Source organism: Stenella coeruleoalba (assembly GCF_951394435.1).
Source record: "Stenella coeruleoalba genome assembly, chromosome: 9".
Lineage (NCBI taxonomy): Eukaryota > Metazoa > Chordata > Mammalia > Artiodactyla > Delphinidae > Stenella > Stenella coeruleoalba.
This window is the reverse complement of record NC_137155.1, coordinates 8385967-8457004: the sequence shown is the minus strand read 5'-3', so window position 1 is coordinate 8457004 and position 71038 is coordinate 8385967. Positions and strand designations below refer to the sequence as shown.

Sequence of the window (71038 nt, the reverse complement as noted above, 5' to 3'; positions counted from 1 at the left end):
ATGGCGTAAGCAAAATTAAAATCAATTATTTGTTCCTAGGATTAGGATGGATTCATATAAGAAACAAATGAACTAGGGATACAGACAGATGGCTACCCCCCAGGGCATCGGGGGAAACCGCCCCTGAGTGCCCCGACCCAGCTCTATTTCCTCTAGAAATCCTGACCTTAAAAGGAGGAGTAAGGGCAGCAGCTTCTCGGCCAGACACAGAGGCAGCCTTGACCCCCGCCGGCGTCCACGTGGTGCCCGGGCCTCCGTCTACAAGTACTAGAGAACCACTAGAGAATAAGAAAGTCTTCCTTCCTCCCTCCCCTCCTTCCTGGAATCTCTCCACAGTATCAGTACAAAGTCCAGGGATGTCAGGGCACTGAGCCGATCCCGTTTTCTGTTGTTTGTGTGGTCGTTTTATTTCTGTTGTGTTTGGGGTTCCGGTGTACACTGAGGCCTGCGGGGAGTGCCGCAGGAATTCTGGAGGGAGGAGCCGGCAGCCCCGCCGCCCCCCCCACCCCCCGCCTCCCTCCCAGTTCCCCGGGCAGCCACTTGCAGGCCTGGCTTCAGTCTCTGGGCTGTGCCCTGGGAAGAGAAAACAATAGACAGGTGGTCTTTGGGGGTGTGGGTCACAACTGGCTGGAAAAACACCTTGGGAATCAGACAACTGACCCCAGTGGCAGCATCCTGGTCTCCCGTGATTACAGTAAGCTCAGTTTCTTCAGCCCTTGATGGTGGCTATCCGTGTAGATATAATTCTTCATTCCTTTGTGAAATTCCTGCACTTCCCCTGATTCAGTGTGTTCTACACTAATAAACACCGGGAAAGGCTGGGTCGCTCTCCTGCATAGTTAAACTACGTCTCTGGTGGACTCTTCATGTCACTACAGACTAAGGGAATGATCATGACTAAGACCCGTATCTTGCTCGGCAAGTACACCTTTCCTGTGCTTCTCCCGCCCCCTTGCCTCCAAACATTCTGCAGAGGGAGGCGTGGTTATGCTCCGCATGTTGTCGATGAGGAGTCTGAGGCTCAGAGAGGTTACAGACTTGGACAAAGTCACACAGCACTGTGTGGCAGGACCAGGATTCATCCTGTTCCCATTCATTCCAAGCCCCTGGTTTCCCAGTCTATTCGGCACCTCTTAACTAACTGAAATCGGCAAAGTTGTGTTGCTTTGGGTGGAGCCTTTAGCTCTTGAACACACAAGTAGTGGTGGTGCCTGGCCGGCTGGGTCTGAGCAGCCAAGCAGGCTCCCAGGCAGCGGGTTTGCCCCACAGCCCATCCCTTGGATGTGCCCAGGCACAGAGTTGTCCTCACCTGGGCCTCACGTCAGGACGGTGAAACAGTGCCTGTCTCTCCGCTAAGCCCTGCCTCTGCTTTAACAGCTGATCCCGGGCAGAGACTTAACAGTGTTGGGCCTGAAGAATCCCTGCCTTGTCTTGTCATCCTTTCTATCCTAAAACTATGTCCTGTAGCACCACCTGCCATCGTGTCTTAGAAAACACAGACTCTCCCTCAGTGAGGACAGTTGTCTTATCTCCTTCTGTAAGGCCTCTCTGACATCAGCCAGGGGGAGAACCGGGGCCCCCGGGTGCCCCCAAACTGCACACGCTTCTCCACTTACAAGGAGCCAACCCAGTCCCCAGCTCCTGGTCAGAGTCCTCCAATGTCCTTGTCACGCTATGGCGTGGTGTAGGCGGTCAGTGTTCCTTCCTGGGGATCAGAGGACGCCCAACAGCAGGTTTCACTGAGAATACGCAGAAGGCGAGACAGGGACCACCACGGACGGTGAAGGATTGGCAGCCACCCTGCACAGGTGTCCCCGCCTCTCCCAGGCTCTGGCTCCCGTGGTTCCTGGCAACTCATCTTCAGATGGGTTGGATTCCAGAACAGCTGGCAGTCGCATCTTGAGAACTGACGTTTAAGCAGAGGGCAATTCCTAGACTAACCCTGAGAGATCTGTCCACCTCTTGGGCTTGGTGAACGCGTGCAGGGCAGCCAAACAGAGAGCTGTGTCTGGGGCTCTCACTCTCTGCGGTGCGAGCAGTGGGCAGTGGGCCCACCAGCATCCAGAACTTGTTTCTTGACTCCCACCAGCAGCCCGCACGCGATCTCAGGCCCGGACACGAAGCACATGTCTCAGGGGACTGTTCCCACATTCTGGGAATCCCGGGGAAGCCACCAGGGCCTCTTGCACAGGCCGGGGGTGCCGGCACTCCCCAGGCATCAGCCCCAGAGAGGCACGCGGTTTTGTCTTCATCCCTGTTGAAAGTGTGGCCGCGCGAGCCATTTGCACTCAGCATCGCATGCCGTGAAATTCCTAACCGTGTGAAACTTACTTTTGGATTCCGAAACACGCAGCATGTGCAAAGGGGCAGGCCCAGGCCACCACGGGTTGTCTGCCGGCAGGCTGCAGAGCGTCCCGTCACAGCAGATCCTGGACCCTGAGCCCGTGCAGCTCCTGCACTCCTTCTGCAGTGTCTCCCCTCGGCCCGAACTCCCCCCGCCAACCTCTCATTCACACTGATTGCACCCCACCTTGCACAAGCGGAGATTATGTACCGATTACCACCCTCTCTTAGCAGCAGATTCCACTCTCGTTTAAGGTAAACCCAAAGCCCACTCTTGAATTTTCTTTACTCACTGAGAAGGGTTGTGTGAACCCCTCGGCCCTCCTCTGTCCCTCCAGGGAGCACAGAGTGGGCCGGGGTGACACGTTCTCCTGCCAGTAGAGCTCACAGAGGATGCTTCTTTAGATGTGGAAACGAGATGTCTGTACCAGAAGGACAACAACTCAATATCACTGGGTAACTTCTCATGATAGATTTGTATAATCAATACGGGTCTATTTTTACGTCCACTGAACACTGTAGACTACCTACCAGTCTTTTCCAAGATTGTTAAATTGAGACAAGTAATTGAATAATTTGTCCTATTTTTATTTTGAAAAAAAAAAAAACAGTGAAATGGACTGAAATGTTAAATGTGAATGTACATTTCTTAATTGCAACTTTTCTACTGAGTGTTTGCACTATACTTTCTGGAATCTTATTTAACAAAAATAAAGGGAAAAAAATTGCTTGACTAAACTCTGTGGCCATTTTAATTGAAAAACTAACAGTTGTGTGGATGTTTTAAAGACCCTGGGACATGTTCTGTAATTTTCTAAAATGCTGTCACCCCGTCCTTCCTCGGGGCCCTGGTGTGGGCCCTGCTCCTCCGACGTGACAGGTGGGCGCAGTGGATGGACACGCTTCGGCTCTTTATTTATTTATTTTTGGCTGCGTTGGGTCTTTGTTTCTGTGCGAAGGCTTTCTCTAGTTGCAGCGAGCGGAAGCCACTCTTCATCGTGGTGTGCGGGCCTCTCACTATCGCGGCCTCTCCCGTTGCGGAGCACAGGCTCCAGACGCGCAGGCTCAGTGGCCATGGCTCACGGGCCCAGCCGCTCAGCGGCATGTGGGATCTTCCCGGACCGGGGCACGAACCCGTGTCCCCTGCATCGGCAGGCGGACTCTCAACCCCTGCGCCACCAGGGAAGCCCTAGGCTCTTTTTGATTTCCGCACCTAAACATGAGAATCCAGGAAAGATAAGTTTGTATTATTTGCAATTCCCCATGACTAGTCTCTCTCTGACGAGTGTCCTCCGGCTCTTTTATAAAAGAACAGGGAAAAATCTTGCCTGCCTGAAATGAAATATGAAAGTTGGGGTTCAGTCTCACTATTGACCAGCTGTGCACCCCTGCAGACCTAGGGAGTGGAGGGGCTCTGGGGTCCTGGGCCCCTTGAGCAGGTGGGAATGGCCACCTCCAGGCAGAGGCCACAGTGAAACAGCACAGCCCAGGGCTACTGGGCACAGAATTTCATGGAGTGAGTGACGTCTGTCATTGTGATTTAGGAAAAAAAATCCATCCCAGCCCTGAGTGGAGTGTGGTCCCTAACTGTGGCAGATTCTGAATCTCAGGCATCCTCAGAGAATGTCAGTGGACGCCCCTGACCACACCCTGGCCCTCCTTGAGAGCAGGTTAAGCTGTATCCCCGCCCTGGGCCAGCAAAGCTTCCTGCTGGACGAGCCGGTGAGTGGTGTGAAGAGTGGCCAGGAGAGGAACACGGTCACCACGGAGAGCTGAGATCTGCAGGTGAGAGCCTGGACCACCGGGAAGCCGTGGGCAGAGGCGGGCGCAGGAGAAGGGACAGGAGGAGAGGTGGGGTGCGCAGGCTTGGGGCTCTGGAAGTGCCCAGACGTCTGACGGGTTCTGGGCTCTGCGGGCGCGTGGGGGGCACCTAGTATTGGAGGCTATGAGCCTGGGTGTGCTTGAGCTGCAATGGCCACACTGCGAGCTCCGAGTTGCTGCTGGTGAAGAGAAATTATCCACTGGCCACTTGTTAAAATGGCAGGGAGGAGTTTATTCAAGGCTAGTACAAAAGTGGGGAGAGATTGGACTCCACTCTGGGTACAGCAAAGACAGCTGAGAATTCTCGGCCACCGGGCAGAGTGAGGGGCTCAGTGGATACAGAGTGACTGAGAGGAGCTTGGTCAGATGCCCAGGGTGGTGATGCTTGCTGTAGGGTAAGCCACGGACTTGGACATCAGGGGTGGGGGGCTCCTCCATAAGCCACTTAGCAGGATTCCTTGCTAAAACTGGGCTCTTGGCAGGCCAAAGTTAGGTCAAGGTCAGGGCCTAACAGAGAAGAGGAGCTTGACTAGAGTGGTTCAGATGAAAACTGGAGACGCCCCGGGTTTTGGAATCCTGTCCATTAGGAATTCTGTCAGCTCTATCTTCCCGATTGATCGTCCGCATCTCACGTCACCTCCTTGCTGGCCCCATCCTGTCCAGCCTGTCCCCCCTTTCCTGAGTTACAGCAGAGCTCACTAAGCATTCTGGTCACTGAATCTGCTCCCCATGTCTATTCAAAGGCCAGCGCAGTGGTTCTCTTAGAATGCCAATCAGATCGTGACTCCTTGACTCAAACTGTGCGGGGCCCCCAGCTCACGTAAATGAATGGGGGTCTGCCTAGGAGCTGAGACGCTCTCCTTGGGCTGCCCTTGCTCTTTGCTGTTGAGGTCCCTCCGTCTGCAGGGCTCCTGGCTGCCCAGTGATGCGCCAGACATGCTCCCCCACTGGGATCAAGGGCTCCCTCTGTGGGACACGCCTCCCTGGCTCCCACCAGACTCCCTGTTCCTCCAAGTCTTTGCTCAAATGTCAGCTTCCCCAAGGGGCCCCTTCTCTTCTGTGGTTAAAACTAGCCTCCCCACCGCTCGCTGCACTTTGCTTTCCGCTGGCCGTCATCACCTCCAAATATGCCTACGATGTACAGGTTTTGTCTGTACTGCTTCCTGACCCCTCACTGGAAGGTAAACTCCTGAGAGCAGGGATTCTGTCCTTTTTACTCATCTACTCAATAGAAATTTATCAAATGAATCAATGAATAAACAGGGTGACCACTTGGGTGGCCATGTTAGTCTCCTGTAACAAATTACAAAAAACTGGGGGGCACTTACAACAATAGAAATTTTTTCTCTTACGGTTCTGGAGGCTAGAAGTTTGAGATCAAGGTGTCACAGTGTTGGTTCCTTCTGGGGCTTGAGGGAGACTCAGTCCCATGCCTCTTCCAGCTTCTGGTGGCCCCAGGTGTCCTGGGCTTGTGGCCGCATCACTCCAATCTCTGGTCTTCACATGGTCTTCTCCCTCTGTATCTGTGTCTTCTTTACTGTCTGTCACTGGATTGAGGGCCCACCTTAGTGCAGATAATCTCATCTCCAGATCCTTACCTTAATTATATCTGCAAAGACCCTTGTTCCAAATAAGGTCTGCTATGGACTGAATTGTGTCTCCCCAAAATTCATATGTTGAAGCCTAACCCCCAGTGTGGCTGTGCTTGGAAATGAGGCCTTTAGGGAAGTCATTAGGGTTAAATGAGGATCAGAGCAGAGAAAACTTGAGTGGCCCATGGATGGTGATGATGATGATGATGGAGGAGAAGGTGGTGGAGAAGAAGCACCCCCAGCAGCCGCAGCAGGAGAAAGAGAGCTCTGAGCACCCATGGACATTAAGCCATTTACCCCCGTCACACCCACACCACACTGTAACCTACGTTTATGCCTTTGAACAGGCCGTGCTCTTTAGGGACACACAAGTGAGTTGTTCTTTTTTCCTGAGCAGCTCCTGTTTTCCCTGGGCTGACATATCCCTGCCCAGCGTCCCCAGGGCCCGGGGTGGAGGAATGTCCTAGGCAGGTGTTCACAGATGCCAGCAGTGAACCTCTCCCAGCCGGTGCTCGTTCCTGCTGGTGTGACTGTCAGATAAGCAGTGCTGAGGCGGGGAGGGTCTGGGAGAAATGGGAAGGACTTTGGGGACAAGTGGGAAGCAAAGGAAGGGATATCACTGAGGGTTACCAGGGGCAGGAACGAGGGGACCTGAGGGTTGGGCAAAGGATCCAAGGAGACTCTGGAAAAACACCACGGATGAAACCAAAGTATTTATACCCCTAAGAGACACAGGGTCATATCCTAACTCTGTATGGGAGAGTTCCTCAGTTTTATCTTCCAATGCTGCTATGGAATTATTTGTTAGATTTTAAATTTCTGAGGCGTCTTTTATTTGCTGGGTATGTCTCTCTGTGGCATCCTATTATTTCACCACTATTCCCTTAAGACATACTTCAGGTTCTCTGATGTTTTCTTCTGCCTTCATAACCTGTTTCCTATATTTTTGTGTGTTTCAGTCTCTCTCATTTTTTATTTATACATTTATTTTATTTTATTTATTCTTTTTAAAAAAATTTTTGGCTGTGTTGGGTCTTTGTTGCTGCACATGGGCTATCGCTAGTTGCGGTGTGCAGGCTCCTCATTGCAGTGGCTTCTCTTGTTGTGGAGCATGGGCTGTAGGCATGCGGGCTTCAATAGTTGTGGCTCTAGAGCGCAGGCTCAGTAGTTGTGGCGCACGGGTTTTGTGGCTCCGTGGCATGTGGGATCTTCCTGGACCAGGGCTCGAACCCGTGTCCCCTGCATTGGCAGGCAGATTCTTAACCACTGCGCCACCAAGGAAGTCCCCTCTCTTTCTTATTTGAATTGAACATTTGCCATCATCTAAAAACTCTGCATCTGTGGATGGGGCTCGTCTCCTGTGGGACAGGCTGAGCTGTTAATGGGGTGCCTCGACATCTCTCTTTGGGGAGGTGCCCCATCCCCTCCTGGGACTGTGGGCCTGGCTGCATCCATAAACTGTAGGGAGACACCTAGACTCTCAGTGTCCAGGACATAAATCACCCTGTACTCGCCATGCCTGTCAACAATTAGAGCATCCTAGCCCTTCAGAGCTCCTCCTACGCCCCCCATGAGTATTCCCACCCTCCTCAAGGGTCACAACAATCTTAAAAATATTACAGATAAAGAAGATGTGGCACATATATACAATGGAATATTACTCAGCCATAAAAAGAAACGAAATTGAGTTATTTGTAGAGAGGTGGATGGACTTAGAGACTGTCATACAGAGTGAAGTAAGTCAGAAAGAGAAAAACAAATACCATATGCTAACACATATATATGGAATCTAAAAAAAAAAAATGGTTCTGAAGAACCTAGAGGTAGGACAGGAATAAAGATGCAGACGTAGAGAATGGACTTGAGGACACGGGGAGGGGGAAGGGTAAGCTGGGACGAAGTGAGAGAGAGGCATGGACATATATACACTACCAAACGTAAAATAGATAGCTAGTGGGAAGCAGCCGTGTAGCACAGGGAGATCAGCCTGGTGCTTTGTGACCACCTAGAGGAGTGGGATAGGGAGGGTGGGAGGGAGACACAAGAAGGAGGAGATATGGGGATATATGTATATGTATAGCTGATTCACTTTGTTATACAGCAGAAACTAACACAACACTGTAAAGCAATTATACTCCAATAAAGATGTTAAAAAAAATAGTACATAACTGGGTTAAAAAGTACAATGTGAGGGGCTTCCCTGGTGGCGCAGTGGTTGGGAGTCCGCCTGCTGATGCAGGGGACACGGGTTCGTGCCCCGGTCTGGGAAGATCCCACATGCCGCGGAGCGGCTGGGCCCGTGAGCCATGGCCGCTGAGCCTGTGCGTCCGGAGCCTGTGCTCTGCAACGGGAGAGGCCACAACAGTGAGAGGCCTGCGTACAATGTGAGAATCTCTCTTCTAACTAGGGAATTTAACCCATTTACTTTGGTTATGCTAAATTTGAACTTGAACCACCCTGCTTTTTAATTTTTTGTCTTGTTTTTGTTTTTTTCTTTTTATTAATTCACTTTCTTGCACTTTCATTGATTCACTTTATTGTGAATATTAAGACAGAGGGAAAAGAAAATTTCATTATTCACAGTATTAATTACTATATTATACCCCACTCATAATAAACAACACTTGAACCACTATCATTGCCCTACCCTGATTACATGCTATTCTTACCCATTATTTTAGTCCTGTGCTTTTTAAAAATCTCACAGAAAGATACTAATATAGGCATACATTAGAGATATTCAGGTTTGGTTCGAGACCACCACAGTTGAGCCAATACTGTAGTAAAGATACATGAATTTTTGGTTTCCCAGTGCATGTAAGAGTTATGTTTACACTACAGTCTATTAAGTGTACAGAGGCATGTCTAAAAAACAATGTATATTCCTGTCTTACCCCTAGACAGGAATAAAGACACAGACCTACTAGAGAACGGACTTGAGGATATGGGGAGGGGGAAGGGTGAGCTGTGACAAAGCGAGAGAGAGGCATGGACACATATACACTACCAAACGTAAAATAGATAGCTAATGGGAAGCAGCCACATAGCACAGGGAGATCAGCTCGGTGCTTTGTGACCACCTAGAGGGGTGGGATAGGGAGGGTGGGAGGGAGACACAAGAGGGAGGGGATATGGGGACATATGTATATGTATAACTGATTCACTTTGTTATAGAGCAGAAACTAACACACCATTGTAAAGCAATTATACCCCAATAAAGATGTTAAAAAATAAATATCATTTAAAAAAAAACAATGTATATACCTTAATTAAAAAATACTTCATTGCTAAAAAATGCTAACCATCATCTGAGTCTTCAGTGAGTTGTAGTGGTAACAAAGATCACTGATCTCAGATCACCAGAACAAATGTGATGATGAAAAGGTTTGATATAGTGTGAGAATTACCAAAACAAAATTAGCCAGTGTTGGAAAAACGCCACCGATAGACTTTCGACGCAGGGTTGCCACGAATCTTCAACTTGCGAAAAACACATTATCTGTGAAACACAATAAAGTGAAGAGCAATAAAATGAGGTATGCCTGTATTTTATTTTGATAGTTTAAAATTTTAATTTATACTCCCCATTTTATTTTTCACCAGTCTTTCTTGCATCTCAGACTAGCCTGCTGGGACAATATTTCTTGTTCCATCTTTTAGGAGCTCCGATAAATTAACTTTATGTTCATATGTAAATCTCTTCATCTCCCTTCTTAAAAGATGAAAAACAGGGCTTCCCTGGTGGCACAGTGGTTGAGAGTCCCCCTGCCAATGCAGAGGACACGGGTTCGTGCCCCGGTCTGGGAAAATCCCACACGCCGCGGAGCGGCTGGGCCCGTGAGCCATGGCCGCTGAGCCTGCGCATCCGGAGCCTGTGCTCCGCAACGGGAGAGGCCTGCGTACCGCAAAAAAAAAAAAAAAAAAAAAAAAAAAGATACAAAACAAAACTGTGTACACAACTATTGGTTGACAGTTTGTTCTTCCCTGAAAAATTTGAAATATTATCCCATCCAAGTTTAGTTGATGCTGTGAGGGATGGCTTCCATCACTGCTTTGAGAAAACTTGTGTCAATCAAGTTGTTTTTCCTTTGTGTGTTGTCTTAGGGTTCCCAGAGAAATGGAACTAATAGGTGTGTGTGTGTGTGTGTGTGTGTGTGTGTGTGTGTGTGTGTGAGAGAGAGAGAGAGAGAGAGAAAGACAGACAGAGAGAGAGAGAGAGAGAGAGAGAGGGGGGAAGAAAGAGGGGGAAAGAAAGAGAGGGAGGGGGAGAGAGGGAGAAAGGGAGAGATGGAGAGAGAGAGATTTATTTTAAGGAATTGGTTCACACGAATGTAGGGGCTGGCAAGTCCAAATTCTGCAGGGCAGGGCAGCAGGCTAGAAACCCAGGGAAGAGCTGAGACTGCATCTTGAGTCTGAAGGACATCTGGAGGCAGAATTCCCTCTTCCTCATGGGACCCCCGTCTTTTCTCTTAAGGCCTTCAGCTGATTGGATGAGGCCCACCCATGTCATGGAGGGTCATCTGCTTTACTCAAAGTCTGCTGATTTAAATGTTAATTTCATCTAAAAAAAAAACCTTCACAGCGACGTTTAGATTGAGGTTTGACCAAACAACTGGGCACCATAGCCCAGCAAAGTTGACACATAAAATTAACCTTCATCTGTGATGTATAGCTTTTCTCTGATAGTGTCTTTAATTTCAAATAAAATCAACTCCTAGGAAAGAGATTTTAAAAATCATTATGAATAGCACAATATCCCAAAAGGAAAAAAAAAGGCATTTACAGGATTCTCCGAGAAGAGATACAACTAACTAGAAAACATATGGACATGTGTTCAACAGAACTCTCAGTGAAAGAAATGTAAATTAAAAAAAATTTTCATATCACCTTTCAGTTTGGTAAATGTTTTGGTTTTTTTTTTTTTGCGGTACGCGGCCCTCTCACTGTTGTGGCCTCTCTCGTTGCGGAGCACAGGCTCCGGACGCGCAGGCTCAGCGGCCATGGCTCACGGGCCCAGCCGCTCCGCGGCATGTGGGATCTTCCCAGACCGGGGCACGAACCCGTGTCCCCTACATCGGCAGGCGGACTCTCAACCACTGCGCCACCAGGGAAGCCCCAGTTTGGTAAACGTGTTAAAAGATTTTTTAACCCTAGGAAAGCCACAGTGAGCTCCCATTTGGGCACTGCTCTTGGTAATTTGTACCTCACTTGGTAACACATAACAGGGACCACAAAAAGTATATTCTTTTTCCTGGTGTAGTTTCTATTCAACTTAAAATGAGACGTTGTCTCAGTTACATCCTTAAATCCAGTAAAATAACTTCAGGATTCTACATCACAAGGTTGGTAGACATGGGCACAAAGCATTTTGTACTAAGGCTGTTATCACAGTGTTATTTATAATGATGAAAAATCGGGAACATACTGGTGGACAGAATGCTGAAACGAACCCCCAAAGAGTCCATGCCCCCGTATCTCTAAATCTGTGAAGGGTTGCGATATCACCCCCCAACCACAGTTGTGGGATTGAATATGTTACCTGGCACACTGGACCTCATAAAAGCCCTTGAAAGCAAGGAAATTTCTCTGGTCGGTGACAGAAAAGAAAGGCAGAGGGATTTGAAACGTGAACAGGTTCCGTTGTACGGTTGACAGCTGAAGACGGAGTAGGCCATGTAAATGCGGGCGGCCTTTGGGATCTGAGAGTAGCACCCAGCCCACAACCAGCAAGGACAAGGGGCCCTGAGTCCTACGACCACAGGGAACTGGGTTCTTCCATTCTCTCCCAGGTGCCCCAGGGGAGAGTCTACCTTGATCTCACCTGGAGAGATCCCAGGCAGGGGCCCAGCTGAGCCACCAGAGCCAAGCAAAAGAGGTGGATTCCTTTGAGCCGCTACGTTTGTGGTCCCTTGTCATGCAGCAGTAGAAAACTAAAACACAGCAGAAGCTAAGATACACTAACACACAAACCAAATATCCGGCAATGGGGAAATTGGAACACGTAAGGCTGGCGTGTCCATAAAACAAACGCAGTCTCCACACAGCAGTTTTCTGAACCACGCTTAGTGACAAAGGGGGCTGCACATGCTGTGTGGACTACACACATTGTGCCTAGATATGATCTTTTAGGGAAAAATGTGTTATTTAAATAAAGATTAGAAATATCTTCTCATTTTAAGTTAGATAGAAACTGCAGCAGGAAGAAGGAGGCATTTCCTTTCCTTGTATGTTTTAAAACTGCATTTTCTGCAAAACATACAGGTTTGTATACATAACAAGAGTTAAGGAAATCATTTTCATTCCAAATAGTGGTATAAGTCACACCCGTGCTGGGCTCTAAATGAACATCACTAGTGTGATTCCCAAGGGCTACCGTTAAGAGATTTGTCATGTTGCCAATGACAACCGTTCATTTGGAAATCTTGCAGATTCTCATTGTACATCCCACCTGAGCTGGCAGTACCCGTTGTCCTGAGTGCCTCGACCTGAGAATGTCCCCTCCTGTTCATTCCCAGCTTCTCCCAGGCCAGCCCTCCTCCGAGGATACAGTGGGGTGCTGGGGGTCAGACGGACTCCGCTCCACTTGCGCGATCTGGCCCTCGGGCAGCAGACCGGCCAGCACAGCCTTGTTCCTCTGCTTCCCGCCACCGCCCTCCAGTGGATGGAACGTGTGCACAAACACCTGTGTTTAACTTGGGAGATATTCACGAGAATTGCACTTTAAACACTTTAACTAGCGGGCCTACGATACTTACATATACTCCAATTGTATGAATATAAGAATCTGGTTTTTTGGTTCGTTTTGGGGGGTTGTTTGTTTTGTTTTGTTTTTTTGGCCACGCCATGTGGCACGCAAGATCTTAATTCCCCAACCGGCGATCGAACCCACGCCCCCTGCATCGGGAGGGCGGAGTCTTAAGCACTGGACCACCCGGGAAGTCAAGAATCTCTTTTGTTAACACATAGGAGAGCGTGGACAAAGGATGTCCCCTGCCATTTCAGTGAACAAAGGATGTTGCAGTCCTCAGCCACTGCCGCTGCTCCAACGGTGCACCCTGAGGGGATTCAGGATGGAGAAAAACGGGATGCTGGCCCTCGATAGCTAAGGTGCACATCAAAGGAATGATTTCGAGGACTCCAGCCTCTTGCGTCTTCCCATATAGAAAAGCACTAGAGGCTTTAACTTGAGATGTCGGCTTCTTTAATTAGCAATAATATTTTGATGTTCAACGACCTTTTTTTTTTTTTTTTTCAAAAACTGTGATATATCCTGGCTCCTCCTTTACCTCTTCAGAACCATCCCTCTGAGTGATCCAAGAGGCTGTATCCAGGCTTAAGTCCTCAGTAAGTCCACTGAGTAGAAAAATTCTCAGATTTTAGGTTGTGCGTTTTTTTCAGTCAACAAGACTCAACATAAATATCTAGGAAATTATCTCAGGGGTAAACCTTTTTCCTGAGTCCCTATAATTCCCAGTCTTTCAAAACAAGCTTCCCCAAAGTCCCTACATTCTTTTTCTTCCTCCCTAGACTCATTCTCAATCAGATTTCTTTTAAAGGATGAAAACAGATAGAATTCACGTGGTTACACGTCTGAATTACTTTGTATCAGACACAGACTTTGGGAACAGTTCTCGTGAAAATTGTTTATTTTTAATGACAAAGACGGGAAGGAATTACACTGAAGTATTTAATCTCCATGGTATTGCAATTATAGGTAGTTTTTCTGCTTCTTAATTTTTCAAATGTAACACAAAAGTATGAACTATTTTATGATCTGGTAATTGTTATAAAAAAGGAAAAGTGAACAAGTCGAATAGTCAGCTTGTAAAGGAGAGAGTAGCTCATAAAACTTAAATGTTTAAACACACTACACAGTAAATAAGTTCTTGCCAACATATATAAGAACATCAACAGAGGAAATTTGAAGCAACTATCCCAATAATTGCAGCCCTCAGCCTGCATCTAATCCCCTGTGAGGAATCCCGATCATTCCTTCTTTATTCAAAACCCCCACACAAATGAAGCCTCTTCCAGGGAGCATCTTTCTGATCTAGAATGCCCTCCGCCCACCCAGCAGCTCCAGAGTAAGACTCTTCCCTCTCTCTTAGACCATCCTCAACCTTGCCGTCCCTTGGAATCTGCCACCTCCTGTCGTTTCAGGCCAGCCTGAGGCTCTGTTTAGGGTGCCCGGTTGGACTCTGCTCTAGCAATAGGCTTTATCTGCGTCCCTGAGAAGACCCAGGTCACGGATGACTGGCCTGGAGGATGGGCTGCGGAAGCAGCACACGATGGCACTGGAAACGTAAGCGTTTTTGGTTTTTAGAAGGAAGAAAAAAACCACTTTTAAAGTGGAGGGGTGGTGTGAAAGCATTTACAAGGATAAAATCTAGCTCTGTATTCATAATCACAACGGGTCCACTAACAGACGTGTCTCAGAAATGCCTGGACCTGGGACGCTGATGCCGGGCTATGCTGACTGAAGTGACCTGGGCACCCGTTGTTTTTTTTCCTTACAGTATGAGGGTCACAGAAACCTCCAGCCCTTTCGTGGGATCTTTATCCTAAGCAGTGAGGTAGAGAGCTCAGTTCTAGAGAAGGACGGGACAGGAGACAGCCCCGCACAACTGCAGGGGTTTAAATTCCTCACCCCGCCCCCCAATACCCTAAACAAACCAGCAACCACAAAGTCTCAGAATGCCCTCCAGTTGAGAGCCACTGTTTTGGCCTTTCCTGGAGTGGCAGTCTAAGACCCTGTCCTCTCCAGCTGGGTGGGCTGCCTAGCTCCTTGGTATTTACCTGTGAAACTTGGTCCTATTCCCTACATTGTGTCATCCCAGCATCTCAGGCTCATCTGGCAGTGCTGGGGAAGAAGACAGGGCAGATGGGTTACGTCTCATCTCCGGGTACCTCCAGGGTGGCCCTGGGGCATCCACCTCCCCTGTCTGTACCTGCTTCCTCTATCCCCTCATCTCAGTTGGCGCCTCTGAAAGCCACATTTGGAATCTGAGTAACAAGATCATACGCCAGTTCCTCCCAACCCACCCAGAGGTGCAACGGAGGTCAAGGTTGGACCCAGAGCAAGTCCTGAGGAAGGTGTGGGGTTGACAGACAGACAGACAGTCGGATGGACAGATGAGTAAGTCAGGCCACAGCAGGAGCTCCCGAGCACAGCTGCGTCCCGGTCCCGGGGCTGAGCACTCAGTCGTCTTCGATGGTGAGTTCGTGCTGGGTGGCCTCCTCGATGCTCTGAAGCTGATGGATCTCCCACTGCCTCAGCCGCTCTGTCTGTTAAAAGAAAGGCATCTCTGAGGTCTACCTTGTAGGAGCACTGACCTTTGCTAGAGACAATCTGTGTTGGAAAAGCAGGTGCCCACCCAGGGCTGCAGACCCTCACACGGGTTGACTTTCGGGCACCACCCAGGACTCACAAGTGAGAGCTGGCCTCGCCAGCGTCCACGGCTCTGCCCCCGCATGCCGGGCACCATGACCCCAAGACGGAGCTAGCAACCTCCCAGAGGACCGAATCCCAGTGTGGGGACAGGCAGGTATATGAGTGGATGGAGTTAGGACCCCAGGGTCTGGGTCTGACAAGGGCACAGAGAGGTCACTGGGGAGGGGACAGGAACAAGGAGGGACCAGCTAGGCATGGTCCCTAGGGGAACGTGAGGGGTGGTTGGCACCTGCAGATAAGTGAGTGTCTGTGTGAGGCTGTCTAGACGGGCCATTTTCCTGCTGTGTTTTCAAGGGGCTCTTCCAGAGCTGCCCAGGGCAGGGGGGGGAGGGAGGGAGAGGGTCCCCAGGACAGCGTGGGGAAGATGGAAGCAGGATGACTTAGGTTGCTGAACAAGGCAGAGGCACATAGAAAGTGGAGGGGGGCAGGGCTCAGGTGGCTTAGCCAGATCCTGTGGCATTTGGTGTGGGGACTGGATCTCAGAGGACAATCGTGGAGGCGAAAGGAAAGAAGGCTGGGGTCTGCCGGCCACCGATGGCAGGCCCGCTGTGGGTCAGGGTCTCCCAAATACCCTGAAAGTATAGAAATAGAGGCAAGCCCTAGGGGCAAAATGAGGAATGGGAGAGCCTGGTGCCATGAGGACCAGTGTCTGCCCCAGTGATTGAGGAAGAGGGTCTCTGCCTGCATCGAGGGGCTGCACTGCTTCTGGGGACCCAGGCTCAGCTGGGGGTAGGTAGGGTTTGTGGCAATCTCCCCCCACCAAAAACAGTGAGACCTGCAGGCCCCTTCTCTCCTTCAGCTCCAGAATATTCCAGCCAGGCTCATGCTTCTCCTAGCAGAAGGACATTAGCTTGTGGGGATACTGACCAGTGGGAGGAAGCATCTGTCCTGCAATGGAGAGGCAGCCGAGGCCCCCGGGCAGCCCCCGGTCAACAGGTCCCACCCAGAAATGCACACAGAGCTTCTGATCTGCTGGTAATTACCTGCTCCTGACTACAACCAGGCACGGTCCTGAGACTCAGCAGGGTGTGGAGGGTGGCATCAGAAAAACTCACTCCATGAGCAGCGGCCCCAGAAAGGCAAGTGAAGCCAAGCAGAGGGGGCCAAAGGCCAATGAGAGGAATTTACGGGAACGAGGGAGCTCCTGGAAAGTCAAGTCGTCCTGCAGTAGGTAACCTTGGAAGGTAGAACTGAATGACACTCTGAAGAAGTAGGGTGAAAAAGTAAGACGGGAAAGAGAAAAGAGACCACTAGGCAATGAAGATGACACGAATAAATGAAAAGATATTCTGTGCTCATGGACTGGAAGAATTGATATTGTTAAAGTGTCCATGTTACCCAAAGCCATCTACAGATTCAGTGAAATCTCTATCAAAATTCTAATGGCATTTTTTACAAAAAAATTTTTATGAACAATTTTAAAATTCATGTGGAACCACAAAGGCCCCCACAGAGCCAAAACAATCTTGAGAAAGAACAAAGCTGGGGACATCATGCGTCTCCTGATTTCAAACTATATTACAAAGCCATAGTAATAAAAGCAGTATGGTATTGGCATAAAAACAGACACATAGACCAAAGGAACAGCATAGAGAGCCTAGAAATAAACCCATGTATATATGGTCAATTTATGACAAAAGAGCCAAGAATGTACAATAAGGAAAGGACAGTCTCTTCAATAAATTGTGTTGGAAAATCCAGACAGCCACATGCAGAAACAATTAAACTGGAACACTATCATACACCATACACAAAAACCAACTCAAAATGGCTTAAAAACTTGAATGTCAGACCTAAACCCATAAAAGTCCTAGAAGAAAACATGGGGGTAAGCTCCTTGACAATGGTCTTTGTGATGATTTTTTTATTTGACACCAAAGCAAAGGCAATAAAAGTAAAAACAAACTAAAAAGCTTCTGCTCAGCAAAGGAAACCATCAACAAAATGAAAAGCAACCTATGAAATGGGAGAAAATATTTGCAAATCGTATCATATCTGATAAGGGGTTAATATCCAAAATAGATAAAGAATGTATATAACTCAATAGCCCCAAAGCAAACCCAACTTAAAAACGGGCAGAGGATCTTGTGTGAAAGGCAAGGCAGTAGTGTCCACAGCAGTGCCCCTTCCCGAGAAGCTCCTAGAACATGAGGTCACCAGAGGACCAGCTGAGGGGCTGGGAAGCAGAGCTCACAGCGGGAAGGGACCAGGAGACCCTCCACCCACCAGGACCCCGAGGTTGGCCAGAACAGCGGAGCAGGTGCGGCTGCAGGGGCTCGTGGCTGAGAGGAGGACAGAGCAAGGGGCTTTCTGGGGACTCCCACCCTGTGCTATTTCATCCCTACAGCACGGGAAGGCAGGCTATGCTAAGGAGTTTGGGGAGCACATGGGAACCGTGGGAGGCACATATTTCATGGCACAAGCAAAGGTCCTTCCCGTGGGGTCACGGGGACCCCTCAGAGTGGGGGAAGGATGGGGTACAGGCAGGGCCCTGAGCTGGACGATCTCCTCCAGTCCTGGTGACCTCACAATGCCCAGGCCAGGGGCCCATCAGTGAGGAAAGGGCAGCGTTTGCTCTCTCAGTTGCCACCAGGATGCTTCCCAGGGGGCCTTGGGCAGGGGCGCAGAGCTCCAGGGGATGGGTCAGGGTCAGGTCCTACCGCAGCAGCCAGTCTCTTCAGGTCCCGTGGCCTCCTCCTGGCTGTGTTCGCGATCCCGGGCAATCCCGGGTTTGGTGGCGATCTCCTTGCTCGGGGGGACTTGCGCTGCTGCTGCTGCTGCTGCCGCCGCCGGGTGACCGAGGCTGGCACGGGTGGGTCTTCCTCCAGCGCAAAGGGGTCCGAGTTGGATCCTAGCTGCCCACTGGACACCTCAGAGGCCCGGATGGTGGAAAGCCGCCTCTTTCTGAAGGGGGCCTTGGGGCTGAGCTCTCCCGGGGACGAAGGGAGGTCCCAGGGGGAGTGCACAGGCAGTGGGGACCCGCCTGCAGAGCCCCCTTCCTGGCGTGAGGGGACATCGCCCAGTATCTCTGAGTGCCAGCTGGGGGCAGCTCCCTCTGGGGTGCTGTGCTTTAGGACCCTTGTCAGGGACGTCCGTCTGGTCACGGAAGAAAAGCCCTCATCCTCAGAGGAGCTCAACTCAGGAAGCTGCCAAAACAAAGCACAGAGGTCAGCATCCTAGAAGGTCACAGCAAGTGGAGCCTCGGGCCCGGCACCAAGCCCTACCGGGCACGTTCCTGAGGTACAGCCACCATGAGGCAGACACTCCAGGTCTGCCCCAGCGAGGGAAGCTTCCAGCACCAAGGTGAAACCCATCATAGGACAAGACCACACTCACGCTCTGCCTGCCTTTTCAATAGTTTTGTCTTTTTTTGGTGAAAATTTTAAGCATCCGTCAGAAAGATGGTTTTTAAGGATAGGACTGAAAAAACAGAGGACTTTCAGGTAATACTTTTCAGAAAAAAAAAAGTTTGAAATGTCAATGAAATCATCTCAACGTTGAAACTCAACATGAAGAAACAAAACTGCGGTTTTGGGTACGTAAGTGGAATTGTGTTGTGCAGGTGCAGATGCTGAGAGTGGGGTGAGGTGTGATGCTTTTGAAAAGCTTGATAATATCCCAGTGCCAAACCCCATGACAGACAGCAGCGAGTCCATCGTGGCCACCTTTTTTCTTCTTCCAAAATAAATCCTTGACTAAACCATTAGAGGTGCTGAAAATACAGTCTAGGGAGGGCTTCCCATGGACACATTTATTCCATGGAGTGTGCTGCAACGTTCAAAATCTGTTCTCCTGGATTTCTCACAGTGTTCTTATGAGGTGGGTGTGATCTGCATCAAGGAACGGAGGGGAACATCAAGGCGGGGTGGCGTGAGTGACCAGAAGCAGGTAAGCGGAAGAGACGAGCTGTGGATCAGAGCTGTTGACACCCACGTCTGTGGAGGTCTGGCTTCATGCGCCAGGATGCCTTGAGCTCCGCCAGAAAGCAGGGAGGAAGCGCCCCTTCCTCCTGGGAGGATGAACTGATCACGATCATTTACATGGCATCTTCTGTGTAGCCCTTGGGGTCCTTTTGAACATTGTTTGCTTTAACAAAAATGCTTAGAATGGATTAACGTAACTCTAAATAAACCTGAAAGATAAGATTTACTCCAGAGTATGAGTTGGTATCAGAAACTACCAAACTATCTTCCAAAGTGGCTATGCCATTCTTCCATCCCTTCCATCCCACCAGCAGCGAGGGAGAGTTCTGTTTCTTCCACACCCTCACCAGCATTTGGTACTGTCAGTTTAAATTTTTTTTAATAATAAATGTATTTATTTTATTTATTTATTTTTGGCTGAGTTGGGTCTTCATTGCTGCGTGTGGGCTTCCTCTAGTTGCGGTGTGCGAGCTTCTCATTGTCGTGGCTTCTCTTGTTGCGGAGCACGGGCTCTAGGCACGCGGGCTTTGGTAGTTGTGGCACGTGGGCTCAGTAGTTGTGGCTCGCGGGCTCTAGAGCGCAGGCTCAGTAGTTTTGGCGCATGGGCTTAGTGGCTCCGCGGCATGTGGGATCTTCCCAGACGAGGGATCAAACCTGTGTCCCCTGCATTGGCAGGCAGATTCTCAACCACTGCACCACCAGGGAAGCCCCTAAAAACTTTTTTAATTTCAGTTTTCTAATAGGTGAGTAGTGGTATCTCATTTGCATAGTAGTTTTCATTTGAATTTCTGTAATGTCCAATGACATTGAACATCTTTTCATTTACTTATCATCTACTTATTGTTTCGTGAAGTTCGAACAGCTGCCACATCAAATGCAAAGAGAAAAAACTCACCTATTAAAAGCCTCTCAGATTGGATTAGAAAGAAAATCCAACTCCACACTGTATACAGCAATATGCACTGAAGATGAGGTGTTCAGAAAGTTTTGAAGTAGAATGATGGCAAAGACAATCAGAGAAGAACAAGTGAAAAAATTCAGCGACTTCACTATTTATATTGGAAAAGGCTGAATTCATGGCAAAATACATTAAGATCATAAAAGTACAGTGTAATGAAAGCCAAAATGCTTTTCTGTTATAATTATCTTTGCACCAGACAGTGTAGCATCCACACTCATAGAGCAAAATCCAAGGAGAAATAAGGAGAAACAGAAATAAAGTAGTAAGGATAATTCACTTTTTTTTTTTTTTAGCCCCTGCTAGATCAAGGAGAAAAATAAATGATCCAAACCCCTTGGAAGATAATCAGCACTTATCCAAAGAGACTAAGTCTTCCTACTTCAAACAGGGACTGAGATCTCAGAATAAAAAGAAACTTCAAGCGAAGATATTCTTTTTTTTTTTTTTTTTTTTTTTTTTTTTGCGGTACGCGGGACTCTCACTGCTGTGGCCTCTCCTGTTGCGGAGCACAGGCTCCGGACGCGCAGGCTCAGCGGCCATGGCTCACGGGCCCAGCCGCTCTGCGGCATGTGGGATCCTCCCGGACTGGGGCATGAACCCGTGTCCCCTACATCGGCAGGCGGACTCCCAACCACTGCGCCACCAGGGAAGCCCTAGCGAAGATATTCTTATTAACAGGAGCTACTTTTAACCAACCCACTTATGAAAATGAATAAAGAGCCAATAATTCAATTTCAGAAGTTTGATGTTTTTTAATAAAGCGATATTGTAACATATTGAAAAAATGTTTTAGTATTACAGAAAAAATGATTTAGTATTGTCTTACAAATATATATACAAAGCTTACAGATAAAAAATTAGTACTGTTTTAAAAAGATGGTCTCGAGGGCTTCCCTGGTGGTGCAGTGGTTGAGAGTCCGCCTGCCGATGCAGGGGGTGCGGGTTCGTGTCCCGGTCTGGGAGGATCCCACATGCAGCGGAGCGGCTGGGCCCGTGAGCCACGGCCGCTGAGCCTGCGCGACCGGAGCCTGTGCTCCACAAGGGGAGAGGCCACAGCAGTGAGAAGCCAGCATATCGCAAAAAAAAAAAAAAAAAAAAAAAGATGGTCTCGACATTCATATGGGAATATCATATGGGAAAAGGTAGGCTTTCAAAGGAGTAGGGAAGAGAGGTTTTTCTTCTCTTCCTCTTTGCATGTTGTTCTGACTGGTCAGTCATTTGGAAAAAAACCAAAACAATAGTAAAAACATGTTCCTACCTCATACCTTATATAAAATAAATTACAAGGCACTGAATATTATATTCTTAAAAAATTCATAGATTACTAGGAAAAAGGAGAATAATTTTAAAAAATCTAAAACAAAGTTGGATTCTTATTCACATCATTCACCATGATAAATTCCAAATGGATATTTAAATATATAAAAGCAAAGCTATATAAGAATTGGAAGGAAACAGTGGTGAATTCCTCTGTAAATTTGTCAGAAATAAGGCTTTTTAATAACTCATAATACAGAAGCCATAAAAGAATAAACTAAATATAATTTTTTAAAAAGATGATATACTAAATAAAAAAAGGTAAAACACAAGTTCTAGAAAAGATAAATAAGGTGTTAATTTTCTAATATCTAGGAAAAAACTGATAGCCTAATGGATAAATGTGCAAGGACCCTTAACAGTATTTTATATACAATTTTTAAAAAAATATACAGATAAGGAAAGATCTCTTTGTTTTAGGTAGAGTCCTTTTGTACAAACGGAGGGAAAAAAAGAATCTAAAGAAAGTTCCAGAAGAGGCTAAAAACATGATGTTTACTTATGCTGCGGGCTGGACAGAGGGTGGCGGGAGTCACTGTGTACCTGTTTATGCTTTTTTATTTGGAAACCATGGGTACGTATTACCTCTTTACAAATGAAAAAGAAAAGAAAGCCCTACTTGGCTGGTGAAGAGACAGGCACACCGAGACTCAGAAATCCTCCCAGGAATCCCCTGGTTGGGACAGAAGTGGTTGAGGGGTCTCGAGTCAGCTGGTCCCACTGGAGCCAAAATACAGGGTTATGAAGGTCAGGTTTTGAACTTCTCCTGGGGCCTGCGACCTAATTGTGCAGCCCCGCTTTCCATTTCGCTTCTGGAGCAAGGCGTTGCATGGGTTCCCCTCTGCTGCCCACTGCTTCCCTGGGCCTCCAGGCTTTCCCCAGAGAGGCCGAGACCCAGGACAGAGGGTTTGGGGGATAAGGGGTGTGGGGAGTGGGGGGCAGCAGAACAAGGGAATCCCCTCTGATGTCTCTGGGATGGTGCATTGGGTGCCATGCCTGGGCAAGCGGGGCCTCCGAGCACAGGTTGCCCGTTGGGGAGAAAAGTGGGCCTGGGTCCCCAGGCCAAGGACCAGGAGGCCCCCTGATGCCAGCGCAGGACCTGCCTGACCTACCGGGAGCTCAAGCGGATCCTGCTTCTGCCTCAGCCGGCGGCAGGAGCTGGTGTCCCCCTACCTCGGCCGCCTGCAGCACCCCTCCCCTCCTGCCTGGTCCCCGGCACCCCACCAAACCCCCACCCTCCAGCCCCATCGTGCCCCGGCTTACCTGCGCCCCAGGCACACCCAGAAGCCTCCCTCTCCACCGCCCCACCTCGACCCTGCCTGCACGCCCGCATCCCCCCTCCTCGCCCCCATCCTGCCGCCTCGCCCCCATCCTGCCCTGGGCTACCTGCGCCCCGGGGTCCATCCTGCTTCCCAGCGGGGACCAGATGCCTTGGCGAGCTGCAGTGCACGGCGAGCCCCTGCGCCCTGAAGTACCCGCCGGGTCCACACGGCAGGCCCACGCAGGCGTGCAGGAGCCCACCTGTATGCAGTCTCCCCTTGATGACCCCGCAGGTGCAAGAGCCACGCAGGGGTGGAGCCCCGAGCCTTGAGCGGCTCCACCTGGCAGGTTCCTCTGTGTGCAACTGGGTTGTGTGTCCGGGCCTTCAGGAAGTCAGGGCCCACAGGTGGGTGCCCTCACAGTGTGCCAAGTGGTTTACCAATATTGCCACCACATCCTAAAGGAGTGGAGGTCATCGCCCCACCTCAGTCCCCAAGGCATCCGAGACCAGATATGCCCTGTCGTGACTGGAGTGCAGAGTCAGAAGGTAGGACAGCTGAGGGTGACCGCAGCAATCGGACTCCGCAGTCCCAAACTTGAGCTGATTGGAACTACTCCAGGGCCTGTTGGAGCCCCCAGCTGGGCCCAGCCGCAAGTAGGTCTGCACGAGGACCCATAATTGGCATTTCTAACGAATCCCAGGTGACGCTGAGTGAACGAATGGTAACACCACTTCAGAATACTGGTCACTTAACACACTAACCTCCCACCTCGCCTTAAGCATCTTGGGGGTGGGGAGGGGCTGAAGGGAGGGTGCAGCAGAGAAGAGCAACAGCCGCCACCCTGAACCCGCAGCCTGTGAATGTCGGTTCTGAGACATGATCTCAGCCTCCGAGGAACCCAGAGCAGCATGTTTATTATCCCCATTTCAATGAGGAGGAGACTAAGCCTCGAGGGGGGCGGGGTAGCTTCTGAAGATCATTTATGGGCGCCTAGCAGAACCACTAAATCCTCACCCTCTGAAAAACCTGTTCTCGGGAAAGATCTGATAAACGCGTTCACTCTCAGGTGTGACTAATAATACTTCAAAATGAACAACAACAACAGAAAAGACGAGAACCCCAGACTGTCTGACTCCAAAATCAGCACGCTTTGCCCTTGCTACTCTTCTGGTATTTTTAAAAAGTATTATCCATCTGAACTTTGCCACTAAGTTGCTGTGTGATTTTGGGTGGCTGGATTTTGTCCCCGTTCTCTCCTTTGTCTTTAAATTGAGGCACTATCTGAGGTCACATCCTAATGCTTTGAGATCCCTGAATCCTGGAGGCGCCCAAGAGTGTTGAAGGAGATTGTCAGAGACAGGGGTTCTACTGGGGACGCATCCCCTTCTGTTGGCACAGACCATCACACTGGGGAAGCTCTCCAGGCTCAGGTGCTGTGGGTGGTGGAAGGGAGCCCTCGCCACCCTGCTGCTTGGGCTCTCGGTGGCCACAGCCCTCCCGGAGGGCAGGTCAGCTTTCAGCGTTGGGTGCAAGCCTTGAGAGCACGCACGACCTTTGAAGGGGCAGTTCCACTTATAGAAGCATCAGGAGACAATGAGACCAAGTAGTCACTCATTTCCTCTTACGCCTGTGAAGCGTTAATTTTAAGAGCCCTGATAGAAGTGCACACACATCTAAGGACAGGAATGCTCTGCAGCCAGTAATCTGTGTGTCAACATGTCTACACACATGTGTACATGTACACGTATGTACACATGTATGCTTGTGTATGTAAATACACACTGTAGACAAAATGTTCATAATATATTAAATGAAAAATGCTGTAGAACAGATGGTATAGTGTGATCCCGTTTTAAAAATCACACATATACACATCATACACACACACACACACACACACACACATCCAAAAAGACATTCATGGAAATGGGAACATTGGTAATATCTAGGAGGTAACATGATGGGAAATTTTAACATCACTTAAATCCATTTTACGTTTTTCTAAAAAAAACATGTAATTAGTAAATAATAATTAAAAAATAAAGCTCACCTGGTACAGTCCATCATTTTCCAGATGGGGAAACTGAAGATTGCAGAGGGGAAGAGTTTGCCCAAAGCGCTGGAGTGAATAAGGTGGGAGCTGCCTGGACACTGTCCAGCACCCTGAGGTCTGGCCCAATGTTTTCTGCTGCATCAGTACACCCCCAGGGTCCCCCTGACCTCATGGCACCTGGGCACGCCGCTTTGAGTATAACGTAAGGCTTTTCTGTTTGTGTTTGTGAATGAAAACATTGTGAAATCTTCAGTGTGTGTCCAGAGTCGCATTAGTCTAGCACACAGTGTTACCTGTCATCAGTGCCCTTCACTACAACATCGGGCAGCCCTCTGGGGAGATGTGCGGGGGCCTGGGCATGCACAGGGGCCCTGCAGGGACTCCAGGCCTGGCCCATGGCAGAAACTGACCCACACCCTCCAAGCTCCTGATCTGTGCCGAGAGCCCGCTACATCCCTTGTGCTGACTCCCAGAAGCCCGAATTCCCCTCACCGTGCAGGTGAGGACCTGGGGAGGCTGAACTCAAGTGTGATTCAAGTCCAAGTTGCGGGCACGCACATGCCTGCTAGTCTGCCACACTGAACGCTGCATTACGGATACCAATAATGCTCCTGGTGTAAGAAGGGCTGCTTCAGAGCCTGGCTCTGGTCATTGACAAGGTGTGGGCCCAGGCCAATGAGAGTCATCCCACTGTGTGTTCTGATCACGTGTAGGAATTCCTCAGTACGATGCTGGGCACGTGGTAGATACTCAGCAGCCGGCAGCATCTGTTGTCAGCACGCCTGCTGCCCATGTAAGACTTGTCCACCAGTGGTTTCACTTGCTCCCCCAGTGGTTTCCATTTCCACCGTACGCTGGTGCCTCTTCTGAACTCCAGCACAATGAATTACTTATTGTTTCCGTATTGTATATATTTTTCTTTCCTGTATAGTATGATGTTTTGGCACCTTACAAACCTTTCTGGCTGGGAGAGACTGGCCCTCCCTGGCTAGCCAATTCTTGGAGATAGAAAAGGGCTCATCCAGGAGCATGTTTTTGGTATATGGGAACAAACCAATCCAGAGTCAGGCCTATTCTATCTGGGCTGTGTTCCCCAGGAGGCAAAATTCTTCTGCCGTAATCACCCCAGGGCCAGGTACCAGGCAACCAGAGGCCAACTCTATAGCTTAGAGCCACCAACACTATTCAAACTAGCCAGTCCTAAGCGCTTCACCTTGCCCTGCCCTGCCTTTCCCAAGGAGACCCCAATAAAGGCCATGGCCTTGGCTCTCCCCTTGCTACCATTTTCTACCTCCTGACCACGCTGATGCTTCCCCTGTGGTTCTGCATGGTGTGCTGGGGCTCCTGTATCCAGGACCTGGGAGTGAAATACATGTCTTATTTCTAAGACATTTTTATTCACATCTACTCCTGTGGCCCATCAACTTTACAATTCCATATCTAAGACATAAATTCTTAGCACAGTTTCTACATAACTGATATGCTCAATGTTGCCTTTGACCCCAGGTTATAAATAAGAGGCTAATAGTTGGTACTCTTTGTAAAGCACAACTGAGGAGAAGAAACATGTAAACTTCATTAATAAATAAGTGCAAAATATCATAGTACAAGCACTGCTTTAAAATGATTCAAATTTGCAAAGAGAAAATGCCAAGATACTCTCCAAAACAGAAAGCACCAGGTCCACATAGACTTCTACTTAACATTTAAGGAAGAAATTATACTAATTCTCTATAACATTCCAGAATATAGAAGCAGAGGAAAGAATTCCTAGCCCATTCTATGAGACCAGCATTACCATAACACCAAAACCAGATGAAGACATTACAAGAAAAGAAAACCACAGACCCATATCTCTCACTAACATAGAAACAAAAATCCTCAACAAAATATTAGCAAATCGAATCCAACAGTGTATAAAAAGAATCGTATGCCTTGACAAAATGGGATTTACCCCAGGTATACAGGCTGGATCAACACTAAAAAATAAATTAATGTAATCTAACACATCATAGGCTAAGGAAATACCATACAATAATAACAACATATATAGAGAAAACATTTGACAAAATCCAACACCCATTCATGATCAAAACTGTCAGTAAACTAAAAATAGAAGGGAACTTCCTCAACTGTAAAGAATATCTAAAAGAAACCTACAACCGAGTCATACTTAATGGTGAGAAGCTCAAAGCTTTCCCAATAGGATCAGGAACATGGCAAGGATGACCTCTTTCACCATTACATTTCAACATTGTACTGAATGTCCTAGGTAATGCAATAAGACAAGAAAAGGAAATAAAAGTATATAGATTGGGAAGGAAGAATTCAAACTGTGTTTATTTGCAGATGACATGGCAGTCTATGTTGAAAAAAATCTGGAAGAATCAACAAAAAGAATCCTAGAACTAATTAGTTATTATAGCAAATTTGCAGATACAGGTTAATATACAAAAGGCAATCTCTTTTTTTCTTTTTTTGAATTTTATTTTATTTATTTTTTATACACCATATTCTTATTAGTCACCTATTTTATACATATTACTGTATATTAGTAAATCCCAATCCCCCAAGTCATCCCCCCCACATATTCCCCCCTTGGTGTACCTCCGTTTGTTCTCTACATCTGTGTCTCTATTTCTGCCTTGAGAATTGGTTCATCTGTACCACTTTTCTAGATTCCACATATATGAGTCAATATACGATATTTGTTGTTCACTTTCTGACTTACTTCACTCTGTATGACAGTCTCTAGGTCCATCCACATCTCTACAAATGACCCAGTTTTGTTCCTTTTTATGGCTGAGTAATATTCCATGGTATATATGTACCACATCTTCTTTATCCATTCATCTGTCGATGGGCATTTAGGATGCTTCCATGACCCGGCTATTGTAAATAGTGCTGTAATGAACATTGGCGTGCATGTGTCTTTTTGAATTATGGTTTTCTCTGGGTATATGGCCAGTAGTGGGATTGCTGGGTCATATGTTAATTCTATTTTTAGCTTTTTAAGGAACCTCCATACTGTTCTCCTTAGTGGCTGTATCAATTTACATTCCCACCAACAGTGCAAGAGGGTTCCCTTTTCTCCGCACCCTCTGCAGCATTTGTTGTTTGTAGATTTTCTGATGATGCTCATTCTAACCGGTGTGAGGTGATACCTCATTGTACTTTTGATTTGCATTTCTCTAATAATTACTGATGTTGAGCAGTTTTTCATGTGCCTCTTGACCATCTGTATATCTTCTTTGGAGAGATGTCTATTTAGGGCTTCTGCACATTTTTTGATTGGGTTGTTTGTTATTTTTAAATATTGAGCTGCATGAGCTCTTTATATATTTTGGAGATTAATCCTTTGTTGATTCATTTGCAAATATTTTCTCCCATTCTGAGTGTTGTCTTTTCATGTTGTTTATAGTTTCCTTTGTGGTGCAAAAGCTTTTAAGTTTTATTTGGTCCCATTTGTTTATTTTTGTTTTTATTTCCATTACTCTAGGAGGTGGGTCAAAAAAGCTCTTGCTGTGACTTAGGTCAAAGATTGTTCTTCCTATGTTTTCCTCTAAGAGTTTTATAGTGTCCAGTCTTACATTTAGGTTTTTAATCGATTTTGAGTTTATTTTTGTGTATGGTGTTAGAGAGTGTTCTAATTTCATTCTTTTACATGTACCTGTCCAGTTTTCCCAGCACCTCTTATTGAAGAGACTGTCTTTTCTCCATTGTGTATCCTTGCCTCCTTTGTCATAGATTACTTGACCATAGGTGCATGGGTTTATCTCTGGGCTTTCTATACTGTTCCATTGATCTATATTTGTGTTTTTGTGCCAGTACCATATTGTCTTGATGACTGTAGCTTTGTAGTATATTCTGAAGTCAGGGAGTCTGATTCCTCCAGCTCTGTTATTTTCCTTCAAGATTGCTTTGGCTATTCAGGGTCTTTTGTGTCTCCATACAAATTTTAAGATTTTTTGTTATAGTTCTGTAAAAATTGCCATTGGTAATTTGATAGGGCTTGCATTGAATCTGTAGATTGCTTTGGGTAGTAGTCATTTTCACAGTATTGATTCTTCCAATCCAAGACCATGGTATATCTCTCCCTCTGTTTGTGTCATCTTTGATTTATTTCATCAGTGTTTTATAGTTTTCTGAGTACAGGTCTTTTACCTCCTTAGGTAGGTTTATCCCTAGGTATTTTATTCTTTTTGTTGCACTGGTGAATGGGATTATTTCCTTAATTTCTCTTTCTGATTTTTTATTGTTAGTGTATAGGAATGCAAGAGATTTCTGTGCATTAATTTTGTATCCTGCAACTTTACCAAATTCACTGATTAGCTCTAGTAGTTTTCTGGTGGCATCTTTAGGATTCTCTATGTATAGTATCATATCATCTGCAAACAGTGACAGTTATACTTCTTCTTTTCCAATTTGTATTTCTTTTATTTCTTTTTCTTCTCTGATTGCTGTGGCTGGGACTTCCAAAACTATGTTGAATAATAGTGGCGAGAGTGGACATCCTTGTCTTGCTCCTGATCCTAGAGGAAATGCTTTCAGTTTTTCACCATTGAGAATGATGTTTGCTGTGGGTTTGTCATATATGGCCTTTATTACATTGAGGTAGGTTCCCTCTATGCCCACTTTCTGGAGAGGTTTTTCTTTTGTAAAATAGGTGTTGAATTTTGTCAAGAGATTTTTCTGCATCTATTGAGATGATCATACGGTTTTTATTCTTCAATTTGTTAATTTGGTGCATTACATTGATTTGCATATATTGAAGAATCCAATATATGTGGATGATTGGTCTCGTGATTGGTCTGTTCATATTTTCTATTTCTTCCTGGTTCAGTCTTGGAAGGTTATACCTTTCTAAGAATTTGTCCATTTCTTCCAGGTTGTCCATTTTAATGGCATGAGTTGCTTGTAGTAGTCCCCTATGATGCTTTGTATTTCTGTGGTGTCTGTTGTAACTTCTCCTTTTTTCATTTCTAATTTTATTGATTTGAGTCCTCTCCCTCTTTTTTTTGATGAGTCTGGCTAAAGGTTTGTCAATTTTGTTTATCTTTTCAAAGAACCAGCCTTTAGTTTTATTGATCTCTGCTATTGTTTTCTTTGTTTCTATTTCATTTATTTCTGCTCTGATCTTTATGATTTCTTTCCTCTACTAACTTTGGGTTTTGTTTGTTCTTCTTTCTCTAGTTCCTTTAGGTGTAAGGTTAGATTGTTTATTTGAGATTTTTCTCGTTTCTTGAGGTAGGCTTGTATTGCTATAAACTTCCCTCTTAGAACCACTTTTGCTGCATCCCATAGGTTTTGGATCATTGTGTTTTCATTGTCATTTGTCTCTAGGTATTTTTTGATTACCTCTTTGATTTCTTCAGTAACCTCTTGGTTATTTAGTAACATATTGTTTAGTCTCCATGTGTTTGTGTTTTTTATGTTTTTTTCCTTGTAAATGATTTCTTATCTCATAGCGTTGTGGTCAGAAAAGATACTTGATATGATTTCATTTTTCTTAAATTTACTGAGGCTTGATTTGTGACCCAAGATGTGATCTATCCTGGAGAATGTTCTGTGTGCACTTGAGAAGAAAGTGTAATCTGCTGTTTTTGGATGGAATGTTCTATAAATATCATTAAATCTATCTGGTCTATTGTGTCATTTAAAGCTTCTGTTTCCTTATTAATTTTCTGTCTGGATGATCTGTCCATTGGTGTAAGTGAGGTGTTAAAATCCCCCACTATTATTGTGTTACTGCCGATTTCCTCTTTTATAGCTGTTAGCAATTGCCTTATGTATTGAGGTGCTCCTATGTTGGATGCATATATATTTATAATTGTTATATCTTCTTTTTGGATTGATCCCTTGATCATTATGTAGTGTCCTTCCTTGTCTCTTGTAACATTCTTTATTTTAAAGTCTATTTTATCTGGTATGAGTATTGCTACTCCAGCTTTCTTTTGATTTCCTTTTGCATGGAACATCTTTTTCCATCCCCTCACTTTCAGTCTGTATATGTCCCTAGGTCTGAAGTGGGTCTCTTGTAGACAGCATATATATGGGTCTTGTTTTTGTATCCATTCAGCGAGCCTGTGTCTTTTGTTTGGAGCATTTAATCCATTCACATTTAAGGTAATTATTGATATGTATGTTCTATTACCATTTTAAAAATTGTTTTGGGTTTGTTATTGTAGGTCTTTTCCTTCTGTTGTGCTTCCTGCCTAGAGAACTTCCTTTCACATTTGTTGTAAAGCTGGTTTGGTGGTGCTGAATTCTCTTAGCTTTTGCTTGTCTGTAAAGCTTTTTATTTCTCCGTCGAATCTGAATGAGATCCTTGCCAGGTAGAGTCATCTTGGTTGTAGGTTCTTCCCTTTCATCACTTTAAATATATCGTGCCACTCCCTTCTGGCTTGTAGAGTTTCGGCTGAGAAATCACCTGTTAACCTTATGGGAGTTCCCTTTTGTGTTATTTGTCATTTTTCCCTTGTGGTTTTAATAAGTTTTCCTTGCCTTTAATTTTTGTCAATTTGATTACTATGTGTCTCAGCATGTTTCTCCTTGGGTTTATCCTGCCTGGGACTCTCTGCACTTCCTGGACTTGGGTGGCTATTTCCTTTCCCAGTTAGGGAAATTTTCAACTACAGTCTCTACAAATATTTTATCGGGTCCTTTCTCCCTCTTTTCTCCTTCTGGGACCCCTAAAATGAGAACGTTGGTGTGTTTAATGTTGTCCCAGAGGTCTCTTAGGCTGTCTTCATTTCTTTTCATTCTTTTTTCTTTATTCTGTTCCATCATTCTGTCTTACAGGTCAGTTATCCGTTCTCCTGCCTCAGTTATTCTGCTATTGATTCCTTCTAATGTATTTTTCATTTCAGTTATTGTATTGTTCATCACTGTTTGTTCTTTAATTCTTCTAGGTCTTTGTTAAACATTTCTTTATCTTTTCAATCATTGCCTCCATTCTTTTTCCGAGGTCCTGGATCATCTTCACTATCATTACTCTGAATTCTCTTTCTGGAAGGTTGCCTATCTCCACTTCATTTAGTTGTTTTTCTGGAGTTTTATCTTGTTCCTTCATCTGGTACATAGTCCTCTGCCTTTTCATTTTGTCTATCTTTCTGTGAATGTGGTTTTCATTCCACAGGCTACAGAATTGTAGTTCTTTTTGCTTCTGCTGTCTGCTCTCTGGTGGATGAGGCTATCTAAGAGGCTTGTGCAAGCTTCCTGATGGAAGGGACTGGTGGTGGGTAAAGCTGGCTGTTGCTCTGGTGGGCAAAGCTCAGTAAAACTTTAATCTGCTTGTCTGCTGATGGGTGGAGCTGGGTTCCCTCCCTGTTGGTTGTTTGGCCTGAGGTGACCAAGCACTGGAGCCTACCTAGCTCTTTGGTGGGGCTAATGGCAGATTCTAGGAGGACTCACACCAAGGAGCACTTTCCAGAACTTCTGCTGCCCGAGTCCTTGTCCCCACACTGAGCCACAACCACCCCCTGCCTCTGCAGGAGACCCTCCAACACTAGCAGGTAGGTCTGGTTCATTCTCCTATGGGGTCACTGCTCCCTCCCCTGGGTCCTGAAGTGCACACTGCTTTGTGTGTGCCCTCCAAGAGTGGAGTCTCTGTTTCCCCCAGTCCTGTCAAAGTCCTGCAGTCAAACCCCCCTAGGCTTCAAAGTCTTATTCTCTAGGAATTCGTCCTCCCATTGCCTGACCCCCAGGTTGGGAAGCATGACGTGGGGCTCAGAACTTCACTCCAGTGGGTGGACTTCTGTGGTATAAGTGTTCTCCAGTTTGTGACTCACCCACCCAGCGAATGTGGGGTTTGATTTTATTATGATTGCGCCCCTCCTACCATCTCATTGCAGCTTCTCCTTTGTCTTTGGATGTGGGGTGTCTTTTTTGATGGGTTCCAGTGTCTTCCTGTCGATGACTGTTCAGCAGTTAGTTGTGATTCCAGTGCTCTCGCAAGAGGGAGGGAGCGCACGTTCTTTTACTCCACCATCTTGAACCAATCTCCAAATTCAATCCCTTTGGAATACAGCAATAAATAAGTGGAATTTGAAATTAAAAGCACAACACCATTTACATTAGCACCCTCCAAAATGAAATACTTGTGTATAAATGTAAGAAAATATGTACACAATCTATATGGGGAAAACAATACTCTGATGAATGAGATCAAAGAAGAACTTAAAAAATAATTTAATAAATTTAATGGAATTTAATCATGGTTAGGAAGACTCAATATTGTCAAGATGTCAGTTCTTCCCAACTTAAATATGGATTCAAGACAATCCCAATGAAAATCACTAAGTTATTTTGTAGATATTGACAAACTGATTCTAAATTTTATATGGAGGTAAAACACCCAGAAGAGCCAACATGATGTTGATGAAGAACAAAGTGGGAAGACTGATATTACGTGACCTCAAGATTTATTACAAATCTATAGTAAATAGATTATGACATATAAATGTATAATTCTATAGCCTAGAGTGTGATATTGATGAATTAATAGACAAATAGAGCAGTGGAGCAGTTTAGGGAGTCCCCACATAGAATCCCATTAATATCATCAACTGGTCTGGTACAAAGGAACAAGGGTAATACAGTGCAGTAATACAGTGCAGGTAATACAGTGCAGACTAACAAATGGTGCTGGAACAAACAAATGGTTTGTTCTTTTCAACAAATGGTGAAAAGTGTTTTCAACAAATGGTGCTGGAACAACTACACATCTACAAGCAAAAAAAAAAAAAAAAAAAATCTAGACACAGACCTTACACTCTTCACAAAAATTCACTCAAAATGGATCACAGAACTAAATGTAAAATGCAAAACTATAAATTCTTAGAAGATTACCTAGGAGAAAACCTAGATGATCTTGGGTATGGTGATGACTTTTATAGATGCAACACCAAACACAGGACACAATAAAACAAAAATTTATAAGCTGGACTTCAATAAAAGGAAACACTTCTGACCTGTGAAAGAACATGTTAAGAGAATGAGAAGAAAACCCACAGACGAGGAGAAAATATTTGCAAAGGACAAATCTAATAAAGAGCTGTTGGCTAAAATGCTACAAACACTTAAAACCCCAAAATAAGAAAACAAACAACTTGATTAATAAACGGTCAAAGGCCTTACAAGACACATCCCTAAAGAAGATAAACAGATGGCAGCCAAGCACATAAAAAATCCTCCACTTCATATTTCATCTGGGAAATGCAAATTACAACCCAGATACAGGCACACAACTATTAGAATGACCCCAACCCAGATACTGACAATACCAACCGATGAAAAGTTTGTGGAGCAAAAGAACACTTATTCACTCTGCCTGGTGACAGCACCCACAGTGTTCATGCTGTAATGCGGGTGAGATGCCCCCATGATGTGCACACTTGATGTAGGTGACAGCGCCCTATGTGATGGACTAGAAACTGTAATGCAGGAGGCAATCCCCCACTTGTCGGCCCAGGGTCCCTGCCCTTTGCCCAGGTCAGAGAATTAGCAGAGTTGTGTAACCTCATGCCTGGAAGGCATGAATAAAGTACTACATTGTTGCTGAGTTCTGTGGGTGGGAGACACCCTGTGGCCCCTGTGTGGGTTCGATGGGGCTTGGCGAGGGGGATCCCGGACGTCTGAGGTTGACCGATGTGTCCATAGACATATTAAGGTCTTTGTGCAGAGAGCTGGAGAGTGTGGACTTCCTGGGGGACATCACGGGCCCAGTCTGGTGCAGCAGCCTTTTCTCCTCATTGGAGTCATGGACACTTTTAACCATCTATGAAACCACAGAACTCATCACCAAAAAATGATCATCAACGCTTAACCATACAACATTATGCCTAACATAGCAGAGAGGCTAGGGATTTCCCGCAGCCCATGGGCAGACTCTTTGCTGCTACACAGGGCAGTGAATCCTGGCTGGAAATGACTCACACGGTTCATCTGGGGTGAGCAGCAGAATCGAGACGGGATGGCTCAGGTCTCTTCTCTCCTTCCAAGATGCTTCCATCGCCTCATGCCGCCCAGCCCGCCCAAGTACGGCAACGACTCTTCTATCCATTACCCTGCCCTGAACTCTCCGCTGCCAGCTTCTTACGGTGTGGTTTTGAGTGGCAGTGGGATGGCGTGGGTCTTCCAAATGCCCTCAAACTTGAGCGAGAATCAGGGTCCTCTGGAGAGCTTGTGAAAACAGAGGGCCAGCCCCCATCGCCAAGCTTCTGGGTCAAGGGTCTGGGTGGGACCTGGGAGTATGCATTTCTATCCAGGCCCAGGTGATGTGAGTCTGGTCTAGACCATGACTGAGGCCCCCGGTGCAGGAGGAGGGCAAGGGAGTGATTACCCTTGAGCGCCATCCACGTGTCTGGCACTTGTATCCCAACCCCAGTGGCACCCCAAATGGGAATGCAGGGTGGGTGACCTGCCAAAGTAGAGATTAAACCCTGGTCTTTCCACGGGGCCCTCGGGCTCCGACCCCACCCCAGGCACACTGTTTGAGCTCCTGTGTTTAGGATCTGGGCTGTGTTGACGTGACAAAAGCGAGGTTTGCTTTTCCACTTTGATTAGCAGGGGGAGTAGACTTGCCCTCAGTTTGCGGAGCGGTGGCCTTCATTGCTCAGGAGCCGGGCAGCAGGCCAGGCCTTTGCAAGATTTGCATCATTCGCTGTGTCCATCGATCGCGGAACACAGCAGAACATCTTTTTGTGTTTTTCCCCCCGGGTTAAAAACAACTTCCCTTGGAGGTTCCCCTGGATTGCAGCGATCTCTCCCTTTGAAAATCTGATTTTGCCCTTGACCTTTGCATTGTTTTTCAGAGCAGCGATTGCCCAATTTTCCAGCTGGTGGTGAGTAAGCAGCTCGTAACACGGAGGCAGAATTGGAAACAGCAGGTGACGGAAGGCCCCACGCAGTTTCATCATCCTCTGCTCTGTGAGCGCACCCTGTGGCTGCGGATGGTGGTGACAGCTCACAGTTATGCAGGGCTGACTGTGCCAGCCTCTGCCTTATCCCCATTTTATAGACACGGAAACTGAGGCGCAGGGAGGTTACGTAATACGCAGGACGTGGAATCCAAGGTGCCAGCACAGGAGGTCTTGCTGGGGAGCTCCCACGCCTGCCCTTTAGGGGTTGATGAAACTCTTGGAGCTGAGTTCTTGGAGCTGCAACCAGAGGTGGTGTGCTGTGAAGCGTCATGAAATTAGCAGCAAAGACGCTGTGTGCAGCCCCATTCGGGTCGTGTCTTCTCCTGGGGCCACACAGAGAGACTGCCCAGATTACATGCAGCTCCTCTGCTTTTCTGTGATGGCAACAGTGGTCTCCTTTCCTCTGCAGGCAGAAAATTTACAATGCGGGGTGAAGAAGCAGAGTGCCAGGCATCTTCTGTGTCTCTGGAGCTCCACGAGTGTAATGCTTTGTTTTGCCTAGTTGGTAAGATACAGCTTCTGTAGCTGGCACCGAAAACTTCCCACATGTACCCCCAAAGCTACTTTTCACCCCTGTCCCCCCAAATTTACTCCCAATTGCCCTCGCACACACAGATAATATTGGCCCTTCCTTACCTCATCCTGACGTCTATGTGGTTCAGCATGAAGGGTACCAGCTTCGGTTTGGGCAAAGGGGGGCTTCACCCCCAGCTGGTGTGATAAGCCCTACCTCTTGAGCTCTTGGGGAGGACCCCTGGCAAGTCTGGCGAGCACAGCCAGGCGCCGGGTACCTACAGTTCACGTATAGGAGACCACGGCTCCCCATCCCCCCACCACGCCCTGCTCCCATGCTCTGCATCCAGGAGTGCCTGGTTCTTGGACTCTAGAGTCCTTAGGAGGATGGGCTGGGGCACCATTAGTGCCCTGGGCATGGATGGGGCAGCGGCCTCTGTGAGCCTGTCCCCTGCCCACCCAGCCTGGCAGGAGACACACAGGGAAATGCAGGTTTATGTAGCTCTTCAGCTACAGTGCCCCTAAGCCATTGTCACAGTCTTCGGGAGCACAGAGGGGGCACCTCATTCTACCTGGGAGCTGCCGGGAAGACTTCTCAGGGAAGAGGAACTTCAGGTGGATCCTGAGGGACGGAAAAGGGGCAGAACATCTTCACCAACACCGTGAAGATGTGGATGACAGAGAGATGTGGATGATAGGGGGACGCGGACGGTAGGGGGACGCGGACGGCAGGGGGACGCGGACGGTAAGGGGACGTGGACGGTAGGGGGACGCGGACGGCAGGGGGACGCGGACGGTAAGGGGACATGGACGGTAGGGGGACACGGACGGCAGGGGGACGCGGACGGTAGGGGGACGTGGACGGTAGGGGGACGTGGATGGTAGGGGGACGCGGACGGTAGGGAGGACGTGGACGGTATGGGGACGCAGACGGTAGGGAGACGTGGATGGTAGGGGGACGTGGATGGTAGGGGGACGCGGACGGTAGGGAGGACGTGGACGGTATGGGGACGCGGACGGTAGGGAGACGCAGATGGTAGGGGGACGTGGATGGTCGGGAGATGTGGATGATGGGGGACGTGGACGGTAGGGAGGACGTGGACGGTAGGGGGACGCGGACGGTAGGGGGACGTGGACGGTAGGGGGACGCGGACGGTAGGGGGACGTGGACGGTAGGGAGGACGTGGACGGTAGGGGAACGCGGACGGTAGGGGGACGCGGACGGTAGGGTGAGGAAAATTCACTCATGGAGAAAATTCACTCAGCAAGAAGAAAGTCATGGAGGTATGACGGTGGGTTTTTTTCTTCTTGAGTTGGGGTGGAGGGACATTAAGCCTGGAAAATGAGCCGGAGTCTGCAGGGCTGGGATTAGGGGAGGTGGGGGAGGCTCCAGGTCTATGACACGTAGGGAGGGGCTCCCTCCCCCACCACCCTGCAGCTCAGTGCCCCCAGCAGGAGCGCCCCCTCATGCTAATAGGGACCAGACCTTGGGGTCAGACCACGGGGGGCACGGAAGGCCAGGCCAGGCTGTGGATGCCAGCCAGTGGGCGGCGGGGCCTGGGATTCAGGATGCACCCAGAAATGAGCACAGCAGAAGCCACCTCTTGACCTTCCAGGAGAGAGGGACAGACGGCCCACACAGGCCTCGAGGAAGAGCCCTGTCCATTTGTGTTGACGGGGTTGGAAGCAGGGAGAGCTCTCTCTGGGTTGGTGGTCATCTGGTTTGCTGCTGCTATGAGGCAAGCCTAGGAAACATTTGGGAAATCGATTCACCAGGAGAGGAATTTCCACTACGTGCAGGATGAAGGAGACCTCAGAGAGGGAGGGAGGGACCTCACCAGGCGAGTGCACAACTGGGTGAACTGTACAGGGCTGGCAAATTGCCAGGCACACGGTAGGTGGGGCCCAGATATTTACCAGATGATTATCTCTTTCACGTGTGTCATTGAGAAAACGTTTCAAGTGGGCACGCCGATTCTAAATCGAGGAAGTCCAGAGAGAACATTCAGAGCCCAAGTTCTTTTGGGGAAATGAAATCCTTTAGAAACTCACCTCAGAAATAAAGTGAAAAAAGTCAAAACCATTGGTCTGCTCCTGAACCAGACACTGACCTTTGCTTCGTAAAAATAATGACCAACATGACCGTGAACATCCAACTGCAACTGTTTTCACCAACCTTATTTTGATTGTTCCTGAGGACATGCTGGGGGGCAGGGGTGACAAGTTATTGATATAATAGTGGCAGAACGCAAGGCAAGTAACTTTCCCAAGGCCACAGAGCCAAAGAAGTCACTAGAAAAAAAAGCTAGTAAATTAATTTCAATTTGTTTCTTTTTGAGATAGATAATATAACTGATAATGTAAGTACCTGATAATACCAAAGAAAACAAAGAAAACATAGTACTTACTAGATAATGTGAATCTAGAAGGATAAAAAAGAGTGCGAAGGGAAAACCAGTCTCTTCCCCAGTCACCTAATTTCACACCTCCCCTCCAAGGCAGGCAGTGGTAGCAGTTTCTTCATATTCTTCTCAGAATACTCAATACATTTAGGATCACAGTGACATATACATTCCTATTCCTTTTTTTGTACACAAACAATGGCATATTCTGTGCCTTGTTAGTTTTACTTCACTTGGAAATTTTACTTAACTTGCATAATATTACAAACCTTGGAGATTTTCCTCCATCAGTAAATATACAGCTGCCTTGTTCTTGTCAGTAGCTGCCTGGTTTCCAGGGACCGGGTGCCAGTGAGGGCACCTGCAGTACCTGGACAAGGGCAGGGCCATATCTCACTGTCTTTGAAGGTACAGTGACATTTTTCTTTCCACTCAAGAGGATATTCAGAAACAGGAATTCTAACTAGAGAGAAAGCCTTGGTCATCAACTCCTGATAAAAATCTGGTCTGAGGCTGAAAGTCAGAGGAAGCTGGGGTCTGGGCTTCGTTCTGCACCCTCGCCCTGTCTCTGAATGGCCCCGAGTCCCTCTCTCTCTGTAAGCTCAGTTAACAAGGTGGGTCTCTGGGGGCTGTGGTGACATTAGCGAGGGCGGCATCAGCCCTGGGAGGAACTGCCCCTTTCCTTCCTTCTTTCCTCCTGGGAAAGGCTCTCAAGACAGCAGTTAAGGGGCCCGTTGGTCTTCTTTCTGCAGAGGGAGAAACAGTTCTGGGCTTTGGCACTGAGAAGCTGCCAGGGCTTTAAAACACCTGGCTTCTATCTAAGCCCATCCTTCCTTCCTCTGCCTGGGCCTTGATTTCCCCACTTGAAAACTGGCCAATGCGCTGGCCTTGCCCAGCTTATCTCTCTTGCTTTCCCTGGGTCTTCCGGGGACCGCCGGCAGACTCAGCCTGAAGATGCCCCTTGAATGAAACAAGCAAGCGCAACCCTCCACTTGGCTGTGCGCTCCTGGCTGGAATTGCACTTTGGCTCCAGGTCTGAACCCTAACGACAGGACAAACACTGTCTGAAACCTGGACCGTTTGCCCTCCTTCTACCCACGGTTTGCGCAGGGCAGTGCGCCTACAACCAAAACAAACTTATTTTGAACACCGGCCGCGAGAACGCGGCGCCGCCAATCATTAACCGCTGGTTCAGGTGGCCCGGCCGGCGCCCTTCATAAGGCGCACCCGGTGCCCAGCGAGCATCAGCCACCGCTCAGCCAGCATCGGCCAGCGCACCGCCGCCACCGCCTAGCGAGCACCGGCTCCTGACCGCCACCGCTGCCTGGCGATGCCCCAAGTCCCGGCTGTTCGCGCCTGGCCGCTTCTGCTCTCGCTGGCCGTTCAGCTCGGCTCAGCCGCTGACGCTCCCCAGCCCTGGCGCTGCGCGCCCTGCTCCGCCGAGAGGCTGGCGCTCTGCCCTCCCGTGCCCGCCTCGTGCCCGGAGCTCACCCGGCCCGCCGGCTGCGGCTGTTGCCCCACGTGCGCCCTGCCGCTGGACGCCGCATGCGGCGTGGCTACTGCGCGCTGCGCCCATGGGCTCAGCTGCCGCGCCTTGCCTGGGGAGCCTCGGCCCCTGTACGCCCTCACCCGCGGCCAGGGCGCCTGCATGCCCGCGCCCAGTGCCGAGGCCACAGGTACCAACCGTCTCCCCGCCCGGGTCCCTCCCCTGGGACAGATGGGGTGGGGACTGGGGCGGGCAGAGGGCTGGGGCTCCACCAAAGCTCACAGCCAGTGGGGAGCAAACCCGGCCAAGCTCAGAGCTTGCAGCCAAAACCTGTAAGGGGAAAGGATTTGTCACCCAGATGAACTCCATCGTTGTGTGGTCCTGCAGGGGGCGCTTAGGATAAGGCAGGACACACGCAACTTGGTGGGAGAGCTGGGGGAGGGAGCCCAGACCACCTGGGCAGCCCACTGATCTATAGAAACCCAGAAGAGGGAGGCGATGGGGTGCCCGGGCAGCGGGGTGCCACTCCAGCCGCCCCTGGCTCTCCTCCCTGCCAATGCATTAGTTTCCGGGAAGACCTGCAGTGGGAGCCTGTACCGCTGGCCTCCTGGGAGGTGTTTGGAATGTCCTTTGAAATATATGTCCTGTGCAGACAGTATGTGCTTCCCAGATGTTTACAGAACATAATGTGAAAGTTCAGGCTAAAAACGTCACTTGCGTTCATTGTCATAGGAAAACAGTGGTTGATGTGTGTGCTCCCTCCTCAGAACTTGACAATCAGAACTTTCCTGAATTTAGCAGTGATTTACTTGTAGTGGGAAGCAGAGGAAATACACCCACCTCTACCCCATCTCCCTACCTCCCTGTCAGGGCAGCTGTATGTCCCGTGATTCCGTGATTCTTGGCGGGATCTTGTGGCTCTATGCCCTGATAGGGATCTGCTGGAGCGCGTCACCCTTCCAAGGTGGGGACGGTTTTCCTCCTGGTTCTCTGCCTTCAGAGTCATCTCTGTGGTCCTCAAAGGAGAGGGTGTCCCCCCGGGTTCCCTCAGGAAAGCCAGTTCTCTATCATTCTGTCCATGCACCAGATCCAAACCCTAGGACTCTGCAAGAAATCTGGTGACCCTCCCTCTTCCCAGGGTTGCAAAGAAGTCACTCTGTGGGAAGGCAGAGCCCCTGGAAAAGAAGAGAGTAGAGCTGCAATCTAGACCCCACCTCTAAACAAACCCTACCACCTGTTCACAGGGAATTACTAACATGCCCATTTTATGGATAGGAAAGCTGAGGATGGGGTCAGGAATTGAATTGTAATCCATGGCTTTCTCAGGGCTCCTCCCGGGCTTTGACACATGTGCATGTGGCTACTTTAGAAGCAGAAACACGGGGCACTCTTGCCATTGGTATTGCTGTTGGGTCGTCCCTCTACCTGGAAGCCATCAGAAGTTCCTTTAAAGTGGGAGTAGGCAAAACTACATGGCCATCCTGTCCCCGTCCGGTTTTGTGGGAAGGGAAGCAGCTTCGGGGGAGGGGGGCCCAGGTGCAGATGCTTCGGAGAGAGGCTCATGGGTTTTCGTTTTTCCATTTTCAGAGGCAAAGGACCCTGCCACCCTGGAGAACATGTCCCCTGAGAGCTCAGAGATGACCCAGGAGCAGCTTCTGGACAATTTCCACCTGATGGCTGCGTCCAGTGAGGACCTGCCCATCCTCTGGAACGCCATCAGTAATTATGAGAGCATGAGGGCCCTGGAGATCACAGACGTCAACAATCGGAAGGTGAGAGCCTCGGGGTAGGTGGAGCCTCTAGCTTGAATCTGCTTGGCCCTGCAGGTCCGGTCCTGAGCCCTGGATATAAACAAGTTCCTTCCCAAAGCCTAACAGACATTTCTCAGCTTAGCTTTGGGAACTTTGAACCCAAGGGCTTTCAGCAGAGGAGCCGTCTGGATGGAAAGAAAATGCAGTTCGTGCTGTGCAACCTTAGATACATTACTTCACGTCTCTGAGCTCATCTCTAAAATGAGGGTATCAGACTGGCAGTGTCTAAAGAGCACTGAGCTATTCTTAACATCCTCCTCCCCCATCCCATCTTCCCCCCACTTTTAAAGAAATTGTGGTAAAATATTCATAACATAAAATTTAGCATTTTAATCATTTTAAAGTATAAAGTTTAGTTACATGAAGTACAGTCACATTATTCTGCCACTATCTATCATGACCGTCCATCTTGAGCAGTTTTTCATCTTCCCAAACTGAAGCTCTGTCCCCGTTAAGCGCTAACTCCCTTGTAGCATCTTAATTGATGTATGTTTTTAGTCCTACCACTTGAGGGCGACAAAGAATCAAAGTTGGAGTGACTTGGGTTCATTTGCGAAAAAAAGAAACTCACTTCTAAAAACATGCATACCCAGAAAAGTGGAGATTGAACCATTTTCTAGACACTTCAGAGTTTAAGCTTGAAATGATGACAAATAGAGAAAAGTTCATGCTTATCTCAGATTGTCCAGATGAACGCCTTAATCCTCAACGAATTTGGTTCATGTGAACTAACCTTGTAGATTACAGAGGAACGTTGTTCAAAATTTAGAAAGCTCTGCTACTAAGTTCTCCGTTCACAGAGTTGTGCCCATTCTCCTTTCAACCAGATGACTGGTGCCAGAATTACTCACGGGGGGCAGGAGAGTCGGAGAGCTCATGGCGTTGGTGATGCTCTTGTCTCCTGCAAGTGTTTAGTGAATGTTCAGTGAGGGAGGGCATGGGGTTCCCATCCTTTATCTTAACAACTCAGAACAGAGACTAAGCACCCTCCTTCTATAGGTGAGAGAGTGAGGCCCAGGGAAAGTGGGTCCAGGCCTGTCCTCAGAGCCCACACAAAACCTCTTACATCCACTCCCCTTTTAGGCTAATAATACACTGTTTCTTGTCATTTATCCCAACGTCAAATTTTTCTTTCAGGAGCCCTGCCAGCGAGAACTCTACAAAGTGCTGGACAGATTAGCCAGGGAGCAGCAGAAGGCAGGAGACAAACTTTACAAATTTTATCTGCCAAACTGCAACAAGAATGGATTCTATCACAGCAAACAGGTATGTGCATCCTCACGCGACAGCCCCTGTTGCCCACACCCCAGCCAAGCGCCAGCCTTTCAACAAACAGGGTGTCCAGCTCCAAGTGAGCAATGTAAAACCACGTAACAGATCATATTACGCAAGACCCACCCCTCTGGGAGTAGGAGGCACTAGCCCCCTGGTAGCCTGAAGACCAGCTCCATGCTCAAAGCCTGTGTGCACTCGGGGGCCCTGAGCTGAGTGTCGCTCCATCAGCTAGCAAATCTCAGCAGGTGGGGACCGTCACAGGCCCCTCACGTTCTGGATCTCAGTGTCTCACCTGTAATAGAGAGGAACAGGACAATTCTGCTTAGGAAAGTGTGTATCTGTTTGGACATCTCTTACATTTTTTCTCCCTACAAAGGGAAATGAACTTTATAATTAAATATAATAGCATTTTTTTGGCTTGCCAGATAATAAGTGAGATTAAACAAACCAAGACCTAATTTTGAGGAGCCCTTTAGGACTCAGTGAAGCCTAGGTTCTGTGGATATTTCTGGGGGAAACTGGGGACCAGGAAGTGCTTTATAACAAACAAGGAATTTGGCAGGGGGTACGACAGCAAGGTTGGCCACACATGGGCAGGCTCCCTCCGGGCTCAGGCGCTCTGCCGTAGGGGCTGTGAAGCAGACAGTTCTGCGCACACTGTACCATTCAACACACGCGTGACATCCTTATTGCTTTGGGCACTTGCCCTTAGTCTCTATTTTACGAAGAGAACCAGGACGGTGTAGGATTTGCCCTCAGTCATGGTCACGGCCGGTTGGGGATGCCCATGGCCTGGCTCTCAGCTGCCACGCCCTCCACACGGCACTGGGCAGCACGGAGTTCCGCCACCCTCTCAGCTTCACAGGGGCTGCTGTTGACCTCGCTTCTTTTCTTTGCAGTGCGAGACATCCCTGGAAGGAGAGCCTGGGCTCTGCTGGTGTGTCTACCCTTGGAGCGGAAAGAAGATCCTGGGGTCCGTGGCAATCAGAGGGGACCCCAAATGCCATCAGTATTTTAACTTACAGAACTGAAAACAGATGCAATATGATCTATTCCTTCACATGAAATATTTAAGTACATATGATATTTATACTCTGGGATACACACACACTTATATATATATATATAGATGTATATGTATGTACCTAGGAATTACTTTTTATACTCCACATATGACTTGATATATAAAGCTGTGGTTTATTTATTCACCATAAATTTATTTTTTTCTACACAGTAACTTGTGTTACATTAATTTATATATCATGAAACACTTCCCATCACGTTGTATGTAAATACTTGTATTTTAGCTCTTCAGAGGTTCATGCTTCCGTCTTAAAGAGCATAGGAAAATACTGCCGAGAAAATGCAAAATCAAACGTGTGGCAGTGATTTTCTTTAAGTGGTTGGATGGAGGACGGTTAGGCTGTGCTTAAGAATGATCTACTCTGTTTATTCCATGGATCTGTGTTTCGCGTAAATTTGCAGGCAAACGTAAATGTTGATTATGTAGTCAAAGCTACATGTGATGGTGTTGCTACGTGTTAACATATGTATTGCAGATATTGTCAAACGCATGAACACAGTGTAAACACCCTGGAATAAATATCCCACACTGGATCATTGCTATCGTCACGGACATTTGTTGAACATAACGTCTTCTTCCTTCCTGAATTCCCTCCGTCCGTCACCTCCCCTTCTGCATGCAGCGCTGGCGAGTCCAGTCTGCAGGTTCCTGGTCCCCAGTGCTGGCAGGTCTGCCCTGCCCACTGAGGGCTCCCACGCCCGGGGCACCCCTCCCTCCCTCTGCGGCCCCTCACCTCTCCGCTAGCTCCTTCCCTTCCTCTTGTAAATAGGCCAGGGTTTCTCCTATCTTAAATGCAAGACAGAATCATTCCTTAACTTCTCCCTCACCCGTCTGTTCTCTGACTCTGCCCAGCCTATGGCCCCTGCAGGGCTTCAGTGGCGCCCTCCAGGGCAGCACCCTGCTTGCCCCTCTGTTTGCACGACTAAGACCTGAGCCCAAGACATGGGTCCTCTGCCACGTGGGTTCCTTCCTTCCTGACCCCCCTTCCTTCCTGCCCTGCTGACTGCTTCTTCCTTTTCTCCCCCTGGATGGGCATCTCATCCATCCCAGCGGATCCCAACCGGCCCCTCCCTGCTCTGGGCTCCAGCTCCCTATCTTGGGTCTCCCCCTTCACCCCCTGACCCCCACAGCTGCCATCCTCCCTGTGCCGAGCCCGCAGGACTCACTGTGAGCTCAGCCCTCAGATGCATCATTCAATATATCAGCCCGATGTGTGTCAGCCACGGCCCCATCCCACCCTGCTAAAAAGAACCGCATGGTTATCATCGTGCTCGCCGTTATCCTGTGATGGCAACGGGAGCTTTTCTCAGCACTTCAGCCCCCACGAGGGCCCTGTAGGACCCAGCCTGAGGGTCTGGACTGCACCTACCCCTCAGGTGTGGGCTCAGGAGCGGAGCTGGGGAAGGTGGACTTCCCTCCCCACGATGCGCAGGAGGTGACTTCTGGGCAAAATTAAAGCGACACAACTCTAAACTGGAAGGCACTGGCACAGCAGCGCCCACAGGGGGTTCTCAGTCTCAACTGAAGCTGGGGGTATTCATCCACCTTGACCATGGCATGTTTGGGTGGTTAGTCAAAAGTATCAGTTAACTTAGACTGGGCGGGGGGGGCGGGGGTTGGTGGCGAGGGGCAGGGCGGGCAGCTCTGTCTAGTCCCAGGGCTTCTGGACATGCTCTCATGCAGCAGTCGTGACCAGCAACAGTGTCTCATATTTCCAGTTCCGGTTCCTTTCAAACGAATCAGGAGTTGATGGGCATTTGGGAGGCAATCTAAGAGTCCTTCACGATTCTAGTGCCCCCATCTTTTATTGTTGTTGGGTCCACCTGATTCTCCAGCAACTATTCAGCAGCTCCCTTGGGTCAATCCTATTCATAGACAGGACAGCTCTCTCTGCTCACACGTAAAAGTCATGCACCCACACGTTGAGTTATGTAGTCACAACAGCAAGTCCCATGGGTTCACACAGGTCTGGGGGTAAATGGGCTCTGGGGACAGCTCCTGGGGGGACAGAAGGATCTCTGCTTCAGCCATGTTTGGAATCTATTCCACGTCTGATCCAGGCCATAAGCATTATTAATAGGATGGTTTCTGTGGCCGGGTCAGGCCCAGAGCATTGCTGCACTTAGTCATGACAGCAAGCAGAGGCAGAAGGTCCAAACGGAGCCCCTCCCATGAAAATCGTCCTGCTTGTCTATGCTTTTGCCTCTGTGGGTCTAAATTGGGACAGCACTTCCCTACTTCCAAGCTTGGGAAACTCTCAAATCTGAGGCAGGTAGAGCAGTGCTTAGAAGGAAATTTACAGCTATTAAATGCCCCTATTATTTATTAATAGGGGCATTAAAAATCTCATAAAAACTTTATGACACTGGAAAAGGAAGGCCAAACCAAACCTACGTCAAGCAGAAGGAAGGAAATAATAAAAATGAGAGTGGAAATAAATGAAATAGAGAACAGAAAATCAACAGAGAAAAATCAAGGAAACCAAAAGCTTGTTCTTTGAAAAGATCAACATAATTGACAAACCTTTAGCTGTATTGACCACGAAAAGAGAAAAGACTCAAATAACTAAAATCAGAAATGAAAGAGGGGACATTACCACTGATTTTACAGAAATAAAAAGGATTATAAAGGAATATTATGGACAACTGTACACTAACAGATTGGATTATTGAGACGAAATGGAAACATTTTGAGAAACACATGAACTACCAAAACTGACACAAGAGGAATTAGACAATCTGATTAGACCTATAACAAGTGAAATGATTGAATTAGTAAAGAAAGAACTACCCACTAATAAAAGCCGAGATGGCTTCGCTGATGAATTCTACCAAACATTTAAAGAATACTAACTCTTTAAAACTCTTCTAAAATTTAGAAGATGAGAAAACACTTCTCAATTCATTTTATGAGCCTACATTCATAAAAAGTTTCACCCTGATTCCACACCAGACAAAGACATCACAAGAAAAGACAACTACAGAGCAAAATCTCCTATGAATATGGACGCAAAAATCCTCAACAAATTACTAGTAAACTAAGTCCAGCACCATATTAAAATAATCATTCACCATGACCAAGTGGGACTTATCTCAGGCATGCAAGGTTGTTTTAACACCCTAAAATCAATGAATGCAATAAACCATACTACTAAAATAAAAAAAACAAAAATCACATGATCATCTCAATAGACTCAGAAGAAGCATTTGATAATATCCAACACCCTTTCATGATAAAAACATTCAACAGACTAGGAGTAGAAGGAAACCTCCTCAGGCTGACAGAAGGTATCTAGGAAAACACCACAGCTAATGTCATAGTTAATGGTGAAAGTCTACATGCTTTCCCCCTAAGATCAGAAACAAGACAAGCATGTCTGCTCTCATGACTTCTCTTCAACACTGTAGCCAGGACAATTAGGCAAGAAAAAGAAATAAAAGGCATTCAGATATAGGAAGAAGTAGAACTATATCTGTTTGAAGATGACATGACCTTATACGTAAAAAATTCTAATAATCCACTAAAAGACTATTAGAACTAATAAATGAGTACAACAACATTGCAGTATACAAGCTCAATATAAAAAAATTAATTGTATTTCTATATGCTTGCAATAAACAATCAAAAAATGAAATTAAGAAAATTTCACTCACAAGAGTGTCAAGAATAAGATACTTAGTAGTATATTTAACAAAAGAAATACAAAATTTATATTCTGAAAACTACAAAATCTTTTTGCAAGAAATTAAAGAAGATCTAAAGAACTGGAAAACACGTCATGTTCATGTATCAGAAGACTTGACATTGTCAACATGGCCATACACCCTAAACTGACCTACAGGTTAAGCACAACCCTTTTCAGAATCTCAGTGACTTCTTTGTAGAAACTGACAAGCTGATTTTAAAATTCATATGGCTTTGCAAGGGTCACAGAATGGCCAGTGTTTTTATTGAAGTGATACAATACCTTTCCTCTTCTCTTCAAACCTACTTGTGATATTTTTGTTTCCAAAGGAAACTAATCTACTTTTTTGTTTACTTTTTGTTACAACTGTGAATTCATAATGTCCCAGGGTACTGGCCACTCTCTCAGATGATGTGTGACGGTCTGTGTCTACATCTGAAGTTCAAGAACACAGGTGCAGGTGAAGGATGGGCCAAATGGACAGCGTCCAGCACCGGAAGTCTGCATCTGGTCATTCTTACCCTCCCCTGGCCAGGGAGGAGCTCTGGGGGAGGATATTCCTGGTGGACACTTCCCAGTGTAGAGAGGGAGACCTGGAAGGGATAATCTGAACTTCGTACGTTATCACTGGCGTCTGTCAGTGTCTGCCCTGCCTGGATTTCACTCCTCAGGACACCTGGACCAGGTGTCTGTGTAGGTGTAGGGCAGGTACTGAGGGCACTAGTGGGGACAGGGCCACAGCAGCCTGTCCCTTTGGTTTAATGCTGCAGCACTGCCGGCTGCCTCCTGCCTCACCCCCTTAAAATCACCTTTGGCTGCCATCTGTCTTCCCAGGGGCTTCGCTGTTTCCAATGACCTTGAAATTCTCCTTCAGGAATCCACAGCCACCTTCCTGGAGGTGCCGGAGGTGTTTCCGGGGCTCAGTCTGATGTGCCTCTCAACCTGAACTTGTGCAGAGGTCCCGAGTCCCCCCTAAACTGTCTTCTCCTGTTTGCTTCTTCAGGGGAAATGTTGCTTTAGTTGCTCAGACTTGCTGTCATTCCTGACATTCTACGTCCACCTTCTCACCCTCACATCCAGTCCATGCCTTATATCTGCAAAACATGCGCTGACTGGGCCGCACCTCAGCCCCCCAGGGCAGCGCTGGTCCGATCCGCCGTCTCCAGGTTGAGGCCTCCCAGGCCTTGGCTTCTGTGGGGCCGCTGGACCAGCCTGTCACAGCTCAACAAGGTCACCCCCCTCTGCAGCCTCCCAGCCCCCCATTCACTCAGCACAAAGGTCAGGGCACTGGGGTCCCGACCTGCCCGCTCTCTGGCTGCAGCTCCATCTCCCCCCATCCACCCCCCTCCTCCTGCCTCGGACAGGGACACTGGGTGGCTCCCCGCTCAGGCTCCGGGGGCCCGCTCCCTCACTGTCCCCAGTTCCCTCTCAGCTAGGCCTTCCTTCACTAGCTTTTCCAAATTAAACAAAACCCCAAAAATATGCCTCCGCCCGCCAACAACAACAACAGCAAAAGAACATTCACTGCAGGCTTTTTAATATTAAGAAGGGGACATACAGGTTCTCACGTCCGATGCTGAGAATGGTAAAGAGGTTATAAGTTTTACCCTGAGGCAGACGTTGTGGGTCCATTAAAAAGACGCTGAGGTACACCAAAAAAGAAGAAAGTGAGACAGGCTGGGACCTGGGGCCGGGGACACTTTGCTGCAGTGCTTACACCTGCACAAACGTCTCCTCGAGCAATAGAAGACGAAGAAACTGTAAGGGACTAAAAATAACTGCACGCATGCGGGGGCAAGTATGAACAATAAAATACAAAAAGGCCACAAACCAGCCGCCCTTTCTGAGGTGCCGGGAGCAAAAGCAGGGTGCTGCACACGATCCCAGCACACAGCACCAGCAAGGGGGTGCGCAGATCACCGAAGCCACCCCTCCGGCCCCACCCCGCCATCGGCCCCCACCCTCACCCCATTGAAGGGACCAGCTCCCCCGTGCCTTGGGGAGCGAGCAAGGGCACCAGTTACTTGTTCTCACTCGCTGTCCTGCCGCAGGGGCCCCAGCCTGAATTTCTCATCTGGCCTCTTATCAATTTCTATTACTTAAAAAAGAGTCCAAGGACCCACGTCGGTAACAAAGGGTAGGGAAAACAGAAGCAAGGACGCCGCTGGACGTTCCGCGCCCCCCCTGTTTTCCCGCACACTCATCTCCCACGGGCCGCGAGTCCCACTGGCTCGCCTCGTTTACCGTGTTTCTCTACAAGAGCAGCGATCCTGCGTGTTCTGTTCACTGCGTGCAGACCATGCCAGGACCAAAGCCGTAGACCGTATTGCTGGTGGAACGCGGGGCCAGGAGAGGAGGCCAGGCCACCCCCGAGGTTTGGGGGTACGGCTGGGCCGTGGAGACGAGCTGTGGGAATGGGAGCCTGAGATGCTCACGGGATCAGACCCCACCCTCCAACTTTGGAAGCAGATGCCTCCCCGGGCAGTGGGCCACCGCTCTGCCACACGGAAGCAGCACACTTTTCTAAATAAAAAGGAATCCATTCATGTTCACTACGGAAGTTGTTGAAACTGTAACTATTTAGACATAAAATAAGGACGTTATCTACATTCACCGTGTAACCAGGTTACCGTTTTGGTGCCTTTCCGTTCGGTTTTATGTGTGTGTATGTGTATGTGTGTACGCACTATAATTGCATTTTGCTCTTCCTTTATCCCACCATGAGCATCTTTCTGTATTATTACCATCAAACACATTTTAGTGGTGGCATAATATTCCTTTCTATGGATGTATTTCAGTTTAATATCCTCATGCTCTCTGGGCACATCCCTTTTGTGCCTTTAGGATACGTTTCTGGAGAGGAATGGTTGGTTCAAGGACTTTTGAACACCTAAGGAAATGGCCTTGGACAGGTTGCCTTAACACTGAAGCCCCGTTTCATGACACCCACGTAAGCCCCGTTTCAGTACCCACGATTGGTAATTTTCCAGTGCATTTATTTGCTAGCTGAACCCTGGTAAGGGGTTGCCATAGCAACAGCATGGCCTTGGCCCTGGTGAGTGGGGAGCCCAGATCGCTCATTTCTTTGTGCCCTTGGGGGATGGTGGCTGAGGACTCATGGTACTTGGGGCTGGCGATCCTGGTGGGGGGGTTGGTGAACCTGGGAGGACTGCCCAGAACTGGAGGCTTACTGCAGACGTGACGGATGCCAGCAAGGCCACAGCCTGGCTCCTTGGGTTCTCTTGCCAGAGATGGAAGCAGGGAAAGTTCCGACTATAGTCGGAACATCACTGCCCTCTGGGTTATTTCGTAACACAAAACCCGGAACCGGTCACTAACAAGGGGAAGGGGATTTCTTTATGGTAAAAACTTTATTTACTATTTATAAATACATTGCAAGACGAACTTTTCAAAAATACCTTTTTTTTTTCTCAAAAACTTAATTAAAAAAATAAAGGAAAGCTAATAGGTAGGCAGAACATCTTGAGATCCCTTTGTGTTCTCCAGGAGGGCTGTGTGCAGCGTGCATCCCACCAGAGGCTGCAGTGGGGCAGCCGAGGGCCCCTCCCCACTCTCCTGCCAGACCTGGAGGGTGGCCTCCAGGAGAGCGGCTGCGCCCTGTGCACGCGCCCCCTCCCTCCGTCGTGGCCGTGTTTATATTCTCTAGCATTGCTTACAATTCGTCTAGGATTATCTAGTATAGGTGCTATCATATCTGGACGATGACGTATACACTGTGAACAGTCATGAAGAGGGTATTCTCTCTGTGTGTACGTGTGACTTAGAAAGAAAAGAAGGAAGTCCAAGTGCAGCAAAGCAAGGGGGATTCTCTGTGTTCTCCCAGTGTCCTCGACCGTCTCCCCAGCAAGCCATTCGTCTTCCAGGTTAGATAGAATCATTATTTTTTACATTGTGCCAAGGAGGACAAAAGGGGAGAGATGAAAATAAACCTCTTTTGTCTTTAAGGAGCTTATCCTCAAGAATACACTTGCTCTTGAATTGTTGAGTGGGAAAACGCTATTTTCTGCAGTCATTGGAGAACAAGGCTATTATCTGTGATACCCCTGGCTATCACCCTGCCCCCCTGCCCCACGGGGCCTCAGCAAAGGCTGTGTCTTCAGGAAGCTGCCTGACAAAGAAGGGTCAGAAATCCCCACCTTTGTAGGTTCCCAGAGTTCCCTAGAACATTCTTGGTCATTATTATTATTATTTTTTTGTGCAAGATTCCACCTTATTCTCTCCACTAGTTTCCAAGCAGTGCAGGTCCCTTGAAGATACAAAATATCTTCTTGGTCCAGGGACCCCGGCCCTTGCTTCCAAGACGTAGCTTCAGGTGGGTGCGTCGTGATGTGCAGGCATCAGAGGGCAGGGCGTTCCTCTTCTCGATGAGGCCTTGTCTCATCTTACACGTGGGGACGAAGCACGCGTCTACATAAGCAACACTGTCGCTAAGGCATGAAGTGGAGGGTTGGCTGCGTCGGCAAACACGTGGGGAGGGTTCCAGGGTGGTGTGAGCTACGGCCACGCCGTGCTTGAGCTTACAGGTATTTTTATAGGAAGCAACAAGAAGAATCAAACTGCGTTTCACTGACTACTGGAAAGTGGAAAGATGCCAAGTTCACCATTTGGAAGAAAACTAGGCATTTCAAACATCTCTTTCTAAACTTTGGTTTAAAAAAAAAAAAAAATCAATTCACCACAAAAAGAAATTGAAATCGAGGCTGTAGCCAGCTGCTGATCATGTCCTTGGCAGTCTTTTGTGCAAAATAAGGCATATTTGAGCTCCACACGAACTAAAACAGAAAGAAAAAGGAATGTATTGAAATGACTCCCCCCAGATCAAAAGGGCGCGGTGCCCACGCTGGGATCACAGGCATGATAGCCAGGCAATTGGCAGGGTGGAGGCTCATTCCACACTTTTTAACAAAGCAGAGAACGCCACGAGACGCCCACGGTGTTCACTAACATAATCACCCTAAAATTATCATTATTTTTTCCAACTTGCAAGGCAACAGAACTTATCACTAAAAATGACAGTTTCTTCTGTTTACTTAAATTTGTCTTGAGATGATGAAATATATTTATCTTTTTCCCCCCAATAGCTCTCTCATTTATGAAAAAAGATTTTTAAATATGATTTCATTCTTCCACGTGATGGTTTGAAATTTCATTTTCACGTTAGATTTAAATAAACTTTATTAACATGCTATTAATCATAGACTCCCAGAATAGCCATAATGTATTTTACTGGGAAGAAAAAGCCACGTCTTTTAGAAACACGTTCCTTTAACAAGTTCTTTTGGATGAAAACAGTTTACATGTGAAGATAAATGAACCATTAGGCTCACGGGGGAAAAGCTTAACTTTGGAAATCTTACGTTGTGTATGAATGTTTAAGTGTTCTAAGTTCTTTAAAAATGAGGCAATGCTATATTTAAAATGGATAACCAACAAGGACCTACTGTATAGCACGGGGAACTCTGCTCAATATTATGTAACAACCTAACTGGGAAAAGAATTTGAAAAAGAGCAGACACATGTATACGTTTAACTGAATCACTCTGTTGTACACCTGAAACTAACACAACATTGTTAATCAACTATACACTAATGTAAAATAAAAAGTTAAAAAAAAATGAGGCTAAGTATCTCTAAGACAAGCTGGCCACAGACCCTCTTTCCTGCTCTGGTTTGGGCGGGTTGAGGGCTCTGTCTCGCGTGGGTCTGTCCTCCAGGCCAGTGCCGCTTCTGGGTCGCCAGCCCCTGGGATCTGTAGATGCCCCTCCCACCAGGCTGGGTCCTGCGCCCCCTCGGATCCCACCAGTGCCCAGGGCTTACGTGGCCGCAGTCTACTTGCTCTCCATGCTGTAGCAGTGCACGTCCCCTTTCCCCTTCACGTCGAAGCCCGGGAGGGGCTGCCCGTACTTATCCACGCACCAGCAGAAGCCCCGCTTCCTGCCTTTGGAAGGGCGGCACTGTGGGCAAAGCACAAATGATACAGTGAGCCCCGGAGAGGCCCCGCCAAGGGGGTCCTGACGACGGGGGCAGGTGGTCAGCACCCAGGAAGGTTTCCCAGCACGGCCTCTGCTATGCAGCGGAAGCACGACTGATCAAGGCCTTGTGTGCACAGCGTGTGTCTGGGGGCATGCTGGGCAGGTATGAGTGTCCCAAGAAAGCAGGGGTCCTGGTGGTTTTGTGTCCCTCAGGGTCTCGCTGGGGTGGACATTGGCCCCTGTTGGCCCTACAGGTCTATCTGCTGAATGGGGGGAATGATAACGTCCCATCTGCCCTGTGCTTGTCACATTTGGGTCTTTCAGACCACACCCCAAGCTGTGTATATGGTACCTTCTCAGGGTGAGTTTGCTGAATAAGGACTGATAGAAATATATGAAAAGGCAAAGAGACCAGTGGCCACTGAACAGGATGGGGCCCTCTAATCGAGGCCACGCCCACCAACACTCTGAACGTGGCCCTGTGTTCTGTGACTAATTCCGTAGATGCTGAGGTAGGAGTCATCCAATTAGAAAGTCCATTGAGATGCTCCCATAGAGTGGTCTGAAACCTACAGAGGTACACTCAGCATGCCTTAAAATAACAGTGTATCTTATTCTTTACAGCTGGTCACCACCAGGAAGGCACGGGTGTGGAAGGGACCAACGTGGGACCTCAGGGTAAGCCTCCTGCCACAGCAGCTCACGTCAGGCTTCTTGGAAATTCTCTACAATAGTTAATAAAAACATCCCTCCACGGTGCAATGCTCACGGGTCTGGGTCCCTCTACGGCTAGTAAGAGGCTCCAGGGAGGCCTCGCGTTGCCCTGTGGGTCGGGAGGCAGAAGCGGACAGCGGGAAGATACCAGGATTTAGGGATTTAGGGGACGCCCCTCGGAGGTCTTGGATGTGGCAGGGACCGCAAGCAACGGCGGCAGCCAGAGCACTTGGGTGGAGGGCTGGTGTCTCCTCCGCGTAAGCGGACGGTGGGAGAGAAAGGAGCTCGCGGACCGTGCTCACCTGCTTTTTCTTGTAGAAGCCCTTCTTGTCGCAGTTGGGGATGTGGATGCCCCTGGGGCTAAGCATGTTCAGGAACTTGAGATGGTTCAGCGTGTCCTCCATTTCCCGGCGGCAGGGCCCCTGGGGAGAAAACTCAGGTTACCTGGGAACTCCCCGTCTGACAAAACCCTGTAACGCCCAGGGAACCGGCCACGTGCCCCTGAGCGTCTCTGCCCGACTTAGCTGTCATCGTGCCCACGCAGCTGCCAACCAGGGCTCCCTGTCTCTCTTCTGACTCTGCAGAGCGAGGCACAGAACTGGGACAGGGACCCACAGGCCAGGACACTCAGGGGCCACGTGAACAGCTCTTGTGAGAACACCTCTCTGCCCTGCAGTTGCCTGGAGAGCAGTACACTGATTCTCAGGAGATCTCTGCCATAGGGGAGGGTCAATAGCCCGTCTGTAAGGATGGGCTCTTGGCTGCCCGCTCAAGCAGCAGGACCACCAGAATAACTGCCGGGGCTCTTGAGTAAAGAGCAACCCCGTGATCTCCAGATGCCCAGGCCGGGCAGCCCCACCCTCAACAGCAAAAGGAAAAGCGCTCACGTATTCCGTCTCACGCTTGGACTCGGACGAGAAGTTCTGCGTGTCTGTGCTCTGAGACTCATAGTCGACCTTGTAGCGCTGGCTGTCCTTGGCGTGTCCTTTCTTGATGACGTCCATCTTGGTGTGGACGGGGTGGAATTTGGAGTCGGGCACCCTGTGCGTGCTGGTCAGGGCCTGGTTCTCTGTGCTCCCCACGCTGTGGCCTTCCTCTGACTCACTGCCATTTCCTTGAAAGACACAAGGGAGACACAGACTTGAGGGTCATTGACATTTAACGACGGGATCTTACCATTTTGACCAAGTCCGAACCGAATGGAAATGTGATTCAATAATTCCAAGTTTAGAAAAACACCTCGATAAAGTATTACTCCATAATACTAGTGGTGAATGGTACCCCCTTGGTCTCAAGAAGGCATCTCTTAAAAATGAAATCTGACACGTGCTATTACAAAGCGGGTGCTGCTGAAGAAAAATGCTTTCCGTGCTCTCAGCTTTCAAGTACCTCCCATCCTCCACCAGGAGGGGGCAGAGCCGAGCCAGGGAAGGCTCCGAGGCCCACTCAGAAATCCCTCAGGGATGCCCCAGTGCGGGCCTCCCCCGTGTGGACTTGTGGACAAGCACATCCTCTGCCCCACCCGGCGCTGCTGAATCAGAAGCGCTGGGGCGATGGCAGAAACCTGGGAGTCAGCAAGCCCCAGGGATTCTGATTCCAGCCCGTCCTAAGTGCCGCCAGGCAAAGGGCTCAGGCGGGGAAACTGAATTCTCCACAAAGCGCCTTTGCCTCAGGCCCCTGGACTCATGAGGCATGTCGGGTAGTGTTTCACAGGTCTCGCCGTCACATCTCTCACTGTCCGCGCAGGGTCTGGAACACCCACAGGAGCTGCACAGACCCTGCGGATCCTGGGGCACTGTCCTGGGTGAGTCCTTCCTTCCTTGTCTGCATAGGAGCAAATGGGATGAGGACACCACCAAACAAGGCTTAACAATCCTTTGTGCCAAAGAGATTCACTCTGAAAAGGAAGCCGCTTCTGCACATCTCTGATTGTAATCAAACTAACGAAGACACACTTGCTATTGATATTGGAATGTCCACAGCGTCACTGGGATTTGAAGTATACTGGCTAAATTGCAGCTGATATGGAAGGAGAACGCTCTCTGTTCCTTTCCAGGATGAACTTGGGCCGGCTAAGGGAGAAGGGCCAGTGGGGAGCCCCTTCCTCTTGCCTGGTTCTGTGCAGCCAGGTAACTGTCATAGGATGACCTCACTGATGAGCAGAGTCCTGATGCCTCCCCCTCCTAGGTGGGGCTCAGTTCGCTATCTGATCCCACATCTACTACCCCTGGGGTGCCAAGCGCACTGCTCCAGCTGACCTGTTCTCTACCCTCCCGAGAACTGGCCCATCAAGGTGGCAAGCCTGCTCACCTGCCTGGAAGCCTGCCAAGGCCTCTGGCTCTAGGCTCCGAGGAGCAAATGTCTAGCTCTGGCTTGGAGAGTGCTTCTGGAGGGTTGAGAAGGGCTGAAAGGTACTCTGCTTCTGTTGCAGAAGCCCTGCTCTTTCCTGGAGGCATCTCGGGCAGGTGCGCTCACAGGGGTGTTTGGGGGAAGTCCTCGTTCTCTCTGGGTTTCGATCACCCGGGAAAAGAAACAGTTCCATGAGGAGAAGTTGCAAAGTTCCCAAGGGGTCTGGTGTTTGGGGAAGCACAAATTTATCCAGCCCAGCAACCGACAGAGTAAGTTTTTAATTGGTAGAATTTGGTTTCAATTTCCTTTCATCTTAGTTTTATTTGTTTATTTTTTCCACGGAAGTACTGGGGCAAAGGGGATGCTAAGAATATGCAAATGAATATATTTGCATTTCTTTTCCAAGAACTCTGAGTAATTTCTTAAACTTCCTTGGTTTCTTTCTAATGCCTGCTGAGAGAGGAAAAGAAAACCGTTCCATTTAAGCCACAGATAATTTTCTTAAACTTTTGACTGTTATTTAAATGTACCCCCCCCAGGTGGATTTTAGAAGTCACTTAGATCTTTCCGTAATTTTATAATAAACCCCATCAACCTATACTGTGGAGCTACTAAGACAGTAATCTTACTTCCCATTAGAGTCTAGCCAAAAGTTACAACATCTATAAAAACTTCTAAGATCACTTTCTGAATATCCAAAAAAGAACGGTAACAATGAAGTGCACACACAGCAAACGCCCCAACTGCCCTGAGAGACAAATACATCCAGCAATTCTAACCAGTCTACCGGAGCCAGTATATGTTTCAGGCAGTTGTAATTTTACCTTTCCACGAGTCCTGAAAGGAAATAGCCTCACCTGGGAGTGGAAATCTGCAGGTAAGGAAATTATAAGGGGATTTCCATCCTTCTAGCCCCAGATGGGGGCTAGCCCACGGTGGCCTGTCCAGCTGGTGGCTGGAGGTGAGGGCTTTATCTCCTAGCCTTCAGCGACGCGGTAAGTGCATTCACATACCTGAGTGAGGCTGGCTAAGCGTGCTTGAAATTTAGAGGAACACCTGCCAACTCCAGAGTCATTTCTTTCTGAACGTCAGGTTGTCCAACCCGGTTCCCACCTCGCTGCTTCTGGGACACCCCCGGGCCTGAAACTGCTTTGCAAACCGTAAGTCTGTGTAATTCAGTCTTTTTAAAGCCAGCTACCATTTCCCTCAACGTGCCTGCCCACTTTCCCCGTCCAAATCCGCCCTGGCCCATTCCCTGCGCCCCCGGCCCCGCAAGCATCCTCGGCATGGACACGCTCGCTCTTCGTTCGTGGGAAACAGAAGTCGCGGTACGGAATTGGGCCGCACAGTACACGCCCACGTTTCGGCGCGGCGCCTGCATGAATGGCTTGAGAATCTCCTCCGTCCAGGATCTCTCCATTGACCGTTAACCTCTGCATCCGCTCCCTCCCTGCCCAGGAAATCTATAACCCATTTTCGCCGAAAGCGCTTTACAATTTACAAGAACTCTGCACTCAAAGAACGGAGCGAGTAGAGGGCCGGTTGCGGAGGGTCCCTCAGGCGAGCGCCCTCGCCTCGCGGGGCTTCAGCTTCCCCACTTACAACCCTTGGGGTGGGAACAGCAGCGAAGTCTCCACAGAGGTACCACCTTTGGCCTTGGCCGAGGGGCGCGCTTCGGCGGCGCACCTGGCGTGGGTAGCTCACCTGGCGCGGGCGTTGCGGGCAGCAGGTAGGCGCGCAGGCGGCCGGCGGCGCTGGCGTTGGCGCAGATCCCGCGGCCGTCCAGCAGCGCTTGTAGCGGGCGTGGCTCGCCGGGCGGCGGCTGGCAGCGGAGGCCGGAGCCGCAGCGCTCGGTGTAGACGCCGCAAGGCTGACCCTCGCGCAGCGCGCACGTCAGGCAGCAGCCACAGCCCGGCTCGCGCACAAGCTCGGCGCACGGGGGCGCAGGGGGAGGTGGCGCGCACTGGGCCAGGGCACGCGCGTCGCACGGCTCGCAGCGCACCACTGGGCCGGTGCCCGCAGCGCCCGCGCCGGCCCGTGCCGCTGGCGGCCCGTGGAGAAATGCCAGCGCGGTCAGAGCCGCAGTCCAGAGCGCGGAGCGCGCCCTCAGCATGGCAGGGAGCGGGGATCCTCCTCTCCGCCGCGGAGATCCGATGCTGGGCTGGCCGCGGGACGCGGGGACGGGGCGACAGCGAGCGGCGCGAGGATGTGGGAGCGTGGCAGGAAGGGTCCAATCCTCAGTGCGGAGCCGCCGCGCTAGCATCTGGGCAGCCTGGGTGCGCCAGCCACTATATAGAAGCCGGGTGGCCGAGGACACGCCCCGGAACGGCGCGCCGTCTGCGGGGAGGGGGGCGGGGGCGGGCCGGCGCGGACCCGGATCCCCGGGCCCGCGCCTCGCCCTGTGCGGCCTGGCCGAGTGCGGGGGCGCGTAGCGCGCGGCCGTCCGCGCACCTGCTTCGCTCGCTCATGCCCGGCGCCCCCCCCCACCCCCCCGGAACCCCTCGGTCCCCGGGAACTCGGCAGCACCACCACCCCGCCGTCCCAGGTGCCTCCGGCCACCCAAGCGCTTCGGCCACCCCGGCATCTCCGGCGCCCCAGGCCACCCCAGCGCCCCCCACCTTGGCCACCCCGTTGCAGCCGCCCTTCTCCCTCTGTGCCCCAGGTTGAGGTCGCTCCGTGGCGAGATGGTGTCAGGGAAACTGGTGAGCACAGCTCTTCACCGTGTGTACTTGGCAAAGCTTTGCAACATTTAATACCTTGGGTCGGGGGATGAATTTGTGAATGAGGATACCCGATTCGCATCGGGGTCTCGGGGAGCCAAGGACTCGGGGTTTTATCATTAGCACCTACCTTCCCCCCACAAATGCGCGTCTGCAGGTGCGCACGTGGTTTTCGTCCTTTCCACGTAACTTCTCAAAGAGGTGAGGGCTCACACTTGCCGTCTGTACGCAAGTACTTGGTTAGCAAAGTGGGCCGGCGGCGAATGGGTCCTTAGCAAGACTTGTCAGAGATTTGACATGACGCCTGTTCTTGTTTTAGGCATTGTTTTCAAATAGAGCTTACATTCACAACAAAAGAATATAAAAACCAATAAAGCCAGCACTGCTGAAGCGTGATTAATAACCTAAGTCCTTAAAATTGGTGATTTCCACTATCATTTTTTCAGGTCACTTTGTATTCCTGTACTAAGTTTCCTGCGGTGCGATGAAGTGGAGACTTTGGAATTCTCGCTCATCTGTGCAATGTAAACACTTTGCACTAGGGAGGGGGGAAGTCCGAGAGCACAATTGCGCCGGGAGGTCTCGGTGAATCTGGTGGGCCGGCTCCGTGCGGATCTTTTCAACTGTGTCTGCGCGCCCCTTCCCTAGGTGACCAACAGAGGACGCCAGTGGTCCAGGATTGAATTTGGAATTACACTTGCAAGGCTCTTACAAAGGGCGTGTGGATCAGCAGTGGGAAGTGGCGAGACCACCGCGTGAGCGGACTTTCCTGGACGCTGTAGAAAACGGATACTTGTCCTAGGAGGAGGATCGGTGTCTAGGAGGACCCTTTTGCAGTTTGCAGTAGAAACAGCAAATGAGGACCTCCTTGCATTCCCTCCTCCACCCCGGGCAGAGCTCTACGCAGCCGTGGGTGAAGTTAACATGGTCCCTACTCTGTGTGTGTATGTGTGTGTATATATATATATGTATATATCACCATACATCGCCTCCTTTTAGTAAATTGGGAAGGCCAATTTACTCATAGCAAATAAATAATAAAATAATAGTACTAACTGAGGCTTTACAAAGGAGAACAGATAAAAGGCAGAGAGGGTCTTGTCTCCCCCGGCCCGCAAAGGCACAGCCCCTCATGTCCCCGTCGCGCCCCACCTCCTTCCCCAGCACTCAGGCTAGATTGCCCTGTTTACTGTGAACTGTGCCATAACCATCGCTGTCTATTCCCTTTCTCCTGTACCACTCCTTGTACCTGTATGTTATCTGCTTTGACAGCCAAGAACAGGGTCTCCAATTTCATTGGAAAATTGAAACAAAACATGTGTTCCTCCTTAATAGCTAACCATGGAGAACTTGACTCTGATATTCCGGCCGGTTTCTGTATCAGAAGATTCTTGGGGTGGCAGGTCCGCCTCTGTTTAGCACAGTGTTATACCCGGGGCTGAGCTGGTCTTTGGTCAGTGTGACATTTTTTATCAGCATTGTCTATTTTATTTTATTTTTGGCTGCCTTGGGTCTTTGTTGCTGCACACGGGCTTTTCTCTGGTTGCGGCGAGTAGCGGGGGCTACTCTTCGTTGCGGTGCGCAGGCTTCTCATTGTGGTGGCTTCTCTTTTTGGGAGCACGGGCTCTAGGTGGGCGGGCTTCAGTAGTTGTGGCACACGGACCCAGCAGTTGTGGCTCACGGGCTCTAGAGTGCAGGCTCAGTAGTCGTGGCGGACGGGCTTAGTTGCTCCGCGGCATGTGGGATCTTCCCGGACCAGGGCTCGAACCCGTGTCTCCTCCATTGGCAGGCGGAGATTCTTAACCACTGCGCCACCGGGGAAGCCCCGGGGAAGCCCTTACCAGCATCATCATCTAAGTAGCGGACAAGGGAAGCCCAGGGAGAATGTCTAAAGTCACAGACCTCGCCGTGCAGTTGGAGAAAAGGTGAGTGTTCTGCGCGGAGTCCCTAGGGGGCGCCTAAGCGTCGGGATGTCCCTGAACAAGCCAGAGACCAAGAAAACTAAAGGTTACACTGTAACTTGCAATAACATTCCACAACAGCGTTTCATAGACTCTCATGACCTTTCTCGTGAAATCTTGCAAGGTAAATCTGGGGCAGTGATGTGGGGAGAATTGTGTTTCAATTTTTAATCATTTTTATTTCACAAAACTGCAGGGAACCACAATCCCCTCCTCCCCTCACCATGGAATGTAGTTGTTGCAGGGAAGACTTGGGGACTTGGACGGGATAAAACTTAATTTTGTGGCATTCTAGTTAATTTTGTCAAACTACCAATTCATCTGGCGTTTGTGGTTATTAACATAAAGTGGTCGGTAGGAAAGATGGCTTTTCCCCTGGTGAAGGTACTTGGCATAAATTGCTGAATAATTGTGAAGTAGCGGACAACCGTTGGCATAACAGACAGGAGACAGGATGGGATATATCCCTTTTCACTAACAAAATTCAGTTGGCCTGATTATGAGGGGTGATTGCTGGGCCAGCCTGCCTATCTTCACCTCATGACAGAAGCCACTCATTTCTTAGAGCAGCTCACAGGCACCTTGTCTCCATATGACGTCCACCTCCCTTGCTTCTCTTCTGCCCTAGCTGGACACACCACCCTATGGTCTCTCTCCCTGCCCCTAGCAGCAAGCCCTCTCTTCTATGTCCCAGAGGTGTGGCTGTCAGGTTTACCTACCACAGTAGACTCTGAAACAGAAATGTCCTAACTCCTAGAGGGGAGTGACGTTATGGACCTAGTTTCAGGGATCGGTGCCACTCTGCCTAAAGCTTTGCCATTTCCCGCTACAGGAGGTGTGGGTGGGGAAAGGGAACCTAATTTCCCCTCCATCAGATGGCCTGCTAGGTAAGTCTCCTGAGTTTGGGGATGCATTAGGACATTACTGCTGAGAAGAACACTAGAAATGACCCTAACCTACAAATGACACCGTTAAGAGTTTATCTGTCCGCAAACGGAGCACTTCCATGTGCTGGCCACAGGGTCCCACAGGCTGTCTGGAGAGACTGATGGGGGCCAGACAGTGGTGTGCAGTGTGACCATGAGAAACACAGAAGAGTTGACCAAGTGTGTTTGTGACCCAGGGGAGGGGGCACAGACTCTCCTATGTGGTCGAAAGGAGCTTCAGAGAGGTGAGTTGAGTCTTAAGGAGGGATATGAGCTTGCAAGGACCGCAGCTCTGTGTGCCTGGAGGGATGAGGGAGGCCTTGGAATGGACAGCATGGGTGTTGGCACGTGTCTTTCAGAGGAGGTGGAATTCTGAGAGGGAAGCTTGATAAAGTGGATTGGGAAAGTGGCACCAGTGGCATTAGAGCCGGGGACTTCAGAGTTAGTGCCATCCTGCTTGGTCTGACAATTTGGAGATGGATGAAGGGCTTCCAGAGAAAGGGCTTGGGCACGTTGTAAGCAGAAGACAAGCCTTCTGGGCTCCCACCCGGTGAAAGGCAGGTTTCTGTTCAGCACAATGATTCCCTGTCCACAGCCTTTTCTCTCACAATAGCATTGCTGTCCCTATGGGCCCTGGCACCCATGCCTGTGTAGTCATTTACAGGGCGAGGGCTGTTCCTCTGTTCTGGTCGTTCACAGGGGGGCAATTCCTGAGTCTGTCTCAGATCCAGCTTTTGTTCAAGGCTGGAACTTCGGGAACTAAGAGGGAGATTGGGACCTTGATCACAGGAGACCTGAGTGTTTGCCCACCCTTGCTAGCTTCTGACCGGAGCAGGTTCTGAACCTTGACTCCAAGACCAGGAAAGAGCACTGCTGTGTATCTCATGGCATCCATGGAAGGATTAGCTCTTGGACACAGTAATACCAGTACATGGGAAGTCAAAATTTATTCCTGTATTTACAGAGCCACCTGAACAAACCTTAAATTAGAGGATTTACTCTCAAATGGATTCCAAACCAAAGCCCCCAACCCCCCCTTCAGATTCCTGACTCGTTAGTTCAAATGTTAACATGTTTCCAGTTGCTGCTCTCTTTGGGGATGGTATGCAGTGGTCAAACTGGCCATGGGCATACTAGGGTCTTTCCCTGGCCAACAGGGAGCAAGGAAGATTTGGGGGGCATTTTCCATTCAACTGGTTTGCCTCTGGCACTGACACCAATCCTGTCACCTCCCAACCAGTGATCTCCTTTCTGTTACTCTAGTTTGCATTTTCTAGAATTTTATATGAATGGAATCATACAATATGGACTCTTTTTCATCTGGTTTCTGTTACTCAGCATAATTATTTTGAGATTTATCCCTGTTGAGGCAGGGAAGAATAAATAGTTCACTTCTTTTGTTGTTGAGTTGAATCCCATTGTATACATACGACCCTGTTTTTTTAAATCTATTAACTTGTTGATGTATATTTGAGTTGTTTTCATTTTTTGGCCATTAAACATAAAACTTCTGTGAACATTCATGTACAAATATTTGTATGGGTGCAAGTTTTCAGTTCTCCTGGATAAATACTAGTAGTGGAATATCTGGATTATATGATATATAATCATATATATATAATACATATAAAATATCATATATGCCCAGACATTTATATATATTCATATATAGAATATGTATACATATATATGTGTGTGTATATATATATATAGATAGATAGATATACTTGATGTTTTATGAAATTGACAAATTGTCAAACTGTTTTCCAGAACGTTTGTATCATTTTACATTCCCACCAGCAGTATATGAGAGTTCCAGTTGCCAACACTTGGGATGGGCAGTCTTTTTAATTTTAGCCATTCTGTTATTTAAGTAGTGGTATCTCATTTTGGTTTTAATTTGCATTGCCTTAATGACTACAGAAGCTGAGCATTTGTCTTGTGCTAATCTGTCATCTGTGTATCTTCTCTCTTCTGAAGTGTCTGTTCAAATTTTTGCCCACTTAAAAAATTGGGCTGTTTGTTTTCTTATTGAGTTTTGAGGTTTCTTTATGCATTTTGGATACAAGTCCTTCTTTACTGGATATGATATTTGCTGGATATATTATCTCCCAATCTATGGCTGGTCATTTAAATTTTTAACAAGATATTATGAAGAGTGAAAATTTAAATTTTGATGAAGTTCAGTTTATCCTTTTTTCTTTTATAAATTATGCTTTTAGTGTTATGTTTAAGAAATCTTTGCCCAACCCAAAGTCTCACACCAAGGGTTTATCTTGTTTTCTTCTAAAAGTTTTATAATTTTACCTCTTACATTTAGGCCTATGGTCCATTTTGAGTTAATTTTCAAATTTGGTGTGAGGTATGGATTGAAGTTATATGGATATCCTATTTCCAGCATCATTTTCTGAAGACTGTCCTCCACTGAACTGCTTTTATGCCTTTGTTGAAAATCAGTTGTCTATATATGTGTGGGTATATTTTTGGATTCTCTATGCTCTTCCACTGATCTGTTTATTATGCCATCTCTATTTATTTATCTTTCTGCCAGTATCACACTGTTCTCATTACTGTGGTTCTATAATAATCTTAAAATCAGATAGTGCTAGTTCTTCAAATTTATTCTTTTTTTTAAAAAAAAATTGTTTTGGCTCTTTTAAGTCTTAGAATTTTCACATGAATTTTAGAACCAAATTTTCAATATAGATAGATGTATCTATATATATCTAGATATCTGTATCTATATCTAGATATATCTACCAGCATTTTGGCTAGGATTTCTCTGATTCTAGAGATCAATTTGGGAAGAATTGACCTCAATAATACTGGGTCTTCAGACTCATGAACACAGTATATATATCCATTTATTTTTCAGCGTATAAGTCATGCATGTGTTTTGTCATACATATTTCTAAGTATTTCTGGATGCAATTGTAAATGGTATATATATATATATATATATATATATTTTTTTTTTTTTTTTTTTTTTTCTTTTTCTTTTTCTGGTACGCAGGCTTCTCACTGTTGTGGCCTCTCCTATTGCAGAGCACAGGCTCCGGACGCGCAGGCTCAGTGGCCATGTCTCACGGGCCCAGCTGCTCCACGGCATGTGGGATCTTCCCGGACCGGTGCACGAACCCGTGTCCCCTGCATCGGCAGGCAGACTCTCAACCACTGCGCCACCAGGGAAGCCCATAAATGGTATATTTTTAAGATTTAAATTTCTAAGTTTTTATCACTAGTATACAATTGATTTGGGTATATTGATTTTGTATCCTGCAAATGTGCAAAACTCATTTATTAGTTCTAGTAGTTCTTCTTTTTTTTTCAGTTCTAGTAGTTCTATTATGTCATCTGTGAATAAAGAAGTTTTACGTTGTTTTCCAATCTGGTTGCCTTTTATTTCTTTCTCTTGCCTTGTAACACTGACTGGAACTTCTAGTATGATGCTTGGAATGGTAAAAGAGGACATCCTTGTTATGTTTCTGATCTTGGGGGAAAAGCATTCGGACTTTTATAATCAAGTATGATATAAGCTGTCGGTTTTGCATGGGTGACAATGATCAGGATGACAAAGTTCCTCTCTTTTCCTATTTTGCATAGAGAGCATTTTATTAGGAATGGATGTTGACTTTCGTTCAATGCCTTTACTGCATCTATGGAAATGATCATATAGCTTTTCTTTCTTAGCTTATTAATGTGGTGAGTTACATAGAATTATTTTCAAATGTTAAACCAGCCTTGCATTCTTGGGATAGCACACACCACCCCAATCTCTTCCCTTAGCCCCTTGGTCTTATTCTTTTATATATTGCTGAACTTGGTTTGCTAAAATATTTTTTCAGAATTTTTGAATCTGTTCATGGGAGATATTAATCTGTAGTTCTTTTTCCTTGTAATATCTTATTTCTGGGGGAGTTTGTATAGAGTCTTTGATATTACTTCTTCTTTATATAGTTGGTAGAATTGATCAGTGAAACCATCTGGTCCTGAAGTTCTCTTTATAGGAAGGTTTTGATTTGTTTTGTTTTGATTTTCTCTCTGCAGGCCCCGAGTGTGGAGCATCAAACAACAGAGGATTATTCTCAGGTCCTCAAACCTAGTGGAATTTGCCCTGCTGGGTTTTGGACTTGGGACCCATGACCCTTTTATTCCTTCCAATTTCTCCCTTTTGAAATGGGAATGCCTATCCTATGCCTGCCCCACCACTGCATTTTGGAAGCAGATAACATGTTTTCTAGTTTAAAAGGTCTACACATGGAGAGGAATTTTGCCCCAGGATGGGTCATACCCTCAGTATCACCCATCTGGGCCCTTTAGGCAAGTAGATTATGGGATGTGGAACTTTTTGAGTTGATCATATTTAGATGACATTTTGGGATAATTCTGGAATGGAAGATTTTAAGATGAGGTGAATGTATTTTGTATGCAGGACAGATGTCAATTTTTGGAGGGCAGAGGGCAAAATATACTGAATTAAATAGTGTTACCTTGAAATTCATGTACACATGGAATATGAACTTATTTTTAAACATCTTTGCAGATGTAATTAGTTAAGATGAGCTCATATAGGATGAGAGTAGGTCCTAAATCCAGTGTTAGGTGTCCATGTAAGAGGATCTCGACACAGGCACAGACAGAGGGGAGAACGCCTTGTGAAGAGAGGCAGAAATTGGGGAGATCTAGCTATAAGCCAAGGAACGCCTAAGATTGCCTGCACCACCATACGCTAGGGGAGGTGAGGAATGATTCCACCTAATGTCTTAGAGGAAGCCTGGCCCTGCTGGCACCTTCCTTTCAGACTTCTGGCCTCCAGAACACGGAGGTAATAAACTTCTGTCATTTTAAGCCACCCCATTTGTGGTAATTTGTTAGGCAGCCTAAAGAAAGGAATATATTTTGTACTTGAAACAATGAGATTGGATGAAATTACCAAAGCAGTGAGTGAGGTCATGAGAAACTAAAAAGGAAAAAAAAAAGCCTGAGTTATCAGCGAGGAAAGGAGAAAAACCAACACAGGTGGGAGGAGAAAGGGGGAAATAGAGATCACAAGCATGGGAAGGGGAATGGCTTGGGAAAATGGTAGCATTAAGGACCCACTGGAATGTCATGAATTTAAAATAAGACTAATTAGCATGACCGTGTCCTGTTCTCCAGCTCTATTCAGCAACAGGTGCAAAGAGCTGTCAGACAGTTGGACTTAACAGGGAGTGGTTTCCCCAAGAGGGTGAGCTGAGGGGAGATGGACCAGGAATTGAGACAGGCGGGCTATGAGTGGCCACAGACTTTAAGTTCAAAAATCAGTTCTCCTTTCAGTTTGATCAGCTTTTGCTTCGTGTATTTTGAGGCTCTGAGTCCGGCATATATATTTTGGAATCCTGTGAATTGACGCTTTATCGTCACGCAATGTTCCTCCTCACCTTGTTAACATTCTTTCCTCTGAAGTCTGCTTATTTGATGCTAGACACTCCAGTTTCTTTTGATTATTGTCTGCATGCTATACCTTTTTCTATTCTTTTATTTTTTTAATTGGCCCACTTAAGAATTAGACAGTTCTTCTTTTAGAAGAAGTTGAGAATTAGACAATGAAGTCGTTCTTTTTTAAAAAGCGTGGGTACATCTGTTTTTTAAGGACTAATCCCAGATACTTAATTCATTCAAGTAGTTTTCTATCCTCAGCAATCAAACTTTTAAAATAGTTACAGTGTTCAGCGAAAGAGTTGTCAATGCTGTACGAAGGGTAAACTATCACTAGTATTTGTGTCCATTTTATAAGATGCAATTTGTGAAGAGTTTTATAAAAGTTCACCTATGTATATACAGGTAATTTGCCTCAAAGAATGTCTTAGAAACACAGTATAAACATTTATACTATAGACAGAGTTCACTGTCTCCACTGGGGCTGTCCACAGAATCAACAGGTTTTCTTGAAAGCAGGTACAAAGTGACGTCAGCACAAGATCTGCTGGGATGACTGCCCCATAAAAAGGAACAAGCGTGGTTATCTGTGGCTTTTAACCTTGAGCCGCAGTTAGGCTGCGGATCCCCACCCTGGCGATCTAGAGTCAGCAGGTGGAGATGGCAACTTCTCCAAACATTGTATAGACACTGGTTTCCGGGCTCTGATGGAGACTTCGGAGGCCATCAGAAGTCCATGGGCTCAGATCCGGGGCAGGATGAACCTTGACATCCCACTTTCCCCCATCAGTGACCGGCCACAGGTCTCAAAGTCTGTGTGCAAACATCTGGACGACCACCCGGCTACTTGACAAACCTCCCGTGGTTGTCTTCCTGACCTGTTTATGGCTTCCTCCTTGTGAAGGAAAATCCTTAGAGAACATTTCTGTTCTCTTTTATGCAATGTGTTACATTCTCTGGCTTTTAATTTCTTTTCTTTATCTTTTGTTTTCCACAGTTTGATTATGAAGTGTTCGCCTATGATTTCACTGGAGTTTATCCTCTTTAAGTTTTCTCACTTTTTGAATCTGTAAATTTGCATTATTCATCAATTTGGGGAAGTTTTCAGCTATTCTTTTTCAAATTCTGTTTTCTCTGCTGATCTTTTCTTATCATCTTCCATGTTACTTTGAGATTGTTGTGTACCTCTCTGGTGCTCTGGTCATAACACATTTGTTTTGGATCTTTTTTTCTCTCTGTTGTTTAGACTGGATAATTTCTATTAATCTATTTTAAAGTTCATTAACTCTTTTCTTCATGATCTCCATTTTGTTACTGAGCTGATCCAGTGAATTTTTATTTCACATATTACATTTTTTTCTTCTAAAATTTTCATTGAGTTATTTTTTACACTTCCTTTTTCTGTTGAGCACTTTTCTTTCACTTGGAGGTTGTTTTCTTTGGCCTCATGGAGCATGGTTTTAGTGGCTACTTTACGTTTTTGATCATTTCTACGTCTGGGTTGTCTGGAGGTTGGCCTTTGTCGACTGTCTTTTCTCTGGAGAATTATTCATACTCTCCCAGCTTTTCTGCTGTGTGTTCCATGCAAGAAATGTATGTCCTTTAGACCCTAGGTGCAGGGTCCCCTTATAATCTTATGGGGAATGTTGATGCTGTTGTTTGTTTGTTTATTTATTTTTTAGCAGCATATCACCTTGGTTAGGTCCAACCACAAGTTCTGTTTCACTCTCTGTGGCCAGTGGTTCTAACCTCAGTTCTGCTTTAAAGATTTGTGATGCTGCTTTGGGTCTGCCTCAGGCCTGAATTATACAGGGGTTATTCTGTGATGTGGGCTCTGGTCTAAATCTCAGTTCAGTTCTCAGAGCATTTGGGGTGCTGCTTTGGGTACCTCCCATTCACGTGCCCCTTGGGGATGGAGGACCCACTTCCAGGATGGCTTAGTGACATGGCTGTTGGCAAGAGGGTTCAGTTCCTCGCCACGTGGGTCATCAAGCTGCTCGTTCATAACATGCAGTTGGCTTCCCCAGATCATGTCATCTGAGGCAGAAGGCAGCCGGGACAGGAGCCACAATCCCCTTTAATGACCTGCTCCTCAAGTCACAAACTGTCACTTCTTTATTCATTAGAAGCAAGTCACCAAGACCAGCCCATACTCAGGGGAGGGGAATCAGGCTCCGTCTCCTAAAGAGGGAATACCAATCAATTAATTATTGAGGGAAGAATATGAACTTTCCAATTACATCTGTGGACTTATCTGTTTCATCTTTTATTTCTGTAAGTTTTTGCATCATGTATTTTCAAGCTTTGTTACTAAGTGACTATACACATTTAACATTGTTTGTCTTCTTGATGAATTGATTCTCCTTTAAAAAACGAGTTCTTGGGCTTCCCTCGTGGCGCAGTGGTTGAGAGTCCGCCTGCCGATGCAGGGCACACGGGTTCGTGCCCCGGTCCGGGAAGATCCCACATGCCGCGGAGCGGCTGGGCCCGTGAGCCATGGCCGCTGAGCCTGCGCGTCCGGAGCCTGTGCTCCGCAACGGGAGAGGCCGCAACAGTGAGAGGCCCGCCTACTGCCAAAAAAACCCCCAAAAAACAAAAACGAGTTCTTTCTTTATCTTTGGAGGTACTGTTTTTCTTGAAGTCTGCTTCATCTGATATTGATTTAGCCACTGAAACTTTCTTATAATTAGTGTCTGCTTGGTATATATATTCCATTCTTCTGCTCTAAGCCTAATGGTTTGTTTATATTTAAAGTGCATCATTTATAAATAGCCAGTAGTTGGGTCTTTCTTTGATTTTTAAACGTAGTCCGATTATCCTTGTCTTTTAAGTGGAGTGTTTTTGTTAATTAATGTTTAATCTAATTATTCCTTTGATTGGGTCGAGTTCACCATTTTCCTGTTTACTTTATTTGTAAATGGTACTGATTTTCCTCTTTTCTTTTTACTTATTTGTTCCACTGAATCTTCATCCCCCTTCTCTTTTCCTGCCTTCCTTTGGATTCATTAAATATCTTTTGGTTTTCCACTTTCTTTCCTCTGTTGGCTTTTTGTATT

General features: G+C 47.8%; 3 protein-coding genes across 3 annotated transcripts; 1 reads left to right on the top strand and 2 right to left on the bottom strand.

The window, feature by feature from the left end:
* Window positions 1-14954: 14954 nt before the first annotated feature.
* CCDC201 (coiled-coil domain containing 201) lies at window positions 14955-18863 on the bottom strand (the record flags this gene model as incomplete). The annotated part of the gene is made up of 3 exons (XM_079931629.1): window positions 14955-15041; window positions 17868-18303; window positions 18838-18863. The coding sequence occupies 3 exons, from the start codon at window positions 18861-18863 to the stop codon at window positions 14955-14957; spliced, it is 549 nt and encodes a 182-aa protein (XP_079787755.1).
* A 21027-nt stretch (window positions 18864-39890) lies between these two features.
* Window positions 39891-44163, top strand: IGFBP1 (insulin like growth factor binding protein 1; the record flags this gene model as incomplete). The annotated part of the gene is made up of 4 exons (XM_079932298.1): window positions 39891-40236; window positions 41634-41818; window positions 42995-43123; window positions 44032-44163. 4 exons carry the CDS (start codon window positions 39891-39893, stop codon window positions 44161-44163), a joined length of 792 nt encoding a protein of 263 aa, XP_079788424.1.
* Window positions 44164-51244: 7081 nt separating this feature from the next.
* Window positions 51245-59253, bottom strand: IGFBP3 (insulin like growth factor binding protein 3). Its single transcript, XM_079932096.1, has 5 exons — window positions 58662-59253; window positions 55496-55722; window positions 54911-55030; window positions 53740-53876; window positions 51245-52694 (listed from the first exon to the last, which is right to left on the bottom strand). Exons 1-4 carry the CDS (start codon window positions 59218-59220, stop codon window positions 53751-53753), a joined length of 1032 nt encoding a protein of 343 aa, XP_079788222.1. The 5' UTR covers window positions 59221-59253; the 3' UTR covers window positions 51245-52694; window positions 53740-53750.
* Window positions 59254-71038: the final 11785 nt, after the last annotated feature.

Bases quoted from the DNA above. Each gene is read 5' to 3' on its own strand.
- IGFBP3 (XM_079932096.1), bottom strand. From the start codon at position 59,220: ATGCTAGCGCGGCGGCTCCGCACTGAGGATTGGACCCTTCCTGCCACG. The intron at 55,031-55,495 runs GTGAGCGCTTTT...TTTTCTCCCCAG, and splicing joins CCAAGCGTGAGACGGAATAC to GGGCCCTGCCGCCGGGAAAT. The intron at 53,877-54,910 runs GTGAGCACGGTC...CTTTGCCCACAG, and splicing joins GCTTCTACAAGAAAAAGCAG to TGCCGCCCTTCCAAAGGCAG.